Genomic DNA, 70,826 nt, shown 5'->3' with positions numbered 1-70,826 from the left:
CGAGTGTAACACAACTCCTCGCCCGTTTGCTAACGCTTTTATTCGCCGAGATGGCTTCGAAGTATTAAAGGGACTATCGCAATCGGAAACATGAGTATACGGATGCGGTAATGTTCGTCGTCGCTTCACACTCAACTTGGCCTAATTTCCCTTTCGAAAACATCTTATATATTAAACGAACGCGTTTTAAAGATTCGCATTCCCTCTTCAGCTAAGGCAGCCCCAGCGATCGTAGCGCCACTCTGACGTCAGCCATGCACACGAATGGCAGCGCAGCGCAGGCGATTGTCTCCGAGGGCGTCTGTTTCGCGTTTGCACAGCAAGTGAAAATTTCTCGGTAAATACGCCGACTTTCGCTTACCAGTGTGAGTTCCGACGCGACCATGTTGCGTGGAACCCAGTGTTACGGTCCTGGCTTAAGAACACATCCGACGCTAACCAGAAAAAAAAAAAAATCCACAAGCCGATCAGAGGCTCTCCGCGACCAGCAGGCTCCGTGCCTCCCGCCCGCAGCTAACCGCCTGTGCCTCCCTCCGGACGCTAAAAAAAAGAAAAAAAAGAAAAACGCAGGTCAGTCGCCGACGGTACCAAGGTCCCTCTGCAGCTCCCTGTGGACTTGTCCGCGCCAAATGGCGCTCAGTGATTGGCCTCATCCGAGTGATGGTTTCTCCATTTTCAGAGAGGGAATTCCGGAATACTCTGAATATCCCTCGTCTGCTCTTGCCATGCGTTTCATCAAACTGCACAGGAAGAACGCCACCTAGTCGCGTGGGATCTTCCGCGTTATTAATTCAGTGAAGGCAGTATATTGTCGCAATCGACTGCTACGAATGCGACAGTCCCTATAAAGCAGCATAGCTCATCATCATCACCATCACCAGCATAGCTCTGGCATTCCCCGCCTCCCTTGAGCCCATTGTCATTTCAGAAACCTCATCTTCGAGTACATGACGAAAAGTATCGTATGCACGTCGTCGAAGGTTCTGGCGTTTCTGACTAGATTGTTCTAGGAATTACTGTAACCGCGCGCGTTCCTCAGATACTCACTATTCCGTTCTCTGTGTGAAAGCAACGGTGTCGTCAAAGCACGAAGCATCATGCATCGCGGTGGATCGTCCACGGCATCGTTTATATTTCTTACGTCCTTCTATGGCGCATTTTGTGTGCGTCCCTGCCGGTATTCTGCGGAAACGCAGGCCGAGTTGATTGACTCATTCAGTGAGTGAGTCTGGTCAGGCTGCTCTAGTACTCGTGAATTAAAAAAGAAAATAGACCACATGCATGCAGACTGAGTTGTGTTCGCAACGCTATGCAAGACTTGTAATACCAGCGGCATGGCCGAGTGGGCTAAGGCGTCCGCTCGTTGGTGGTAACCAAGGTCGTGCTGAAGACTGGGAGGTGGTGGGTTCGAATCCTACCGCCGGCTGTGCTGTCTGAGGTTTTCCCTGGGTTTTCCGAAGGCTTTCCAGACGAATGTCGGCACAGTTCCCCCTGAAGTCGGCCCAGGACGCATACTAACCCCCCTGTCCCCCACTCCTTCCTGCTATCCTCTCTCCGTCTGTCCACATCTGTACGTCGCTCATAGCCACAGTTGCTTCGCGGCGCTAACACCCAATAAAAAGAAAACTTGATGTAATAACCGAATATTGCTTCCCATATTGTTTACATAATATTGTTATCGTTCGTTATTTCTGGTTTACAGGTGTGGAGACGCCACAGTATTTGAAGATGGGGTTGAGAGTACTAGCTCTTTCTTCTATCGGGATGTCCGTGACCGTGGTCCTCTTGTACATGGTGGAAATGAACCCGACATCTGTGAGAACCATCTGTGTCTGCATGTGCTGCGTGTTCTGCAGAGTGGGAGGAATATTGTCAATTCTTGCTGGGAAATTGGTACGTATGTTACACATCCCTTAGTAGTTAGCCTCGCGTATGCTGTTACACAATAATCTCACTTGTGTGGAACTTCGAGATGCCGTACGTGAGCTTGTGGCACATGGATGTCTTAGGCAAAGTTACAACACTGCTCTCATAAGCTATACACGAAAACACGTAGCGCAGCATTTGTCAGTGCCGTGTATTAAGCGGGAATCTGGTCTTTTGGAGGAACCTAACACTGACGCTCGGCCTGGAAATTAAACGTGCGAGCGCTTTCGCTCCTGACCCTTCCACGTGAGGAGCACAGTGGGAGACGTATCTCCCTAAACGGAGGAACAAACATGTAATGAGCGACTCACACGGGTCTGCGAAAGTGTCATTGCGTTTCAGTCGGAGTTTCCTTGTCTGCCAGGACGCCAATTTGTTAGTCGTGAGTCGCGCCACGCATTCCACAAACTCGCATGGCTGAGTGGTTAGCCATGTCACGTCGAGACTGCACGGTACACCGGTTGGAATCCCGGTGCTCGCTGTGAGCAGTCTGCCGTTTTTCTTGGGTTTTCCTCAGACGCTCTCTAGCATTTGTCGGCACAGTTTCCTTCACACACACGGTACATATTCCCCCATAGCATTAGTTGTGACGGCCTCGGTGGCTCAGTAGGTAGCGTGTTCGCCTTCTGATCCCAAGATCGTGGATTCGATCCTGGCCGAGAACGCCAGCAACCTGGTGGCAGGGTACAAGTTGCTTAGACGCGCCGTCTTCCGCGAGGGACGTTCTATATGGGGTGCCGTCTGATCAGCTTTCATCGCACGTTAAAGAACCCTCAGGTGAGGAAAAGCAATCCACAGACCGACCGCTGTGGCGTCTCTCATGATCTCAGTTGCCTCGCGACTTAAAAACCCCGAATTATTCGTTGTTAGTCGTGACGTTGCCAACCTCTGTGAGGCCAGGAGTTGTCGCGCCCTACGGATGACCACGTGGCAACGGGCTTGCGTACGGCTCAACAAAATGGACTTGTAGTGACGTAAAACTCCAACGTTGACGTTTCACCGCAGGACATTGTGTCTGCGGCAACTCAAACGGCCCTATATGCGGTGGCCTGCTTAGTCGCTGGCTTTCTCGTAACCGGGCTTCCCGAGACAAGAATGGTCATTCTACCAGAGGTGGTCAAGAGGGAGGACATCTTTCGGTACGTAACAGAAGGCGATGTTCACAACATGATGAGGAGCTGAAAAAAAAAAAAAAAGTACGGACAGGAACGCCATACCGCCCAGACCACTCTTTCATTCACTTGGAAACACATTCCAACATTTATGGGAAGCGCAGGTATTTGTCCACGTGAGAAGAGTTACTCCTCCTTGTTCTTGTAGACTATGTCGTCTCTCGACCTGTCAGAGACCTCACAAACGGTTAACAGCCCTTGCTCTCATTGGTCTCTTTTCAATAGGCTAATCAGTTGTTATTGTGGCGACACAGCATGGACGTGCCGAGAGGGCGGCAAAGGGGGCCGTGCTCCCCCCTTGGAGTTCCAAGGTCGCTTGTGAAAAAGTGCGCCCTTTAGTCATAGGTCGCCATGATTATTCTCAGATGTTATTCTATTATTATATGTTATGATTCTCTTATATGTCATAATAAGAACCTCTAAACACCAGCACAGTCCGCAATGTCCGCCTCCAGAGAAAGATGTGGTAAGGGCGCACGCTTGTCCCCCCCCCTCCCCACCCCTTTGGAAAAAACCCTGAGAACGCCCATGGGACACAGGCCAGCTTTTTGCTGCTGTTACGAGTGCACACGATAAGAAATGGCTGCTAAACGTCCCTAAGAGGAAATCATGATGTGAGTTTCTCAGCGGGTATAGGTGCAAATGTTGAAAATCCCTGCCCTGACAAAATAGCCAAAGTAGTCAATTTTCCCCTGTATACATAGTCAATCCACACATATCGCCCAAGTCACTGTACATCTAATCGAATGCACAATATGTAGAGCATTGTTCGTTACACGTATCGGATGCTAAACGCAGCGTAGCAATACGATGCAAGTTGTAACGGACTGCTTGTATTTTTCTCCAACAGAATAGAACCTCTTCGGGTTAGAAAGCCTTACAGGAGAAGACTCGAAGAAACTACGAGGTCCGTGTCTCCTGTAGAGAGCTACCTTCAGGAGAGGTCACTTGAATGTCATATGTCTTCGGAACGAACTACGAGAATGAGTTACCTGAAGGATATAAGTAGCGCGCTCTAGCGAGTCAAGCTAACGGCTCATGCGTTCGTGGGTTAACCAACACGAACAAGTCTGGTGAAATGTGATGAAATGATACATCGACTTAACATGTGTAGTAATGTACATAATGCAATTACACATTAACGGAATACTCCTACGACACCAATTTACACGTACATATTGTTTCGCCTTATGCTGTTAAGGTATATAAAGGAGACAGTATATATAGAGAGCTCTAGGGCTAGGGATCCAAGTGATTTCAGGCCCAAAAGAAATAGCGTCATCGCTTTAGCGCATGCCGAGTATCCAAAGCGCGCCGTTAGTTTCGGATGCGCACGCTATAGTTCGAAAACTTAAAAATAGCAACTTCTTTTACCGCGGCATAGAAAGCAGGGGTGCACCGGGCGTACAGCTTGGGACAAAAGTTTACAGAACACCGGGGTGTCACATTTCTCCAATGGAGCGACAACCTAGCTGCAAAAACGAGTGGACATACATACTGAGAGGTGGATCGAATAGCCCGCCACCCGTTTTCTATTCGATAGCTTCGTGACAGCTAGCAGGGAAGCGCTCCGATTAAGAAATACGCAGGTGCCGTGTTCCGTAAACTTTTGTCCCAAGCTGTACCGGATCAGCTAGCTAGACAGTGAACTTGGACGCAGTGAACGCAGTGGAGAGAGAGACTGATAGGCGGCAACCGCATGGAGCAACTTTTGCCAACTGAATCGGGCCAACGGAGCGCCAACTCAGCGTGAACGGAACGGTATCGAAGCTATGCAACCGCGTGGAGCAGAATGTCCACGTTGAGGTTGTCATGGTGAGGCGTCGGCCTAGCGTTTACCACCGCTTGTTGCACGCGATGTGGCAATGCCTATTGTAGTAAACTGCTGTACGCATTGTTTAGTAACATGAATGATATTTTAGCGGTTCTTCAAAAAGTACGGTGCTAATAACATCTAGAAACCAGGTGTTTACAAGAAATTTTGCGATACGAAGAGAATGTTGGCTTATGAGTGTTCCTAGCAATGCTCACTAAATAAATATCAAACTGCATTTTCGTTACCGTTATCTCCTCACACATTTCCGATTTGCCATGTGCAACAAATAATATTTCGATGTTTCATTTAGTCACCTTCGCCTTGCACACACCTTGCCACCTCCTGCCAAAGGATATATTTTAAGTTGATGTCCTTATAATGAACAAGTTTGACGTTCCAAAGGGGTGGCCTCCTTGAAACCTCCGATATTGATATATCCACGTCGAAGTCCGCGCGACGGGCCATCTGCGTGTCCTTCTAGGAGGCAGGGCGAAGAGGGCAAAGCCCGAAAGAAAAAAAAAAAAAAAACTGTCACAGGCATAGTCACAGGTGACTTTGTCACGTGCTTGTGGCATTTCCTGTGAAGCGTGTTTTCATTGGCGACACGGTTCCGTCGTGTGGTGTCACTTCCTCTCCCCAGACTAAATATCTATCCTTGGCAGAAACTATCTATCGGTCCGTCGTCTATTGTTCGCGTTGTAGGTCACCGTTCCGTTCAAGTTCTGCTGCCATTCAGTTGGCAAAAGTACTCCATGCGGTTGCCGCCTAAAGCTGCGGCACCTGAAACGAAACATCGTAGGATGCACCGAGATTTTCTCCCCCCCCCTTTTTTTTATGTTGCACAACACAAGGTGGTAGTGTTTTCCATTTTCGCCAATTAGAAACCTCAGAGTTCGTTCGATAACTTTCTAGCTTAATCGACTGACCCATTTTGATGAATTGAGGACCTCAAATCGTAAACTCATTCAGACTTGTGCTGCACAAGCAAAATCCCAAGCACAGACAGGCAGCTAAGCGGTGAGCACAGAATGTCTGGACCACAGAATGCGGGCAACCAGCGCTGTGTCCAGCTGTCCTGTGTGTGCGCTTGGAGACTGGGAGGTCCGCGGTTCGAATCCGCGGGCCGGCTGTGCCGTCTGGGGCTTTCCTGGGTTTCCCTCAGATGTGTAATAGGCGTATGCCGGCACAGTTCCCCTGAAGTCGGCCCATGGACGCAGCTATCCTCCCCTCGAGCGGATTCCGCTCGGTCTTCCACTTCACCCTTTCCTCTCCTCCTCTCCACCACCTTTCCCTTCCCGAGAAACATGCCGCCTAATCAGGCAGGCAGACCTCTCGGGTTCCTCCCAACGACACTCCTCCTCCTCTTCACCCTCTGTGTGGCGCATGCACCACATTGCCTTTTTCCTGCTCTAGTTGCGATCGTTCATTTGGTTATCGCGTGCTTGCTCTGCGGGCATTCAAACGTGAACGTTTGCGTGAAAGCTTGCGTCGCGTTAAATTTTCGCTCCATTCATAGGATCGCCAAAGCGCCGATGAATACTACTGATTGGTTGTGTCCTAAGTGTGGTTCTTGTTGGAACAATAACCACGTTGTACATTCATCTGAAGCATATCAATAAATTTATTTTGTGCTGTTGCGGCATCCTATATATATATCGATATCGAAATTATACCTTTGTACAAGAGGCTACAAGAGTCAATTATCGTTGACATGATCGTTTGATCGGTGACAACTTTCAGCGATTTCTAACTGAGGTGATACGTAAACTTTTTGGGGTGTTTGGTGAACGACACTGAGTATGTGTTTCTGACATCTTCGAACCTATGTAGTACCTCAGAATCGTGATTTATGGTCAACCACAATTATTATCAACAATCACAAGAATCGAATGAGTTAGTCGTAGCGGTCTCGTGCTCACAGGTAAAATGTAAGTGTAAAATGATCATGATAAGATTAATATCAACATACAATTCAGGAATAAATTCCTCGACTTCTACAAATTTATTTCGATGCTTTGAGATCCAATCATGACTTTGTTTCCTGTCGAAAGATGCTTGTTCTCCGTCATTGTGAGGAAAACAAGGTAAGAAGGATACAAGTGTAACAGTCGAAGTATACATGTTGCTGCACCTTCTCCAGATGAAGCTCTATATCACGATAAGATTGAATAAGACATGTATCATTGTCTTAGGCGCACTTATCCTAACAAAGACTGTGCAAGAACAGCTTCCTTCCTTGCTCTGTTATTATTGGAATTTTCAAAGATATCATGTTGCCAACTTTTCTTAGCTCATTTCCCCGTTCCAGCCACGTGTCCCTTTGGAACCGGTTTATAAATTTAACATTGATGGGCGCTGTTTTGTGAGGTCATTCGTCAGAGCATTCACATGTCTGGCTGGATTTCCTCGTCGTTTTCTGAGATACTCACTAGGGGGAGGGGGATGTCTTTAATACTAATAAAAAAGAGAACAGAAGGAAAAAGTTAGCAAGAGTTTGGAAAGGTGGCAGATAGCATTTCTACTGCTGCATCGATGTGTTCAACAGTCGTCTACATTAACAAAGGGCGCCCGCAGGCCCCGCGGGCCGTGCAGGACTCTTCTTTCAAGTCCATTAACCTCAAGTGACTATATCGACGTGTTGTGCGACAGTGGCGTATCTAGAGCTACCTGCGCCCATGGCAACATGGTTAACATGATGTCCTTGGGGATGCGTTTTCGTGTGGTCCGCACTAGGTTTCACACTACAACCTCTCTAATGGCGGGTGCTTTAGATAATTTATGAATGTGCCAGGTTGAGTGCCCGACCTGGCACATTCACACCCGACCACATAATGGCGCCCCTGTTCACCTGGCGCCCATGGCAGCTGTCCACACCTGCCACACCCTAGATACGCCACTGTGTGCGCAGTTCATGTGCGGTTTGTCAATTCTACCTTTTCCTGATGGAAATCACTTGAAAATTCGCAGTGTAAGCACATTGGTAAGATAGTAACGGCGAAATGGTTACATTTTATTATTTTTGCTATGATAATGCCGCTGCTGTTTTATTCATCCGCATTTCACTGTTGCAATTGAAAAGAAGGCGAATCCCGCTACGCTTGAAGTAACAGGAAATATTACTTTATAATTTCCCCAAACGGTGTAACATTCCACTTCAATGTAGCACAGTAGCAACAACAACAAGAAAAAAAAAAGAACGGAAAGAAACGAAACGCTAAATGGTTTACAACACCGTCGTTGCGTGCTTATCACATTGTACAATGATTAAAACATGACCTGAGAAAGCACAGAGCGTCGAGGGTGGTGTGCCCCAGTTCGGAACGAACGTTTGTGCAAATAGCGACTGCCGAGCTGAAGGTCCGTTCAGCTTCTGCGCTAGAAGAAGCGACGGTCAGCAAATATCTGTACGCACGTGTAGGCAGCAGTCCTCTGCCACCTTCAGTCATAAAAAGTGCCATTTTCTTACAAAGGAGTGAGTCTGCGCCTGATGGCCCACAGGTGTTTGATTTTCCAGTTATATTTGCTCTCACGAAATCCCGGGATTTTCCGGAAGTAATCCCGGGACGTCAAAAATTGACCGGGATTTCGAGATTCGGGATATCCCGATTGACAATCCTAGTCCTGGGGAGACTTCTAAGGGAACTGTGCCGACATTGCCGCCCTGTCTTTCGCTACCAGAACACATTTACCACTGCGTGTGTGAGGAAGAAGTAGTAGTAGTAGTGAACGCAGCGCAAGCTGGTCTTCGAAACAACACCGAATCTACTGAAATATCAAGGATCGCCTGCAGTGAACCATATGAGCAAGCCAGGAAGTGCTCCACCAGAGATTGTGGTATAGTATCATCAGTTGCTTCTAATGGTGGTTGATGCTTGTACCACGCCAGAATATTGGTGTAATGGTACATTTGAGTTACTTTGAATGATCACGCGTTGTTCCAAAGTTGCGTGGTCGAACGATGAACCAAAGTAGCTTTGGCATATTGTCCCACGCGAGAGATGCCGTGGGCTAAGAGTCCAGCGTACGTTAAGGAACGTTCAGATGGGCAAACTCAATTGACGGGCTGTCAGCCGTCTCATAGCTTATGGTAATAGGTGCGTCATGTCTGCTCATGGTCACAAAAACTGCGGAGACACGGTAGGGACACAGAGACACAAGTCCGGGCGCTTTGGACTGTAGTCCTCTTGTTGCCGTTGCCTATTTAATCTTGTCTATTGACGTCATTTGATAGATGTGGTTTATTATATCATGGACGCACAGTGCACGTCAGTGTTGGTAGGTAAAACATTAAGTAAAAACAGACACATTTATACGTGTCTGTCTTGGCGAAGTATGAACTCTGGAACACACGTATACGTCAAGAGGAGCGACAGCTACTGAGGTTTCCATCGGTACCTTAATCAGCTTTCAGAATTATTCTCGCTAATTAGTCAAACCTGGGCCGGTGGCTTCAAGTTGTATAGTATAGCCCTCCGGTCAGAAATTCGCAAAAACTGAATCCGCGGTGTCCTTTTGTAGTGCAGTATGAAAGGGGAAGACAAACAAAAAATCAGCCTAGTTGGGTTTCCCATGCAGACTCTGTGCCTGTGTCAGACGCTCTGTAACACGCTGTATCACACGCTCTGTCTTCTGGCCGCCTGCTCCTGAATTAATCGTTCACCTCCCCTCGCCACTTTCTGCTTCCGACAAACTTCGCAGGATGCGCGGAGATTTTGCATTTTTCGATCAGTCGCGCAGTGCACCATATGAGCTGGCTGCTGTTTCCATTTTTGCGGGTAGGAGGTCTCACGACTCTACGCTACAACTCTGTAATTGAAACCACCACCCAAATTTTATTATTGAAAGAAATGGTTTATGAAGGTACGCTAAAGCTGGTTCTGCCAGTCAAAACAATATTACGTCAAAATGGGCGATGCCGCCAATAGATATACGCAGCGCTCTTTCCGAAGGAAGAGTGAACTATGGATTTCGGAAAGCTTCTTCCCAGTCCTCGCTCACTGTTGTGAGCTTTATCGAAATTGAAAATCGACCTCTCGCAAGCACTTTTATTTTGAACTACCACCGAGTGCAACATAAAGCAGATAACAGACACTAACAGGACAAAGCACTTTTAGTGCAGCTGGAAAGGCTCCACGAATAGGAAAGTCGGGATGGAAAGGGGGAAATGTCACTTGAGGATGTGGGTCGCGTCAAGAACGACGTGAGACACCCTTGAAAGGAAGAAAGGAAGCACTGAGATTCCGCAGTGGTGGCCTCGGTAGCTCCGGTAGTGCTTTGGACAAGCGCAGTACAGTCCTCAAAGCTGTTCGTGCGTGAAGCCCTGCCAAAGCTACTGAGGGCGCTGCAGAGGAATTTCCTTGACGTTCGTGCAAACGAGCCCGGCTCTGCGGGAAGAAGTGAAAGCGAAGAATGGCTGACGCACCTTCTTTCGGTCTTGATGATCTCTTCAGCCGCTACAGCCAGCATGCATCAACATGCTGCGTTTAGTGGCTTATTCGCTCCAAGAGATGTGCCGCAAATGTTCCATTATGCGGAAGACGAGCACAAAAACAGCACTGCCTTGCAAAACATCAGCACTGCTTCAGCAAGTGCAGAATGCGGGCTGTATATGAAATTGCAACTTCGTGTTCGTCCATGCACATTGGCCAGACGGGTCGCTGCATTAACGATCGCCTCCGGGAACATCGAAGATATCTTCCTGGCATCGATATTGCACACTTAGCATGTTGATGTATTGGGCTGGCAATGCTTTTGTACATAACGTTGATATTGCCCACCCATCGATGTTGACAGATCACCAACACCAAAAAAAGGGTGTATCAGCTATTCCTCGCTGCCATCGCTTCCCGCAGGGCTGCCCTTCCGCGGCGCGACCCGCTTTCCCAAATGACTTTTCTCTTTTCAGTCCCATCTTTCGTATTTGTGAACATATTTGAGGTGTAGCAAAACTGGTTGTTAGTGGTAGAATATGTTTTCTCTTACACTCAGCGCTCGTTCAAATATGCGGCTTCAACTCGTCAACATTTGCACTCTAATCGACATGCTTGTTTGTACGCAGAGCTCAGTAGTAAACACAGAGAGCATCCAACAGCAGAGTACGCACCAGATGTCCTCGGATATCGATCTGATATCAGTCTTAGGGGAAACGACCAAATTTCAACGTCGATTACTGGCTCACTGTATGCTCGCGATGATGCTGTTCTCCATGAACGACCAGTGGCCCCTTGTGGTAGCCCCTGAACAGGACCACTGGTGCTCTCCTCCAGAACACATGAACATCTCAACAGAAGCTTGGAAGAACAGGAGCATCCCTATCGAGGAGGACGGAACGTACAGCAAGTGCGAAATGTACCAAGAATACAACTCAACTCGCCCTAATCGTTCAACTATTCGTTGCACAAAGTGGCAGTATAATGAAACACGCAACACTGGGACAGTCATACAAGAGGTAATAAGTTTGCGCCATCCATTGTAAGTAACTCTGAGCCAGAAGTTTGAGCCATTTGTAAGTTTAAGTAGCCCTACTTGCGAACAGTTTGCCAGACAAGATATCACAAAATTTTTCAAGAGGTTTCAAAATTGTGTAAGTACGCACGAGCATTGCGTGTAACTAGTAACACATCGAAGAGACACATTTACCACCTGAACAGAGACCAGATTTATGAATTATTTCGCGTTGGAGAGCTGCTCAGTTTCAGAAGTCCACCATGCCAATAGGCTCGAGTATGCCGTAATGTTCTGCTTGCAAACAGAAATGAATATGCCCCTGCTGCTGCCCAGAGCCATCAAGGCACTGTGAAAGTATAGTCTATTTTTAACGTCTCCGACTTGTTTCCGCTCGCGTCCCATAGAACAACGTAGCCTATATTGTGTTATCATGTCCCTATTCAGCGTCCCCCTGGAAGCTTCTGGAAGCGATATGGTTCGCCTACGGCACAGCTGGGGCACGTTCACGTGCCAAGCCAGCTCTTCTGGGAAATCAACTGCTTTTTCCTTTCCTGTTGCTTGATAATTGCTGACGCGGTGCATCAGATAAAGTTGACATTCGTCGTATATGAAACAACCCGGTTGCCTAATGTTTACCTGCATTTCATGGTGCAGTGGGACATCGTTTGTGATTTGGAATGGATGCATTCATCGGCTTTGGCGATTTACATGGGAAGTGCTCTATTCGGATTGGTTGCATCGGGAATCCTTTCAGACAGGTGAGATCGGACGTCAGCAAGGGTTGCATTCGGTAAAAAGTAAAGCATATAGGTCATCTCAACAGTTTGGTCCTCACGTTCACATTTACACGTTTTAAAGGGACTATCGCATCCGGGAACGTATGTATGATACCGATAGGGTAATGTTCCTCGCCGCTTCAGAGTCAACTTTGCCAAATTTCTCTTCCGAAAACAGCATACATATTAAGTAAACGAGTTTTAAAGGTCCGCATTCCATCTGCAGCCAACAGGATGATGACGTAAGCCATGCGCACGAATGGGAGCGCTGCGCAGGCGATTCGAGATCGTCTGCTTGGCGTTCGCATCGCACTATACTAAGTGAAAAGTCCTCGGTAAATACGCTGACTTTCGCTTACCAGTGTGAGTGCAGACGTAACCATGTTACGTGAAACACGTCGTTACGCTCCTGACTGTACGAACACGAACAGAAACAACATTCCGCGAGCCGGTAACAGAGAAGACGCCGTCCCCTAGAATTCCGCCTCGCCCGCCCGCCTGTCGGTCGGTTGCCAAGGCTACCAAGGTCCCTCTGGCCGCTCCGTGATTGGTATTCTCCATGTGAAAGGGCGCGCAGTGATTGGCCTCGTCCGCGTGACGTTTCCAGAGAGGGAATCCAGGAATGCGTCGTCTGCTTTTGCCAAGTTTTATATCAAACTACACAGGAACGACGCTGCCAATTCGTGTCGGGTTTTCGGCGTTATTATCAGTGATGAACGCGGAGTAAAAAAGCACTACAGTTTCGGAATCGACCGGGACAGATGCGATAGTCCCTTTAAAGCGGATGCAATGACACCTGCAGACGGGGCCACTAATTAAGGTGGAGGGGCTTTAATAATTGTCGAGCCGGACTTTAACATCACCTACATCAAATAAGGCTGACTGTGTCTTCACGGTTAAGCAGAGTCATCCCGACACGGGATACGTCCGCCAGGAGCCAACTTGTTCCTGAGGCTGGAAATGCGTGACTCCCTTTCTCGATGCATCGCCTCAAGGGGTCCACACATAAACGACAGGGAAAGGTTATTGTCCTACATGTTACATATCTTTTCTCCGTAGTCAGGAACACACATATTACAACACTTGAGGCTTGTGTCTTCTATTTCTGCAGTGTTCCAGCCTCAGAACATCAGTCTGCATCGTATTACAAGGACTTTATAAAATGCGCTGCATTTCTACGTCTTGCGGAAGCATATCTACAGTTCTTAATTAGTTCGTTATACTTATACTATTCCTAAAGGTACGAGGCAGTATGTTGTAGGTTGATGGCACAACTAACAATGTATCTTCTCTTGCACACTTAGCAACAACAAAAACTTATTTTATGATTATGATTGGGGAGTTTTATCGCCAGGGGCAATACTCTACTCCATTGCGGCGGTAAGGTAGTGAAATCAGTTCACTTTCACTTCACTTCATTTCACTTTCCAAACGTGTGTTGCGTAGGTTAAACGCTCCGCTGGAGAAACAGTACACCAACCACGTTTTGGACTCACATCAACTTACTTTTACTTAACTTTAACTGTGTATGGGGACTGCAGTTTGACAGTTCTGAGCAAAACTTACTGGGACAGTTTTTAATCATTATCTTCATTCGAACATGTATAGTAATGTAAATATGTTTTTAGCTATTTTGACATCGGGTCGATGTCATTCACGCCCCCGCCATGTGTGACGAGACGAAAGAAGAAGATGCGGGACTGTCTCGTGGTTGGGGGCAAGGAGAGGAGAATAAAGTTAGATGCCAACGGGCACAGACGTGTAATCGCTCCCTGGAATTGACCCGTGACGGTCTACAACGTCAAACTAGCTAAAAACATATTTACATTACTATACATGTTCGAATGAAGGTAATTATTAAACACTGTCCCACTAAGTTCTGCTCAGAACTCTCAAACTGCGGTCCCCACACAGTAGAAGCACAGAATTACGTCTGCGGTAGCTGAGCTAAAGGCTGAATGTAATACCCCTGTCACACGGGCATTTCGATTCTTCTCGAATCCGATCTGCATCGAACTTCCCGAGCACGCTCGAGTTTTGACGCTGCTACACGGCCACTTTCAATGCGCATTGAATGGTTGACGGTGTCGAGAATATAGGCAAATGAATAAACGGAACTCAGTAATTTCGCGTTTCCTATATAACAGCGATATTAGTGGTTTTATCGCATACCGATGTAAGCATCATTTGTAGCTTCGCGCGCATGTCCGTTTTAAGTTATGACAGTTCACCGGGGTCGGGGATGCAAATGGCGGCCGTCGAGCCGTCTTGAAATTCTCAATACTGTTATGGGAACTGGCTTGAGTCAAGCAGGATCAAAGTTCGATCCTGCTTGGAAGTGGCAGTGTAGCACCATCCGATCTGCATTGGGTTCAAGCAGGTTCGGTCGAGCAGGATCGAAAATGCCCGTGTGACAGGGGTATTAGGCTTCAGCTTATCCACATGCACCGTCTCTCGCCCGCCGTTGCTTACTTGGGCTTTTGCTTTCTGTTTTCTTAATAAACATATCCCCCCCCTCACATCAACTGCAACTGGGGCCTGTCCTTGCTTGTCTGGCAAAATAATAATTAAAAAATAATAAGAATGATGAAAGAAACAGAAAAATATATTTGTGAGTTTTCGCTGCGACAGACATTTTACCATGGTTAGGGTTCGGATCCCGGGATCCTGAATAGACCTTTTTAGAAAAGCAAGCGCCACCTGTGGCACGCAAGGGCTCATGGGAACTTAGAGCGCCTACAAGCATTATGAGACGGCCAGAGACGGAGGTAGAAGAAGAACAACAACATTCCCGGTGTGCGCAGCAGCGGCGTCAGCCGAGATACACCATAACCGTAGCAGACGACAGAGCAGTGTCCCTCAAAGTTCCCATGCTGCTTTGCTCCGCGCGCTTGGTGGCGCGAGCATCTTTTTCAAATCGTCTATTCCCGGAATCCGGCATAATTTCATGTCCTGAAACCCCGGGATTTCGGGATAATAAATTTCGGGCTTCTTGGTGGTGCAAGTGTAAAGGAATGAACAGCGTCTTACCTACTTTTGATTTCAAGCGTGCCTTCACCGAAAAATATCATTTGCAATCCGAAACCGAACCAACCTCGTCGTCCACGACACATGACAACGACGTTAGCTGTTGACTTATGCGAACCACGCAAGCCATGGCCGAGAAAAGCTATCAGGTAGCATTAAAACTCATACGAAATAAGAAGGGGGTCTTCCCATCTGTAAAGCCACACAAAATATTGCGGAATTTTTCTCTCGCTTTCTGTCTGCAGAATCTCTCTTTTTGTTCTTTTGATCCTCACAAATACGTATATTTGAAAGTGAAAAGAGAAAGCGAGACAGCCTTTCAGAAAACTAGACTCGGCTGCTCCAGACCAGAACACAACAGTTAATGTGGATGAATAAAACGCGCCATTCCGTGTGTGCACACAAGCGACATTCCCCAGAATAATCCAACGGAAGATGCGGAAAACGTCATTGCGTTGAGCTGCCGCGTTAGTATGTACAAGTGCTGAGCGTCATGTTTTCTCGTGCACTGCTAACCGCGAGAAATATCCTGGGATGTAGCCACAAGATATTCCGTACCAAACAACAAGAAGAAACGCGTTCCAACACGATGTCGATATTCCGGCATGCTGCGAACGCTCAGTATAGTACGCGGCGAAACCTTTGCCCCACTGATCTTTTTTTTCTTCTCGTTTTCTTCCACCGGAATGCTCCGTAGGTGTGACACCGAACGCGCACTGTACTTGTGCAGTTGGATGTAGTCCTGTACGACGTCTTGGGGATAGTTGCAAAAAGTTTCGATCGCCCGGGACGCCCCCCCCCCCCCCTATCGCTACGGCTCTGGACGCACCATCAAGCAACTGTCATGTATTTGCATACAAATTCAATACGTATCAGAAAAACTTGGGGGGAGTTTTTGCGCGCTACGAAAAGCACGAGTCGGAATCAAGCTCCCGAGAGGAGTCTGCAGAATGTAATGAGAGCGGCAAGTGTCCCACCATAGCGATCTAGAGCGGTTGGAGTCCACCAGTGGAAGACACCACAATTAACTTGTGCCACGCCACCGAGTTCTCAAAAGAGGGAACGTATCGACAAAGCTTCAGAACAAGGCTTGACTGGAGCAAGTCGCACGACCAGTCGCAATGTACCGTAAAAAAGCTTCATACACGCGTTGCGCTAGTGTGCGTGGTGACACGTGATACCCGCGGAACACATATTTTCGGCGTCGGGCAAACATTTTCTCGTTGTCTTACTGTGTCCAAGCTTATCTTCACTTCCGAAGCCCTCCGAGGAAGGCGCAGCGTCCCTATCTGTCTCTTGCGGGTCCCTCCTAGCGAATCTGCCGGGTTACAAGAGTTATTGCACTCGTTACGCTCAAATCACTATTTCATATTCATACTTTATTACGCAGTTTCTGAAATTTTATCGGATACGTAATAATTGTCGCCGAATATCCGAAAATTCAGAAACTAGAATCGCCATGAAGAAGACCGAGAGACACGGACATAGAAGACGTCTTCTATGTCCGTGTCTCTCGGTCTTCTTCATGGATCTATACCAGCTAGCCTGCACCCTTTCTCTTGTTTCACTAGAATACGCATTTGCCGAGTGCCGGATTTACAGTGGTGGGGGCCCCGGGGCACTGTGCTGGGGGGCTCCCTCGTGTATTCTATGTCTATCCAATGTGTTATTCGGGGTCGATATGCGTGGACGGAGGACAGATTTTTACCAAGTTCCCGTTTCAGGGATGCGTTTCAGGCATGCAAAACAGATTTCCCTTCGACAAGACCTTCACTGGTGGGGGCCCCTTTGTGGTGGGGGCCCCAGGGCAAGTGCCCCGTCTGCCCTCCCCTGAATCCGGCACTGCATTTGCCTTTCGTGAAACTGGTCACCTTTGTTTGCTTTCCAGCATAGGAAGAAAACCGGTAGTGTGCTTTTGTTCCGCTGCAAGCGTCATCTTTAGTGTCGGCGTCGTGAACAGCATGTCGCTTGCTCTGTATGTTTGCTTTCGTTGCGGCGTCACCATCACCCTGGGTGCAGTAGCTCTGCCCTCCTACATATTAGGTGAGTTACTGTTACGGTTACTGGCATTAAATTATTCTTGCGCTCTAAATTGGTCCTCGTAAAATTATTTCCAGTCATGGAGTTAATACCTCCGTCTAGCCGAGGTCTCTACGGCGCCCTTACCTTCGCAGGCTTCGAGGTCGGCGTCATCATGGCGAGAATTTCTAGGGACATGTATTACGACTGGAGGACGTTGCAGATGATATTCCTCCTTTTAATATGTTTCCTCCTCGGAAGCTTCGTGTAAGTATATTGAGGGTGTCCCGAGATAAATGACTGTCCTTCTTCCGCTCAGTAGAAGATACCGCGTGTGCGACAGACCCTGGAACTCTTGTGAGTAGCGTACCGGTACAGGGTGTTAAATATGCTGTCAAAACGTTTTAGGCTAATTTGTTGTAGTAAATTAAGACAAGTTAAGAACTCCTGCTCCCTCTACAGTGCTTCCACCATATTCATGAGGTATGGGTGCACCACAGTCGCTTTGAAATGAATTCTAGAAGGCATACTGGCTAAACATCAAACAACAAGATTTGCATGTAAAACTCAATTGTAAAAGAGAAAAGAAAAATATAGCAAGGCAGAAGGGCAGAAAATCCACCGAACCGGTAAGGGAATGTTAAGGAGAGTGCCTCAGGACGAGAGACGCATATATTTCGAACAGAGACTGTTGTTCACCTCGGCACTGTCCTCATCATCGGCATGGTATTTCAAGGGATAGGGCTGACGTGCTAACGGTTCATGAGTATATGTATTTGTCTGCGCTCCCGAGCGCTGTTTTTCTTTCATTGTGGTTCCATTACAGTCCCCTTTCTTTGGGAAAGCCTCATTTTCTTTTATTCTATGAACAGCATATCCTGCAAGCAAGAACAGTGAATTGATCAGACAGAGCAGCCCCGTTCGGGGGAAATTTTCTATTATAAATGGTAACAGAGCAAACGGTAGCGTTCCTGAAGATTAACATTAACAAAGGTTCATTGATTTTCTTGATGCATGTCTCATTACTCATTTTTACTCAAGTTCATCACCGAATTTTCAACTATCACGTTTCCTCATTCAAGTTTACTCGTTTTCCTCGAGTTACGCATTTCTGTTGACGGAAATTCCCTGTCACTCCCATTGTATTACTTCACGGGCGGTTTAACTATATTTCAAGGAGAAAGTAAATTACGCTTAGGATCGTTCGCAACCATACTCAATTAATTAAATCATCAATTAGTTCATCAGGAGCGAAGATGGTAAACATTTTCACTGAACGGTTGCCTTCACACAGCGCCACTCAATTTACAAAAAGTGCCCGGACGAAAGAGGAGGAACTCATACGGCCTCGAATCATCAGGACCAAGGGGGGCGCGACCTCGACAAAAGGAACGCTTTTCAACGTTACACCAGCTCGCTTGTGTCCTTTTCCTTTCGTCAAAAGGAATGCTGCGGCTGAGCGGGCGTCTCCTGAGTTACGGGGCATCTGGACGGCGCCTTCCCGCATCTGAGCGCCGCACTCTCACACCTCGGCTTAGGGTGTGACGTCACGCCGCCGGATCTTCTGCGACCGCGGAAGCGCCGCTGATCTTTAAAATTTGTTAATTTGTACATCTGAGCACTTTTCGTACGAAAAAAAAAAAAAAAAAATAGCCGGGTAAATTGTCGGCCGATGCCGAACATAGTGGTATCGGTTTCATTTCGCTTGGAGACTGGGAGGTCCGCGGTTCGAATCCGCGGGCCGGCTGTGCCGTCTGGGGTTTTTCCTGGGTTTCCCTCAGATGTGTAATAGGCGTATGCCGGCACAGTTCCCCTGAAGTCGGCCCATGGACGCAGCTATCCTCCCCCCGAGCGGATTCCACTCGGTCATCCACTTCACCCTTTCCTCTCCTCCTCTCCACCACCTTTCCCTTCCCGAGAAACATGCCGCCTAATCAGGCAGGCAGACCTCTCGGGTTCCTCCCAACGACACTCCTCCTCCCCCTCCTCCTCCCGGTTTCATAGATGGGTTTCCGTATGACACCATCCCTTTAAGGACGGGAAAATGTCAAAATGATCCTAAAGAAACAATGTTTCACCAGCAGATACATTCCTTCTAGGTTGGTCGAAGAGTCTCCCAGGTGGCTCATCTCGAAGTGGGAGCTGAAGAGGGCTGAAGAAGCTGTTTTAGCCATAGCCAAGGTGAATGGAAGGAGCGTCGAGGATGCTCGTGAGTCATGGCGTAGTTACAAGACCTTACTGAAACAAGTAAGTTGTAACCGATTACGACGACGCACATACTTCTGTATCAGGCAGAGCGAACAGCAGCGAGTATCATGCAGTTTCTAGAACAAGGTTGCACTTTCTTCAGTTCCTGCTCACCTCACTTCAAAGAGACTCAAATTTTCAGATTTTTTTTTGTTTGTTGCGGAAAATGGTTCTTCCTGTCGGAAACTCGTGCAGGCACACCGTTCCTTAGCCACGCGCGGTTGAAATTGCCTCCGTGTCTCTCCTTCACGTTCCTCCTTGCTATCGCGTTCCTGCTCTTTCTTCTTGTCTGCTTCACGAGTGGTCCTGAGTAGAGATTGACATAGAGTCACTAAATAAGCTACGCTTCAGAGTAACGACACTGAGCCGCCATGTTGTTTCGGATGACCTCCAGCCCCACCTCTATTTTGGCAGTAGAAATAGAAGAAGGTGAAGTTCAGCAGTGGAAGAAGACAACACTTCGAAGAGCGCTAAATGGATGGCGCTGGAGGTCATCCGAAACAACATGGCGGCACAGTATCGATACTCTGAAGCGTAGCTTATTTAGTGACTCTAGATTGACATGGGCTAGCTTGAGTCCTAGCTTGACGGCAGAACTCATACTACTAAAAACGCATTACTATTTCAGGGAGAAGGAATAATATGTGGCATGCTCGACGTATCTTATACAAGGATCCTCCTTCAACAGAAGCTCCTCCACGCGAACATCATCCTCAGCTATGCGTGGTAAGACCAGAATCATTGCCTCTTTTCTCATAAGCTGTTCACACACGTTCCCTTCAGAATTTGTCTTTAGTGTCTGCATACGGGGGGTACCTGATGTCATAATGGATTTTACACTCGCAAAAGCACAGAATCAAATGAAATGCGGAACTGGATTGTTCAATGAATATCGAATGTCGGAGAAGAAGAAAAACTACTAGAATGAACACAGTCCAAGCGGGCATGAAATGAAGTACTGCCCTGTTGATGCGTACGCTTGTCTTCGCTACTTTCTGACGTTGTGTTTTCTTCATCGGTGTTTGTCTTCAGGTTCGCCACCTCCTTCACGTTCTACGGAATGACGCTGCTGGCAACAGCGGAGAGAGACTTTCATTGGGCTGTCATTCTGTGTATCCTCATTCCTCGACAATGCATTACCTATTTATGCATTGATCAGTTTGGACGAAGACCCACCCTGTCTTGCTCGGTGCTCATGACATCAGGTGCCTGTGTGGCTGCAAGCTTCATGACGTCTGGTACGTTGGCGTTCGTCGTGCATTGCCATGGAACAGAGGCGTCGAATGGAGGGGAAAAGGGGCCTTTGCCCCTCGTTTCACGCGTGAAGATCGGGCTGTGGGCTTGACATTCAGGCTCGTAAGACGCATGTTTACAGGATATGCATACAGGGTGTTTCACGAAAATCCCCCGGCTGAATAATTCGTGAACAGGTGGCGCCATCGAAGAAATTTCTTTTCGGTAAAGATCCTTGGAACATCGGCCATGAACTGAGCAGTGAGCGGCTCATTTGCATACGCTCACTAATTAAATAAGCATCCTAACTTTTAACTTTTACTTCGCACGCTTACGGAACTTCTGTTTTACGGATCGGGACCTTCAGCGAAAAATATTGCAAGAAAAAACCCGCGTCGACATTTAGTGATTTTTTCGAGTAATTAGACTGTTTCGGTTTACATATTTCTTGCGCGGAGCAGCGCACCAATGCGCTCTTTGGATCAGCTGTCCGGCTGTCAATTTCGTGTTCATCCGTCTCGTTCACGCACGGGGGCGACGGAAGATTAGGAACAGCCGCAAGAGAGGCTTCGGTATTCCTTCTCAAGGCGACTGGTAAACAGCGCTGGCGGTTCTGTCGTTCTGTGTGTGAGATAGCGTGCTCTTATCATTGATGATGACGAATGCGCCGCGGGCGCATTCGTTTTTCGTATTTTCGTAATTTTCGTAATATCGTTTTTTCGTAATTTCCCTTTCGAAAACAGCTTATATATTAAACAAACGCGTTTTAAAGATTCGCACTCCCTCTGCAGCTAAGGCAGCCCCAGCGATCGTAACGCCACTCTGACGTCAGCCAGGCACACGAATGGCAGCGCAGCGCAGCGCAGGCGATTGTCCCCGAGGGCGTCTGTTTCCGCGTTCGCACCGCAATATACCATGTGAAAAGACCTCGTTAAATACGCCGACTTTCGCTCACCAGTGTGAGTTCCGACGCGACCCTGCTGCGTGCAACACGGTGTTACGCTCCTGGCTAACGAACACGCACGACGCTAACCAGGAAAAAAAATCCACAAGGCGATCACAGAGTCTCCGCGTCCAGCAGGCTCCGTGCCTCCCGCCCGCCGTTCGGTCGCCGAAGGTACCAAGGTCCCTCTGCAGCTCCCTGATTGGACTTGTCCAAATCGCCAAATGGAGCGCCAAAGGGCGCTCAGTGATTGGCCTCATCCGAGTGACGTTTTCTCCGATTTTCAGAGAGGGAATTCCGGAATACTATGAATATCCCTCGTCTGCTCTTGCCATGCGTTTCATCAAACTGCACAGGAACAACGCCACCTACTCGCGTGAGATCTTCCGCGTTATTAATTCAGTGAAGGCAGTATATTGTCGCAATCGACTGCGACGAATGCGACAGTCCCTATAAAGCAGCATAGCTCATCATCATCACCATCACCAGCATATCTCTGGCATTCCCTCGCCTCCCTTGAGCCCATTGTCATTTCATAAACCTCTTCTTCTCGCATGCACGTCGTCGAAGGTTCTGGCGTTTCTGACTAGATTGTTCTAGGAATTATTGTAACCGCAGCGCGTTCCTCAGATACTCACTATTCCGTTCTCTGCATGTGTGAAAGCAACGGTGTCGTCAAAGCACGAAGCATCATGCATCGCGGTGTATCGTCCACGGCATCGTTTGTATTTCTTACGTCCTTCTATGGCGCATTTTGTGTGCGTCCGTGCCGGTATTCTGCGGAAACGCAGGCCGAGTTGATTGATTCATTCAGTAAGTGAGTTATAAAAACACGGAGATGTGAGAACTGACAAAATCTGGTAAGGCTACTCTGGTACTCGTGAATAAAAAAGAAAATAGATCACATACATGCAGACTGACTACTTGATGTAATAACCGAACATGACTTCCCATATTGTTTACATGTTATTGTTATTGTTCGTTATTTCTGGTTTACAGGTGCGGAGACGCTACAATATTTGAAGATGGGGTTGAGAGTACTGGCTCTTTTTTCTATCGGGGTTTCCCTGACTGTAGTCCTCCTGTACATGGTGGAAATGAACCCGACATCTGTGAGAACCATCTCTGTCTGCATGTGCTGCGTCTTCTGCAGAGTGGGAGGAATATTGTCAATTCTTGCTGAGAAATTGGTACGTATGTTACAAATAATTAGCCTCGCATATGCTGTTACACAATAATCTCACTTCTGTGGAACTTCGAGATGCCGTGAGCTTGTGGCACATATGGATGTCTTATAGGCAAAGTTACAACACTGCTCTCATAACCTACACAAAAGCACGTAGCGCTGCAATGCAGCATTTGTCAGTGCCGTGTATTAAGCGGGAATCTGGTCATTGGGAGGAACTTAACACTGCCGCTCGGCTTGTAAATTAAACGTGCGAGCGCTTTTGCTCCTGCTGCTTCCACGTGAGGTGTACAGTGGGAGACGTTGGTTGGTCGGTGGTGGACGTATCTCCCTAAACGGGGGAACAAACATGTAATGAGCGACTCACACAGGTCTGCGAATGTGTCATTGCGTTTCAGTCGGAGTTTCCTTGTCTGCCAGGACGCCAAGTCGTTAATCATGAGTCGCGCCATGCATTGCAGCAACTCGCATGACTGAGTGGTTAGCCATGTCACGTCGAGACTGCACGGTACACGGTTGGAATCCCGGTGCCCGCTGTGAGCAGTCTGCGGTTTTTCTTGGGTTTTCCTGAGACGCTGTCAGACATTTGTCGGCACAGTTTCCTTCACACTCACGGTACATATTCCCCAAAGAGTTAGTTGTGACGACGACGGGCCTCGGTGGCTCAGTCGGTAGCGTGTTCGCCTTCTGATCATAGATCGCGGGTTCGATCCTGGCCGAGAACGCGCCAGCAACCTGGTGGCAGGGTACAAGTTGCGTAGACACGCCGTCTTCGGCGAGGGGCGTTAAATACGGGGTGCCGTGTGATCAGCTTTCATCGCACGTTAAAGAACCCTCGGCAAAAGATCCAGTCCGCAATCCACAGACCGACCGCTGTGGCGTCGCTCATGATCTCTGTTGTCTCGCGACTTAACCCCCCCCCCCCCCAAATTATTGATTGTTAGTCGTGACGTTGCCAACCTCTCTGAAGCCAGAAGTTGTTGCGCCCTACAAATGACCACGTCGCAACGGGCTTGCGTACGGCTCAACAAAATGAACTTGTAGTGACGTAAAACTCCAACGTTGACGTTTCACCGCAGGACATTGTGTCTGGAGAGGGAACTCAAACGGCCCTATATGCGGTGGCCTGCTTAGTCGCTGGCTTTCTCGTAACCGGGCTTCCCGAGACAAGAATGGTCATTCTACCAGAGGTGGTCAAGAGGGAGGATATCTTTCGGTACGTAACAGAAGGCGATGTTCACAACATGATGCGGAGCTTAAAAAAAAGTGCGGGTAGGAACGCCATACCGCCCAGACCACTCTTTCATACACTTTGAAACCCATTTCAACATTTATAGGAAGCGTAGGTATTTGTCCACACGAGAAGAGTTACTTCTCCTTGTTCTTGTAGACTATGTCGTTCCTCTCAGAGACCTCAGAAACGCTTAACAGTCCTTGGTCGCTGTGGTCTCTTTTTAATAGGCTAATCCAATGTCACTGTGCCGACGCAGCATGGGCGTACCCCGCTGGAGCTCCAAGGTCACTCGTGATAAAGTGCGCCCTTTAGTCATAGGTCGCTATTCTCAGATGTCATAATAAGAACCTCTAAACCCCAGCACCGTGCGCAACGTCCGCCTGCAGAAAAAGAGGTGGTAAGGGGGTGCACGCTTGCACCCCTGAAAGCACTTTGCCACCCCCTTGGAAAAAACCTTGGGAACGCCCATGCAACACAGGCCAGCTTTTTGCTGCTGTTACGAGTGAATACGATGAGAAATGGCTGCTAAACGTCCGTAAAAGGAAATCATGATGTGATTTCCCCAGCGGGTAGGTGCAAATCTTGAAAAGCCGTGCCCTGACAAAATAGCCAAAGTAGTCAATTTCTCCCTGTATACACAGTCAATTGACACGTATCGCCCCAGTCGAATGCGCCACATGTAGAGTATTGCTCGTTACACGTAGCTGATGCTAATCCAATGGTTTATCCAGAATCCCACGGTATCGGGACTGGGGAATCTCAAACGTGGAGGGGTGTTCGAAAAAATTGGGGGGGGGGGCATTATTATAGTCACGTCGTTACAGCTTAACATATGATTACTGACAAGTGTCTAAAGCTGAAATCGCAAGCGCACCCCGTGTAGGGGGTACACAGGTGAAAAAGTTAGGGGGGTGTTACTGAACATTTGAGGGGGTGTTAGGGGGTGTAAGGGGGGTCTGGATAAATCACTGTGCTAATCGCAGCGTAGCAGTACGATGCAAGTTGTAACGGACTGTTTGTATTTTTCTCGAACAGAATAGAACCTCTTCGGGTTGGAAAGCCTTACAGAAGAAGACTGGAAGAATCTACGAGGTCCGTGTCTCCTGTAGAGAGCTACCTTCAGGAGAGATCACTTGAATGTCCTATGTCTTCGGAACGAACTACGAGAATGAGTTACCTGAAGGATATAAGTAGCGCGCTATAGCGAGTCAAGCTAACGACTCATGCGCTCTTGGGTTAAGCAACACGAACAAGTCTGATGAAATGTGATGAAATGATGCATCGACTTAACATGTATAGTAATGTACATAATGCAATTACACATTAACGAAAGACTACTACGACACCAATTTACACGTACATATTGTTTGCCTTATGCTGTTAATGAATAAAGGAGACAGTATATACAGAGAGCTCTTGAGCTAGGGTTCCAAGTGATTTCAGGCCCCAAAGAAATAGCGTTATCGCATTAGCGCATGCCCAGTATCCAAAGCGCGCCGTTAGTTTCGGATGCGCAAGCTATAGCTCGAAAACTAAAAAATAGCGACTTTTTTTTTTTACCGTGGCATAGAAAGCCTGGGTGCACCAGGCGTTCCGGATCAGCTAGCTAGACAGTGAACTTTGAGGGAGTGAACCCAGTGGAGTGTGACTGTAAAGCTGCGGCACTTGAAACGAAATATCGTGGGAAGCACAAAGATATTCTTCCCTCTCCCCCCTTTTATGTTGCACAACACAAGGTGGTTGTGTTTTCCATTTTTGCGAATTGGAAACCTCGGAGTTCGTTCGATAACTTTCTTGCTGAATCGACTGATCCATTTTGATGAATTGAAGTCAAATCGTAGACCCATTTAGACTTGTGCTGCACAAGCCATATCCCAAGCTCGCATAGCCAGCTAAGCGGTGAGCACAGTTCGGGAAAACGTCTTGAAATCCTATAGGGCGACATGGTATCTGCTGATGTCTACAGAATGTGGGCCACCAGCGCTGTCCAGACATGCGCACGACATAGAAACAGAGCATGCATGCAGGGTATCGCCCCTGTCGCCGATGTATACCGGGTTCGTAACCAACAGTGACGAGGAGAAGGGGATGGGGTAAACCAAAATACTGACGCTTTTTTCGCTCTCTTCACCCACTGTGTGGCGTATGCACCACATTGTTTTTTTTTCTGCTCTAGTTAATTTTGGAATTTTCAAAGATATCATGTTGTCAACTTTTCTTAGTAGATTATTAGATCTCTTCTGTCATTGGTGCAGAATCGAAAAAGGCGCGAATAATAAAAGTGGTTGACACCTTTTAACAACCAATTGCCCAACGTGTTACCTTGGGACCCGACCTGCCTTATCGGTGTTTCCTCCTGAGAATCAGGAGGCCACACTTGTGATCTGCCCGCCATGGCTTGCTGCTTCAGTTCTTTGATGTCGGAAACGAAAAATTCTTCCGGCGTAAAACTGGATTTCGTAGAAAAATGCGCGAAAAAGCACGCTTGTGATTTCCTTTTTTGCTGTTGTCATTTTTCATGACGTACAGGTGTGCTAGAGGGCAATGTTTGTGTGACACCGTGATTTTACTTGGTATTTACAATTGCGGTATGTGGCCGTTAGATGTCGCCGATGGCACGCGGCAGGGCGGCAGACGACAAAACGACAAAACCCGCAAAGGATCATACAAAGGATCGAACAGACATATCTGTGTGGCGCGAGCCGTGAACGCGTTTATAAGAAACCGGTTCGTGATTTAAACCATGAGCTTGAGCTTATTTTTTATTTTTTGTGTGTGTTCCCCTGCTTGATATGCGAAATGATGTTATAGAAGTCGCATTTCAATAATATCCTTCTTTTGCTCGTGTGCCGTGGAGGTGGCAATGGTACCGCAAATGTTCGTTGATAGTTTTAGTCAACAAACAGTGAACTTTGATCGATGAGTTTTTTGTGCGCACATCTCCATATTGCAAGTACATTGATTGTACGACGCTTCGAAAAGCGCGCCCTTTCATGCATACGAGGCGGCGATCCGCGCAGAGAAACTGTTACGCGGTGAAGCGCGTTTTGTTTAACATATTACACAAAAATGAAGAAAGATATGATTTTTTTGTTGTGACAAGCACGTACTGAGTTTATACAACATAATCAATGGAAATACACATGCAGACTCACCACTAAACCTCTCGCCGCTCAAAGTAATCGACCCTCTTTCGCTACATTACTGTTAAGCTTTGAAAGTAACCTTTTGCGTCATGGTTACGTCAAAATGACGTAGGGTCACGGCCCGAGATAAGGGCCAAGAGGCTGAGAAGGAAAACTAGGGATAAATTTCAATTGAAATGGGCGGGCTCTAAGGACGGAGTATTTTGTGGCAGCCCCACCCTACAGATGGTGACGTAAAGTAATTGAGGTCGATTAGTTTTGACGAGGATAGAGCCCCTGGTGATGAGCTTATGTATTTTTCTATGTGTTTCTTGTGTATTTTCCTCTTCTCTTGACTTCATATTGGCATTCTAAACAATTTCACTTTGATTATCATCACACCATTACGTGGCAAATAATCAACACCACCAATGCCTAAAACGTCCCCATAGCTTATGCTGAAAGTTCGCGTTTCAGATATTGCAGAGAGGTGTGCTGCAAGGTGCTTGAGGCCCGTGAATTCTTCCAGAAGTTACAAGTTTGTGCACAGTGAATCTATGTGGCGTGAAACCTGTCATATTTGAAATTGTGATGCTCAGAAGGTGAACACATTTTCTCTGAGATAAACTTGTTCATAATGCGACGAGCATTGAACATTTTGAATGTGTGTGATCATCCTAAATTTATGTTTCTAGTGGTTCTACTGTCTTTTTTCAACGAATGCACGCAGATCACATTGAAAAGAGATGTGTCGCGTGATGTATATGCTGTATATGTTTGTGGTGCATGCACAGAATGTTCTGAGAGAGCTCTGAAAGCAATCTGGTATTGTGTTTCTTCAAACACAGCTTGGGTTTAGTTGATTTTTTTCTTTTCAAGATTGAGTACGTGCGGAGCTTCACTGCATAGCACCAACCACTATGAGTTTACTCATTCACTTTGTTTTATAAGTGTTGAAATCATTGGTGCATCGAAGTATCAGTGAGAGAAACAATTTTTAGGTTCACTATATAGCATCACCTTAGGTTTTCTTTGCCATTCTGTTTGATAAAAATTTAAATAATTTTATGTTGAAGTGCAAAGCACACTGTCTAAGACGAAAGCGATCCTAAGCTTTACTGCACTGCACCTTTCTTGATCATTTTGATCATCATGATCATCATTGGTTTCTTGATCATGTGCCTCAATCAGCTTTCAAATCATTTTTCTCTAAAACGAGTTTCTCCGCACAGCATCAGCCACAGCTATCGATGTTTTCTCGATCATGCATCATCATCTTCCTGCTCAGCTGTTTTTTTTCGAATGTGTGCGGAGCTAGTGGGCTTCACTGCATAGCATCACCATGAGGTTTTTATTTTATCACTGAAATGTTTTTTGTTGTTATTTGGATGTTGAAGGGCACTATCTGTGACAAAATTGGTTCTTAAGCTTTTAAGAATGAACACATGTTCATGTTCACCCCATAGCATCATTTGCGGGTTTTCTTTACCATTCTGCTTGATAAACATTGAAATTAATATTATGTTGAAGTGCAAAGCACATATTATAACTTGCTTATAGCATGTTTCCAGAGGTTGGCTTCACCTAACACATTCACCCGGCTAGGTGAAGCCAACTTTACTCGTGTTCTATGTCAGTGATAGTGTGTGTTTTGATATGTGTATGTCATACTCTCAACATGTTTTTTTTAATTTCCTGTTAACAACACAAGCGACCGTGGCTATGAGCAGTGTGAACAGCAGGATGGAGGTTGATTTCAGGTGGTGGCACTGAACATGTCCATGTAAGCTGCTTTATTAGTGTTTTGTATGTGTGTTCAGCAGTGTGCAAGTCTTCCAACGCTGTGGAAGTGACCGGCTCTCTAGCTAGAAGTATCAACCGATAAGCAGTTGGGTAGATTTCTAGAAATTAATGAGTGGCTTCCAATGAGTGGCTTGCAGCTAGAATGGCCCTTCTTCACACTCGCGTCATATCCTAGCGGCTGTCTGGCGAGGCACGATCGTAATGAGTGAAAACCATTCGTTGTTGTCTCTGCACGAACAAATAACTGACGAAACGGATGACGGCATGACCTCGGCTTTCTGTTCTGAGCTGTCGACAAGGACGGTTCCGCTGAGTGGAGGTTTGACACGAGTTTGAGGGCGGCGCTAGTGTTGAACGCGTTTGATGCAATGCTTGGAAACTGGAATCAAGCTCAACTAGCTCTGCGTACTCGATTCTGCATTTTGCATCGTTGGTGCAACCAGGGGATAAAGGTTGAAATCAGGTTCTCGTGTCTTGTCTCAAGCCGCTGCACAGCAACAGGGGTGGAGGCCTATGTTGGACTGGCTTAGTAGTGAAAAATGCGCGCAAGCCAATCACTGTTCAGTAGGCTCAGAGTGGACGAATCAGCTTGAAGAGGCAGAACCAATTGGCATAAAAGGGGTAGATCTAGTGATCGGTAAGCTAAAAATGGACCAATCAGCGTGAAGGGCCTATCAGTAGGCTTAGTGCGGACCAATCAGAGGGCTTAAAAGTCAAGAAAATGTGGAGCGTGTAACCAGTAAGCTTAGAATGGACCACTCAGCACGAAGTGGGCGGAGCTACTGAAAAGAGGCGGAGCTACGACCAGCCAACAAGCGATCAGTAGGCTTGGCATGGACCAATCAGCATGAAGGGGTGCTGCCAGACCGTCTCATTAGCATAAAGATGCAGAGCTACGGTCAACCAATCAGCAATCAGTTGGCTTGGCATGGGATCTAAGGGCGACCAATCAGATGTCTCAGAACTGGCCTGTGTTGGATTGAAACTGGTTTGTGTTGGATTAGAACTGGATTTTGGCTTAGAACTGGATTGTGGCGGATTAGAAGTGGATTTTGGCTTAGAACTGGATTGTAGTGGATTAGAATTGGCTTCTAACGAATTAGAGAAAACTCTTGGCTATAGCGCTTGCGACAATACTACTGACGGCCATGTGTGCTCTCTGATAGCTGAAGTAAGTTATGTAGGCTATAACTTCTCTATGTTGCAGTTGTCTGGTAATTATCATATCAGTGCATTGTGCTATAGCATGACATGTCCTTTCAGTGGCGGAGTGGTAACGCATCCGGCATTCGATCCCACATTCAATCCGCATTCGATCCCACGCCACCTGAACCTGAAGAGAACCTGAAGAGGTTGCGAGGCGTGGGATCGAATCCTACCCGGTGACCAGTTTTTCCTTGGGCTTTTCCCGATGAGAGCAACGCAAGCACGTAACACAACGAAGTTTCGAATGTTGAGACAGGTTCGCGAAGATTCGCAGACGTAAGCTTTCTAATACAAACTTGGAAATACTGTCAGTCATATAGGTTTTACAATCCACAAAATTGAGTGTGTAGTCAAATGCCAAGAAGACACAGCACACACAGGAAATTTAAAAGATGTTTATTTTTAAACTTTAAAAGACGTTTAAAAAACGTTTGCGTCGCTCCGTCGCACGTAGGGGTCTCTAGGTGGTGCGCATAACAGGCATTTTTCATGTTTTTTCAAATGGCTTACAGAAAGTTCCATAATCACACTTTTGCTTACTAACCTAACAACAACATCATATTACAGATATAACTCCAATACGCGATAGCCACTCGAGTCCGAAAATATGTGCTTCCGTATCCTGTTAAAAGAAAGACGCACATGCGCAATGCACTCGATCCTTAGCGCACTTTTTTCAAAAACGAATTTCGCGAGCTATGAAGCTATGAAGAAGCTACGTGAGGAAAGAACGGTGGTTGCTGTTTACCAGCGCGCTCAACAAATTTTTAGTTTATACCTCGGGTATAAAGTCAATTGAATAACAAGCTTGCAACGTAATTACTAATAGTGCATGAATAATTAAGGACACAAAAATAAAAGAAAAAGGCGACTAAAACACGGGGCTCTGAGTACTATCCTAAAGTTCGCTCGAGGGGCTGCATCGCGTGTCTCGGGCGACCTTCATACAGGAGTGTTACCTCGAAAGTTCACGAAACAACGATCATCCAGTGCTGCCGGTACCGGTATTCGAATATGCGGCCAGGTGAGGAAGGCGAGTATCCTGACTTCATGGCCCTGGGTAGGGGTAAAACCAGTCTCCCGATTCGGACTACCCTTGGTTGCTGTCCAGTGTCTAACGCATCACCACCATCATCTCAGCGTGTGTCAAACTGAATCTTCTGCAATCGCTCTGGTCTGTCGCTGCCAGGTACGACGCTTCTTCGGACCACTTATCAACAGACCTGCGTCCTTCGTACTCGGTCCTCCCTGTATTATACACCCATGATGTATAGTCGCCTTGCATACCTGAATTACCTGATTGTCTTCGATGTACTTCGGAAACCACGTAACCAACAGCTTCGCAAGATGGAAGTCGGTTGATTATGCAGAGTTAGGGGCAGACCGCATGCGGAGCACTTTTATCAACTGAATGCTAGCAGAACGTGAACTCAACGTCGACGCTTCTGTCACCTTCTGAGCGAACAACAGACGATCCGGATGCGCCCAGTTCTGCCAATGACAGATCCCAAGCAGCACACAATATTGGGCCTATATTGGCTGGTCATTGGCGATACGGGTCCAATACGGGAACCGTTTGGCCAGGGTTTCCCCCATATTGGCTCAAACTTGGCAATTTGGGCCCCATATTGCCAATTGACTGAAAATGCAGAAAATGGTACGTAACCGTGTTGTACAAATGCACAAGCAGCACGGCAAGCTCTAGTAAGAGCTCCAGTTTTAACAGATCGTCAAAAACGTCATTAGTGATAATTAGCAATACGTAAACAGTTTATTAAAACTCACGTTTTTACATCACCAGCCGACCCTTCGCAATTCAGCCCTTACCCGACCCTTCACCATGTGAACCTCTGCAACACTTCGGTTTCGTTTAAGTTCAGCTCAGACGAGTCGGCGCTACGCTGGCGGAGTTCGGTTGGCAAAAGTTACTCAATGCGGTCCCCAACTTAGGTTCAACACCCGAACCGGCCACCGCCTATAGGGCTCACGGGCCTCGCTTATTTAATTAGTAACCGCTAAATGACATTTCCGGTATAGGACTGTGAAGACTGTGTCTGACGCATGTGCGCCTCTCGAGGATTTTCTCGGCACCCAAAAGTGAAAACTCCAGTTGGGACAATTACACAATGGCAACTAACTGCCAAGTAGCCAACGTCCTCAAGGTCCGTAGAGCATCTGCCACAGCAAGCTAGAGAAATAAAAAAAAGACAAAGAAAACAAAAGGAAAGCAATAGGATATTCCAGGAGCTACATATTTAATTTGAGACAAAAGCACTACGTATATCGGTTGGGTTGTTTTCCTTGCTTGTTTGCTGACAGTACGGAGAGTGCGATGCACAAGGGAGCTTCTCTGCCATAGCCTCAGTACAAGGCAGAACCAAGAAGACTTCTGGCAGGTGTCCATACGGAGGACCGCAGATATATCTCATTTGCAAAACATGAAGATTACGCTGTAAGGCGCCAGCGGAGACAATGGTCATCTCTCCTCCTTCACGGACTGAGCCAATAAAACAGACCAACTAGGCGGCAGAACATAGAAGACATCCATAAACGGGGAAAGGCCAAGCTCAAGCAGCTGTGCGCTTTCGACCGCAGTGAATTAATATCGTCACGACTTGAGGCTCTGTTCACAGGTCAGACATTTACAAACTTCGGTCCCGTCGCACAACACAAACGGGCTGCTATTCATAATCTCAGAAACATATGTACCAAGTGCTTTTTCTTAATATTTCAATAAAGTATCGCAGTATCAAATTTGCAAGGCACTTGGAAAGTTGGAATGACGTGCCTTTTTCTTGCAGCGTCGTCACCAGTTCCTGAAAAATGACAGAAGCACATGGTGAGTTCAGAGGTGAAAGGTTACTCTTCGCGTATTCGCAATTGCATATTCACCTTACCGACTTGCTTATTTGTACATACACATCCATGCTATGCAAGTCAGAAATATCGTGAAAATGGACTACGGCCGGCATGAAATGTACTCCATTCCATAATTCCAAACAGGGTGAAGAATACTCCTGACGAGGTACTGCAGGAACTCGTCCTGTCGTGCCAACACTGTTCTAAAAGCTGGTGTTATGGTTGCTCTGAGAAAATAAAGTGGAACTCCCATTCTTGAGATGTATAAATCTTACTACCAAAGGGAGCTTTTAGATGCAGTTACTTACTCCACGAGTTGTTTTTACAGCGCTGTATGAAAGCGCCCACAGACAAATTTGACAGGTCAAGGGCAAAGAGGACCACTGAAGTGTAATTTTATATGGCATGTGTAATTGGAGCACCTGCGAGGCAATTGTCTGAGCAAGTACGTGTGCTACTTTGAAATCACGAGGGGCTTCGTTCGTTGAAGCACGATGTCAGCGAACGAAGAGTCCGCTTCGGAGCCACGATTGCAGCGGATGTCGTTCATTAACGGCGCGCCTGAGGTTGCTATAGTGTCGATGCTAGTATATCGCAATATCGTTGCCAGTGTTCGTTATGTAGTACTCGTTATATAGCTGTATATGAACACCTGAACACTGCATAAATGTCTAAGGAGGAAGAGTACTTTCTACTCTGAATACCAAATGTGCTGAGGTGTGCTCTTCTCCCGGAGCCTTCGAGTTCGCTTCTCGTGGTGGTGGTGCCTCCAGAGGCGTTGATCTGTCCGAAGAGTAGAACCTGGTTGCACTACCTCCGTAGACAAGCATATCAAGCATGTCTCTTCAAGCAGATCCCTTCTCTTACCTGAGAAGAAAGAACAGGAATTTTGGAAAAAGGTTAAAACTTGGGCTTGCTGGTGATGCACAGTTAAAAGCGATAAAACCCGCAGTGCAGGGAACGACGAGGACATGGCACTGAACTATCAACCAGGAATTTTTATTTCGCAAAATGGGCCCTAAATATAGAGGGAATTTTACCTCCAGTGAAGATTTGACTATTTGCAGATGATTGCGTCCTGTGGTACGAAATTAATACTGTGCAAGATCAGATAGCTCTAAATGAGTACAGCTGTGCTGTGAAGCAGTGGTGTGATGAATTTAGTATGGAGCATAATGTCTGTAAGACGTGTTCCATGAGCATAACAAAGGAAAAAAAAAAACACTCGAGTATCAGTACATGCTATAGATAATCGTGAAATCCAGAAAGTTAATGAAGTAGACTATTTGGGTATAACTTTAAGAACAAGTTTCAAATGGAGTTCGCACATAGAGAAAATTTGCAATCGCGCTACCAACAAGCTATGGCTTTTGCGGCAGAAGCTTCGGTCTGCCTCATATGAGGCTAAGCTGGCTGCGTATAAAACATATGATAGGCCGATATTGGAATACGCCTCACAGATTTGGGACCAGTATAATAGAAATTATATTGCAGCATTAGAGAAGCTATAATGGCTGTTCGCTTTCTCTCTTCCGTTTACAGGAGGACTGTTTCTGTTAATGATTTGTTGTGTAAGTGTGAACTCGAGACCCTCGCTCTGCGTCGTGGAAAGGCAATGCAATGGCAAATTTTTGCATTTGCTTGTAAATGCAAAGTCTGGATAACATAATACCAGACGTATAATAAAACCTACGATAGTAAAATCTATCGTACACTAACCTAAAAAAAAAAAAACATTCTTTGAACGCGTTCTATGCCCGATGATATCGTTGATGAAACTGAATACCAGACTGCAGATGCGAATTATAATTTGCTTCGGACTAGGGAGAAATAAAGTTTCACTATACGAAGAATATTTGAGATTTCTCTAGACACACGATACACCATTCCAAGTGAGCGCAAGGCAGCGCTACAGATCACCGGGACATAACGAAAAGTCAACTGAACATCAAAGTGCACGCCCAAATCCCGTACAATACGCTCTCAAGGGAAGCGCTCACAAACAGCAAAACTTGTCACAGCTTACATGCATTTCAATGGGCTGTAATAGCTCTTTCGAGCACCGCATTATGGCGGCCGGTTGGCGTAAACTTTCCAGCGATACCCTCACCCATCTGCTATCCAGCCTTTATACATAGAGATCAGTGGACGGGAGTGCCGGGAAAGACGCGAGTGTGGACCAATCAGCGCGCTCCGCGAGCGAGAATGCTGGGACGGGAGAACAGTGGCCTAGACAGCAAACATGGCGGATGCGTAACCTGGTCTACGAAATTCTAATCAAGACTCTAAGGTACACGCTTAAAAATGAACTTCACCGCATAGCACGTTCCTAGCCAACCATCATCTCAAATGATATCGTTATCTGCCCTGATTTATTGAAAACGGGAGGCGTACACGTTTTCTGTGGCACTTATGCTGGTCATAATTGTCACAGAAAAGGCGTACGCCTCCCGTTTTCAACAAATCAGGGCAGATAATGATATCATTCGAGATTATGGTTGGCTAGGAGAGTGCTGTGCGGTGAAGTACATTTTTAAGAGTGTAGCGCTAAGTGTTGTACGACAGCAAACGCAAGAGGAGCGGAAACGTAGATATGAAGACCGCATCATAGCAGCTGCTGAAAGAAGATGAGGAAGTAAGTGTGTCTAGTGTGCCGACTGTGTTGTGACATGTGCAGATGCACGTCGTCTGCTCTTCGAAGCGGGCGTCGCTCTACAGGTTGCTGTATAAAACGCAATAAATATGCATTTGGCAATTGTTATTCTGATTTATCACAACTACATTTTACGTGACAATGAAAAAATGGCTAGGAAGCAAGCGAGCTGGTGAAGATGATGCATGATGTAAAACCCCGAGACTAGGGAACACGAAGGGACAGACACAAACACGAAGTCTCAAAAGACTTGGTGTTTGTGTCTGTCCCTTCGTGGTTCCTTAGTCGCGGGGTTTTACATCATGCAGCATTTTACGTATTGCACGTGTAGAGCTTGAGTACAGTTCGAAAAAACAAAATGGATCAGTTTTTGTAGCGGAGGACGGTAGTGCCGGCATTCCCGGCGTTCGGAGCACAGTGTGAACGAGAGGGTCGCGAATGCTGTAAAAGCGGTGAATGAGTTCCCCGCGTTCGCGGCTTTCGATGATGTAGTGTGGACGTAGTATTTGGAGCGGTTCCCACAAGCAAAATATCTGGGTGGGGTGTTCGGCACTAGCATAAACCAGATCCGAATCTTGGTGTGGCTGCTACATTGACGATACAACTTTTAATACATGTCAAAGTGCTATCATTAGATACCATGTTATATTGGCGACTATTCTACTCTTACGAAGCAGTTTTGATGCGTTTTTTTTTTTTTTCTGTTTTACCACGAGCTCAAGTCTGCGTAGTCAAATTCAGGTGGCTCTCCTGCTAGACGGCATGTGCCTCGTTCGTTCTATAAGTGGAATCCTGGACCTTTTATTTAAGGCTGTTCTCAAACTTTCCTTGTCTCCTTTCTTTTTCAGGTATACTACTGAACGTATTTTCGAGGATGTACAAAACACTTTAGGCCGCTTTCACCATAGAAGAGTGATTCGATCGTGAGAAAAGTATTAATTCGTAGGACCTTGTCTATAGCATTCTGTCCAAGCTACTACCGTCCGCTACTATTGTATGGTCTCTTACCATGTGACCTTCCACCATAAAAAACAATGTATACGACGGTGGCGAAAATCAGGACGATGACGGCGGCGCTGATGAGCACCCAAGCAGGGTAGATACAGCGGTTGTCGCCTGGCGCGTTGTCCCTAATGAAAAATTCAGACATTTGGAGTGCTTATCGGTCGACGTGTTAACTGTTCTAACTGCAAGAACGTATCAGTACTACGGAGCGGCAGCTCGGATGGTTACTGCAGGTAAGTAGTTACGTCCCTTGTATTGTAAAATCAGTTGTATTTGTTCGGCCTGGGTATTGAGCGCAACTCTGTTGGAGGCGGAATGGAAGTCCACACAAATATAAATTGGCATAGCTTTGTTGTTCTTTGAAGCTGTTGAAAGGAAGAGTGCCGAGGGCCCAAGATAAGAACCTGGAGAACCTTTTAGCTTCCAAGAAACTTCGTACCGGACTCCGTTATGAAGATAACTGCATGCATACGCAGAGTGCGCCACGAGAGGCGGGTCAGTGTTTTTGCTTCCAAAACTGCACGGCATGCACGTATTTGCGATATGGCTTGCGCATATCTAATATATAATTTGAATAACTGGTACTAGCATTAATGAGCTCACTAGATTAATCTCGTTTATGAGTAAAGATCGGTGGGGGGTTTAGATTTGAAAGTGGTATACCAAAGCCACGTGGTCCTCAAAGCAGAAATACAAACTCCAGCAAGCTCGCCTGGTGCATTTTGAGAGATGGAAAAATGCGAAATGTGCATTCGTCGTGCGAAGTTTCATGTTCATGTTATGCGCGACAACTAAACGAAACCCCACGCTCAGCTGTGTTCCCTCCATCACGGTGCACTGGTTAGTTGTTCTGCAACGCATGGAACACCCTCGCGTTGTAGTGAAGCTTATCGTGCTTTCATTGGGGAACTCGCGTGGTTATTTCGTGGCAACACGGCCTAGTGTTCGGAAACTCCAACATATACCCAGCATGAGGGCCTGGAGTCTAGCAGTTTAACTCCCTTTGATGCTCCTAGGGGCGCCATTGCTCTTCCGAGTTCCGTCGTCTGCTTTTTTTTTGTATTCCTTGTTAGCGCCGCGAAGCAACTGTGACTATGAGCGGCGTACAGACGTGGACAGATGGAGAGAGGACAGCATGTCTGCTTCTCAGGACGCATTGTTAGACACATTGTTTATGGCGATGGCAAATCATATCACTGTCAGCAGCGATGTTTACAGGCTACTGGGGAGCCATCTGCAGCAGAAATCTGTCAGATAAGCACAGCTATGACAGCACAGCCTACGGGCAGCAGCGGCGGATGTGACGACATCGGATACAGCTGGTCAACGCGCTGCCCGGTCGGATCCGGACACGACAAAAAAAAAAGTGTTCGCTGGCAGATTCCTGATGCTAGGAGAACTCCACACGAACACGCAAAATTGCTATGTTTTGACGGTTTTGACCAAGCGGACACAAGTGCTGAGAACCTGGTAAACAAGTCTGCCAGGAAATGGCTTGGACAAAATTGTTGCATTGGCAAAACGAGGTGAGGCGCGGGGTGTTCCGTTTGGGGAAAACGAGGCAAAATATATATTCCAAGGTTTGTTTACCCGTCAGTTCGCGTGGGGTAAACGTAGTGAACGGGACGATGGCATAGAGAAGGCATGCGTGCGGCTAATGGAGAGGTCTCTCAGGTTCGTATTATTGGCAGAGCCAAAAGTTATAGCTGCTCTAATAATATGAGTACTATTACCTGTAGTAAGTCGTGATTCGGAGGAATCCTGGAGAGGTTACGTGGCTATATGTACACAGCGTTATCAGTCCAATCCAATAACTGCCACTCGAGTTACAGCGCAGTGCACTGTACGAAACGCGCTGCGCTCCTGCCTAGGGCAGATGGCGCCCCATCTATAGCGGGCAAGCCCGTTTGATACCACAGTGAGTAGGCAACTGACCATCACCCGTCATGATATAGTATTTGCTCTACCTCTGATAGCGCACAACGTTGCCGATCAGGGACGTTGGGGCCCTGCTCCACAACTTGCACATTGTACATATTACGGTACAGAAATGCATGCCACCATAACCAGATGGTCATTAAAATCACTGGGCTTTACACTGCTAACCCCCCACCCCCCACCCCTCGTGTTGCTCCGGATCAGGGTCACCACCGAACCGCTGGCATTCACAACATAATACTTCAAGAGTGGTGCACACGTAGTTAGGTGTCGCTAATGACGGGAGATCTTGACGTTAATATGGGTTATGTATGTACCGTGCAGCTTGGATGGTCACAGAGTGGTCACATTCCTGTGAACGCGACATCCGCGTTGACATGGGTAGGCCAGGGAGCTCTGCAGGACAACAAATCACTCCCTCTGCGCCTACATCCAGTGTTGTCCTTTTATTTCTTTGTTATCACTTTCTATTATTTCGCTATGATATTTTCAATTGTTAAGTGTTTCCTTGAATTGGCTTAGTCTGTTTTTAAAACCAAACCAGTACTTGTTCTCCAAACTAGTACTACCCAACTAGTAGTAGCTAGCATCTATGCACCTGAACTAGCTTTACATTGCTCTGCTTGTGGTGCCCTCAGCAACATAACGAGATGGACTTACTTTGCCGCATCCTCATTTATGTTTGGCGAAAGAGGAACTGGTTGAGGAGGAGGTCCGGGCTGCGTTTGTGGAGATGGACCAGATAGCGGTTGATCTTGTGGTGCAACTGGCGGCAATATCGGCGGTGAACCCAGGTAAGGGGGCCTTTGATACGAAGTGGCCGGACACTGAGCACCAGGACCAACCTGACCAAGGGCAGCACCAATCTTGGCACCCTGCTGCCCGTTCTGCTCACGCAATACGCCACCATACAATCCAATGTTCTGTGCTTGTGCTTGATTGTCGATGTCATTGACCTGATTTACGTTCGCCTGGCTAGTTCGTCGCGGTTGCTCTGTCGTACGATCCATTGCCGAGATCGTCGTCCTGCCGTGCATGCCAATGTCTTTTTGTTGAGGGCCAGAAACCTGAATACTGGCACGTTTACAGGCATGACATAGCATGTCATTGTCGTTTTGCTGTACGGGAGCCTGACTTACTCGACGGCCCTTGATATGCTGGTCATCTGGCTGTGCGGGAACGTTAACATCTTCTTGAACACATCTTACAGTGAGGGGCGACACTGTTGGTGACTTTTTACTCTCGGCTTTCGACTTTTCCTTTTTCGACTTCTTTTTCTTCGGTTCTACCGGGTAGCCAAGGAACAGCTGCCTAGATTGGAGCAAGTATTCAGTTGATACATAATACTTTCGGGTACATAATAAACTTACAAGGCAATGAACGAAGCTAATGAAGAAAGGCAAGCAAGGCAGCTGCCCTCCTTCTCCCCTCCGCGAAATTTGCGTCAAAGCAGGAGAAATTCGAGTGAGGGTATTATAATCGATCATTGTAATCCAACCATATAAATTAAATAAAACTGTTTAATACGAGAGACTGTAGTTCCTATTTTTCATAAAAGTATGCGTTGTCCATAAGTCGGAAGATGCGTAGGTCCATAAAAGTATGCGGTGAGAGAAACATATCCTTGAGTTTGAGGGGAAGGGCGACGAAGGACCGGACGAGGCAGTTTCCTGTTCCTCTGAGCGTGCCCCTGTACTTACACCTCAAACTCAAGGAGATGTTTCCCTCATCGCGTTCACACCAGCTAGCTTGCCTCCTCTTTTCTCTGTTCCACATTAAAAGTATATCCCCATGTAGATAGCAGATCTTATAAAGCAGCAGCGTAGCCAGATATAATATAAAAATATTTCGAGAGGGATTCTATGGGACAGAGGGACAATAAATGGGCGAGGAGGATTTCCCTCCTGTTTCCCTCTATACCAATGCACAACCAAAGGTACGCTTTCGGGGATTTGAATCCCCCTTGCGACGCCAGTGTTATGACGGATCTAAAAGTGAAACATTTTCTTTTGTGTTGGTTTCCCTTTATCACAGCGACCCGATCTCGTTTGACCAGATCTCGATGAATTTTATCAGGACTGGATTCATGAAAACGCGAATGACCTATCTCAAAAGGAAAGGTACAGTAATTCTGCAATATCCTCGAGCCTCAATATGGTTTCTTTCACTCACTCACTCCTGCATTCCTGCTCCGATGTAGAAAGGATCCTGGCTTATATTCATATTTGGCTGCTGACCTGCTGGCTGGGTAATTTGCCATTGAGCCAGAGAATACATAGGCAAGGCTTCATTATTTACTTGCAGCGACATTTGTTGACCGATCTGGGGAGCTTCTTGCATCTGATGTGGACCTATCGGCATTCTGTCGACTAGCATCCCCTAAAGACCGTGACTTTTGTTAGCCTCCTCTTGTGATTTCACTTATTAGCACTTTCATTAAACGAAACATCACGTCTTGTGCCTTCTATACTACACGCTAAATGGTAGACAGGCTGACCCACCTGACCCATAGGCTGAAACGTCAGTCCTGTCATTTGTTGTTGGGCGAAGGACTGATTCATAAACTGCTGCGCCGGTTGCACGACGCATGGGTTCATCGGTTCGTAAATATACTGCGACGCCTGTTGGCCAACGCTTTGAATACATGGTTCGCTCATGGGCTGAGAAAGCATTTGTCCCACTGGCTGGAAATATGGTTGCGGCAAAAACTCCTGAAATGGTGGTCCCGGTTGTTGCAGCATTGGGTGACTAATTGGTTGGAACACGGGTTGATGCACTGTTTCATACGCAACCACTTGGCCCGCTACCTCTTGGGTTGGATGCAGTGGCTCTATGGTCACTGGCGTGGTTCTCTCTCCAGCTATCGTAACGTTTTCCTGCGGTCGCACGGAAAACGTGACCTGCTGTTGTGGAGGTTGCAGTGTTTGCTGGAACGTGTGTTCCTGTCCTTGCTGACCAATTTGTACCCGTACTGGTGTCCCAACATGCGTCGCTTGAATTGTCTGCTGCGGTGATGACTGTCCCGCTTCGTGCGACAACGGTGGACGACTTATATTTATCGAAACTGATGCGGGAGGTTGTAGCTCTGTCGGCTGCAGCTGACGCAGACGCGCAGCCAGCAGTTGCTTCTCCTGCTGCTCGATTTGCCTTTCCAGGATTTCGCAGATCAGTTGGCCCATGCGGTCCTCACGGGTACGTGAAAGCATGTCGGCAATGTCCTGCGTTACAGGAACAAACAAAACATCTTGTTGTTCTACGTCATCTTGTGGCGGGAGTGACAGGAGGACAGGAGGAGGTGACGCACCAGGGTAGTTTACAGATGGCACAAGGGCGTAGGGGTACCCACCAAGATTGACCACCGGTTCTTGCTGACGGACATTTTGTGTAGGATGGTGTTGTTCAAGTGTTGTCTTGTCACCAGTTTTTCGCAGCCTACTGTTATTGAGGTCATACTTGGTACCGCCAGTATCAGTAAGAATATTGATGCGGGTGGACAAAGCTGTCTTCTTTCCCGGCTTCTTCTTGTTGTTTCCTTTAGGTGCACTGTCCGCATCTCCGCTGCTGTCCGAGGACTCACTGTCACGTTCAAGAACCATCACGGACCCTTATGGCTTGCGAACAATGAACGTAAGCTATTCGAGACAACATGGAAGGAAGGACATGAGCCGGTGTCTCGACCGCTACTACACGTTTTTCTTCTTCTTCTTTGTAACACGTTCTGACAGTAATCCACGAAAACTGGCAAGGGATAGGAGTGACTGTGCGCGCTAATCCCAACAGGTGTGGACGTCGAGTATATATCTGTATTTATTACTGAGACAGAACGATGATCAGGGGTTGGCACAGTACATAAAATGAAACGACATGCCGTGCGTTCGAGGTTGCAGATGAAACATCAGAAAAGCATTGCAGATAGTTACGTGAAGCTGAAAGCGCTGATGATGGGTAATAAACAGTGAGATGCAAGTTGGCACAGCCCAACTGCGCTTTCCTGTATGGTCTGCCCTAAATGATAATTACGTTGGTAATGAAAGTGCCGTACGTGTCCTTGGCAGAGCAAAAATGTAGCCGATCGAGTTGTAAACAATGTGAAACGTGTCAGCTTGTCGACCGGCGCACATCCAGAGTAGAAACCTCTGGTGTGCTTCTGTTACTATAGGTCTTCAGTCCTGTGTCTGTGAAAGGGCAACGCTTCCGTCGCTATGTCTGGTCATTTGCCGCTTCGAAAGCTTGGTCGGCTGATAGAGCACAAGATCTCCCGGCTTGATCCTTCTGTATCGCAACGTTTGTCGGTGGAGATTGCGTGTTGGCGCTTCTGTATCGAGGCTCCATCGAAGTTATCCCGTAGGGCATCCTCCAACGAGATCCCATCAGAACGTCTGGTGTTAGAGTTGAACAGCAACGCAAAACGAAGTTTTTTTCGTTGCTCTGTGCACGGTGCCGTTGATTGCGTACTGCACTTGTCGTAGTATTTTGCAGAGTTCGAGGTAACCCGTTACAAGTAACTCGCTACTGTAACCAAGTTCTTTTTTTTTGTAACTTGTAACTTAACTCGGCACTTTTGCGCCGTGGTAACTTTCAGAGGACATCGTTCCTTTTCCAGGTCACTTGGAACTTAAGTTAAGTTCCAAGTTACTTTTAACTCCCTTTTCACTCCCGTCCATATGATTTCTTGTTTTCGCTCCGGTTCCTTCATGGTATATTTTGGCCATAAAACGTGATGTTCAATCAATGACAGTATTTTATTCAGGAAGTGAGAACCGCTGCCATTGAAGTGAAGCTGAACCATGTTGCGCCCACAGGGAGTAAGATGCAAAGCGTTCGACTAGACCTCTACCAGAGAAACGTCATCATAACAGCGGTAGACAGACTGAAACCGAAACAAATCGGAAAGAGAGGGCTGAGTTCCACAAACGGGCACTTGTTCGCTGCCTCCCATTGAAAGAAAAGTAGGACAGAGGCTCGTTTCCCTTTATGGGACCATATCGTAATTCCCTCAAGGCTGTGACTTTCGGACGCGACCTTATTCACCTCTAGCTTCAAGCGTAGTTGAACGCTACCAAAGTATAGCGCTGTCGAACACTGTCATTTGTTTACAAACAGGGAGAGGTCTATTGTTGGACATAAACGAAAGCGATCTAAGCGTGTCGCTGATGAAATATGGTGGAATAGTGAAATATGGAAGTCACTGAAAAGGTTAGCCTATAACTATAGTAGTATTAACTTAGTACTAACTTAGTATTAATTTAGTAACTTAGTATAACTATAAGCCTCAAGCAACATCCTCAAACCTCCTCCAGCAACTGCACGGGAGGTCCAGCGGAAGCGGAGCTGAATGGCGTATTTAGTAAAACTGCCACCACGAGGTATGTGCTTTCCTTTTTTATTTCGGGGTAACGGCCGAAGGTCGCCGTTATCACCAATGTAGCTACTAGGGTGTCATAAATGGTGGCTACCAATGACACTTCAGTTTGTTGATTTGTAAGACGTAAAGGGTGAGGGAAAATGTCTGCGTCTCCTGTGTTTCTATTGGCCAAAGTTCCTTCAGTTTGACAAAGTGTGTGTTTAAGTGTTTGAGTGTGTTAATAACTCTGCTAGTCAGAGTAAGCAAACGCGTTGCGCTGTCTGTCGTCCTGTGTATGGCTGCTTGAACATCATGATGACGCAAATAATCACAATGGTCTTGTAGAAATGGAATTCATGTAAATCATCGCGGTGAGTACTGGAGTGGATCCGAGACAGTATTGATTGATTGGTGGAAGACGGCAGGGGCATTGGAGAGCCTAAATGGTTTCTGGACCAAATCGTATTGCCCGTCGGCAGTGTGAGCCTTAGCTAGCAGATAACTGTATAGTGAAGTAACAGTGACCTCTCCATCCGTCCAGCTGGTCATGGTAATGGATAACGGTCAGGTATCGGGACACGTGTCACGAGTCCCCACTATATACGGTTCAGTGCTCGAAAGTCGATGCACAATCTGCGTCCTCTGCTTTTTTTTTTTCGCACGAGTAAGACAGGACGGGAGTAGGCGGTGTTAGAGGAGGAGGAGGAGGAGGAGGAGTGTCGTTGGGAGGAACCCGAGAGGTCTGCTTGCCTGATTAGGCGGCATGTTTCTCGGGAAGGGAAAGGTGGTGGAGAGGAGGAGAGGAAAGGGTGAAGTGGAAGACCGAGCGGAATCCGCTCGGGGGGAGGATAGCTGCGTCCATGGGCCGACTTCAGGGGAACTGTGCCGGCATACGCCTATTACACATCTGAGGGAAACCCAGGAAAAACCCCAGACGGCACAGCCGGCCCGTGGATTCGAACCGCGGACCTCCCAGTCTCCAAGCGCACGCGTTACCGCTGCGCCACCGGAGCTGGTGGCGGCGTTAGAGTTTATAAAAATTCCAGCATTCTTCAGGTCATCGACTAAGTCCCTCACCTTTTCGCGTTCCGAATACGGCGTGTGGCACGACTGAAACGTCACTGAAACGTGGGCGGTGAAATCTCTATGCATTTCCGTGAACCTTGTGCAGCTCAGTTCGGGTGAAGTAGAGGCCACGCACTTCACGAGTCCAAGCCTGAGCGATGGGCGAAGGAACATAAACAAAGCACAACACGAGGGCTCAAAACTAGCAAATACGTTTTAAGGCGTCTTTGCTGGTTTTGAACCCTGGTGTTGTGTTTTGCTTATGTGTCTTCGACCATCGCTCAGGCTTGCGTATCATGAGGGTTTCCTTCTTCTTAATGGAAGTAATGCAAGTGGAAATGAAAGCAAACAGCTCTTACCAAACTTATGATAGACCACAGCGCAAACAGTAAGATCCAAAATGTCGTTTTGTCATTTTGCCCAGTTTGGGGTGTATGTGCTTCAGTCAAACGGGAACACCATGCGCGATCTACAGCTTCAGGATGCCATAGGGGAATAAGTTCAAAAACACTCGCATCTATCAGGTTGCCCTGGCTTCCAGAGGACGACGTCACATGTCGCTGACTGAGTCAGCAAATGAGTGATAGTGCAGTTGTATATGGCGTGACTATTCAATAACCAGACTGGAGGGGAAAATCCTGTTTATTATTACAACGTTCCTAAATAAAAGCTATCCCCTTCAACATACCCCCTCCCGTATCTATGCAACACTGAACACGACTTCGCTTTTCGAAACAGGTAAAAGTCGCAAGGAGCTACATCCGGCGAACAAGGTGGGTGGTCCAGCACTGGAACCTTCATTTTCGGCAAGAAACTGCTTCACCGACAGTGCGTTGTGAGCTGGCGCATTGCCCTGGCGAGTTGTTTTTCCACAATCTGGGCCTCATCTTCCTTACTCTTTCGATCCTTACTCCTTTCCTTCGAGATGTCCACCATTTCTCCTACCATCTGAATGCATAATCGGTGATCGTTGTGAGCAATTTCATTAATTTTCGTAACATTCCGTTGTGTTGCTGCAATGACATGCCCGCCTGGTCTGCCATCGACTTCAACATCCTCCTGCCCGTCGGCACACCGTTTGTGCCAGTCAAACATCCGCGCATGTGACATCGCAAAGGCACCGTACACCTCCTCCAACTGTTTGAGTAACTTACTCGGTTATTTTTATTTTTATTTTTCAATTTCACGAGGAATTCCCAATTGATTCTTCCGCTGGTCTAGCTTGACGCGGTCCACGATTCCGCCAAGATAACCGCGTGGCTGTATCTAGTGAGTACCGCTGGCACTAATATAACAAATGACATCGAGACGCAGCGTGTCATTTTTTACCGGAAGGATCGGGATACCCTATTGCGCGTGCGCTTCCCACTCGGGTATGCACGAATGCGACAAAGCGCGGAGTCACGTGATTTAATGACCCACCTCGTACAGTAGGGCCTGGACATGGGACAAATAAATTGGGTAGCCATGACTTTGACAGTAGCAGTCCTAATGCCAGGTAGCAAAGGCACAAATGTGTGTTGGGCACACTACCAGAATAATCAGAGAAATAGGACTGTATAGTTTTTGACCGGATATCATGAACAATATCCATACACGTGATTGTTTATTTTTGTCAAACTCCAAGCACACTTTTCCTTTACCTGGACAAATAGCAACTAGATTAGTAAGAAATTGTGGAAATACGTTAACTCGGAAACAATATATACCGTGACACATTTGCCATTAAGAGTACAGGACAGCACCAAGATAATTTGTGGCAGGTGTAGGATCTGAGATCCAGATCACTTTCTCGGTGTGGAAATTGTGCGGGAAGATGCCAAGGATATACAGGACCTCTTCCTCGTCTGGAACTGAATCAGTAAAACGTAAACTGAGGAAACCCATAGTTCTTCAATGGGGAAAGGCACGGATCTAAGGAAAGTGGGAAGCTTTATCAGATGCGCACCTGCTGCACTCGATTAATATAATATCGCGGCCTGCGGTTCGATGCGCAGGTTAGATGTCCGTGAACTTCACGCAACACACGACGTGCATACAACCGAGCTGCTGCTCCCCGTGGCGCAGACTCATGTACTCAGCGCCAGCATAGTGTTCTTCAATATTTTATTAAACCATGAAGTGTACAAGGCTGTTTGAGCTTAATAAACTTGGAAAGTTGGCAGAATAACCTTGCATTGTCTTGCAATGGCGTCAGTCATTCCTGAAAAAGAAGCGACGGAAGTACACGAATTAACAATTGAATTAACAATTCCAACAGTCGCAGTGTATGAAATCATCAATTGGTGGTAACTGGAAAGTGAACTGGTACCAGTTCAAGCAGGACTAACGGCAATCGGAAAGTGAACTGGTATCGGTTCAAGCTGGACTGGTGGCAACTGGAAAGTGAAGTGCATGGTACCAGAGTCAAGCTGGACTGGCCGTAACCGGAGACTGGGATGGCACTAGTTCAGGCTGGACCAGTTGATATGTTTGGGGAAAGTTTCAGTTTCGGTACCAGGACAGATTTATTTATTTATTTAATTTATTTCATGTACCCTACAATTCCACGTGCGTGGCACTACGTAGGGAAGAGGTGAACATAACAGTACATACAAATCAACATCTTTTCAAGGTATGAAGTTACAATAGCATTTAACACAACGGAAATTCTTGCACTATGGGTTTATAATAATATCTACGAAAATTACAAGACGAAGTTATAGGAACGGTCAAAAAGTAACTTTATAGTAGAAAAAAATCATATTTCAATTTTGTGAAAGGTTCGTTAGTGTTAACGAAAGCTAATTTGGAATTGTTACATTTGTATTTTGCCCGTTCCTGCTCCCGTGATGAACGCTGTGTTTCAACGTTACTGTGTAACGGTCGCTTGCTTCGCACGCTGATGTATAGCGATCGTCATCACCAGACGTGCTTTGGCTCTGATATTTTGTGCACGTCGTTATATCTATGATCGCTTAGGCGTAGAAATAGCGCGTGGGTGCATGGGCTGCGAGAAGACAGTGGGTTCTCCCACCCTCGGAACAATCATAGCATGGCCCGTCCATACAATACTGGTGTAGTGATACGTCATGCAATGATGCAATCACGACTTCCAATCTGACGACGGAGGGGGCGTAAGCGTTTTGAATGTGATATGCGTGTCGATCGTTATGTACCCCGATTAACACAAAAGAGGTACTCTCTGCTCATGTGCATGCCGACGCAAAGGCACCATATTTCGCGATGAATTTGTTAGTTGGCAGAGTTTTCCTCATACACGTTGTCAGACATATGTCGACATAGTTCCCTTAGAACTCGGCCAGGACGCACGTTCGTCTCAGCCCAATAACCCAGTTTGCAACTGGTCCAGGACCATGTGCGAAATGGACTATTGAGCTGCTGAGGAACCACTTGAAGTGGTTCCTGTGTGATAACACACTTCACCTGGTACCAGTTGCAACCTGTCCCAGTCTCAACTGGTACCGGTTACAAACTTTGCTCTTGAGCTGGGACCGGATGAAGTGGTTCCACTTGAAGTGGTCCCTGTTTGATGACGCAGTTCAAAAGGTATCAGTGCAAGCATTTTCGCCTTGGATTTGTCGTATGGACGTATGGGGAGTTTGCACATACGCCACATCGTGACGTGACAGTGACATGGCATGCTCGTAAACTTCTCCCACTGGTGGTCACTCCTTGTGCTAGCGGCATTGAAAGATGACAAAATGCGCTATTTTTCAATGCGACGACTGTGCTTTTCATAAAAGAAAATGTGAGAACAACAATGACGATGTGTCTTCGGGATAAGAAAAAGGGTACGGACGCAACCGGATGTCAAAACACCATTCAAGGCTCCGTTTTCGAGCAAATGCTAGATAATCTCGGCAGCTGCGCTTAAAAAGTGACCACCACCATGGCGGCCAAACGCGTTCGTTTGACGTCATGTGAAGACACCCTATATCGGTCAGAGCAACAGAAAACGATTGCGCAGATTGGCCGTAACTGGAGGCAGCATAGTAGCCATTCCCCACAGCAAACTCTGCTGCTCCTAATTCTTTATTTTTATGCCTAACACATATTCGGTATGAATATATTGAGGGATACTTACAAGGAGTAACACAGTTAACCCAATATTGTTTTTCCTGCCAATAAATCCCCCCCCCCCAATATTTGTTGGTATGCGAAGAAGAGAACTGCTTGCCACTACTTTTGAAAACTAATTTTGCATCTTTCCTGCGTTTCATACAGAAAGTGGGAGGCTCCTACTGGTGCGAGAATTTTGTCCCTAATCCCTACAGACTTGCATACTTTTACGTACATATACTACTGCTTGCTTAAAATTAGGGAATGCGTAACAGGAGCTAGACGTGATGACAATGGTGATTGAAGACCGCTATGCCTTATTTTACGCACGCACGAATGTGAAAATTATATAGCCCTCCAATGTGAAATAAAGGTTTGTGGCGGCCCGTGGACGACGATCATGACGTGCCTCTGCTGCCACGCGCTACGGCGCCGGCACGGCAGTTCTACAGGCACCGTCCTAGTGTGAGGCTACGTCCATCTGCCCGCTGGGACATTCCATCATCGCCGGTCAGGACTCATGTAGAGGAACACCACCTCCTCTACATTTGGTGACCCGAACAACGAACACCATGTTCGGCGTAATTCGGCCATGCAACATCCTAAATTTTTCGGCAAACCAGCAGTGAACCACCCTCTAGCAGGCAAGGCGCACCGGGACCACTGTTCCACCGGGTACCCGCAGGGAGACCACAGTAAGCTGACTTTCCGGCCTCCATCTGCTTCATGACGGTCCTCCCCGGCACTCCTCTGGCGGCAACCGGCATTCACGCTGTCGTACCGGTCGCGGTACTGTCGCCCACTCATCAACGCACTCACCCAGCAACAATCAGCACTCAACAACTCAATCACTCAGCAACAATCAACGCTCGGCAGCAATCTCTCAGCAGCAATCTCTCAGCAAGCACTCAGAGCAGTCAACAAGGGCTCAACGCACTCAGCAGACAATCAGCAACCACTCAGCCAATCGGCATTCACATCTCGTCACTGGAACGCGCCCGGATCGCAGCGCTCTTGTTCCCGCCGTCCTGCTGCTGCTGCATCAACAGCCACAAGCACAAGCCGTATGTCCAGTCGTCCAAAATCTACGAGCCGTCATCATTCTCCTCTTCATGGTATCGACGTGAACCTCAACCGCATGCACCGCTCCGCGTCTGAGGGGGGGGAGTGATGTGGCGGCCCGTGGACGACGATCACGACGTGCCTCTGCTGCCACGCGCTACGGCGCCGGCACGGCAGTTACCGGCACCGTCCTAGTGTGAGGCCACGTCCATCTGCCCGCTGTGACATTCCATCATCGCCGGTCAGGACTCATGTAGAGGAACACCACCTCCTCTACAGGTTCGCCTTCACTCGGAAACGAGAAGTTGCAGAATTGGTGACCTGTGGACAGACACTATCCCAAGCAGTTTCTCCAAACTTTGCGTATTGGGTACCAGGGGAGAGTCTTTGACAGGGCCAAGTTCTATGTATGCGTGGAAAATGTAAGGATAGAGGTTCCCTGCCATGCAGGATGGCCTTGCAACCACCATCCTAACCGCTGGCAAGACCACAACCCTGGCACTGTTCTGGACACTGTTAATATGGTATTTCCACCAAGCCTACAACTACTTGTTGCTGTTAGATTATATTATTTCGGTAATGCTCGTTCAGGGAAAATCCATGTAAAATTAACCATATTAAGCTTGAAATCATCATTAAGGCGTCAGATAAACTACGAATACATCGATTTGCAGTTTTCTTCAGTTTGGAAGCTTGGAACGGGAAACATGAGGAAGCACCACAGGAAGGGAATACTTTACATTATCGTATTTGATGCACGGGATATGTGTTACATTTTTCAATTGCTGTGCGGAGAAGAGCAGGTAGTCTCTACAGTACAACTGTTGGAGAACAACAGCATGGCATTCAAGCAGCAAACGGTCCCGCTGTTCTACTTTTACAATAGGACATTTGTACTCGCACAGTAGAAATGTTCAACTTTTGCAGTGAAATTGCCCTACTCGCTGTTGTACCGCGCCGCGGGAGTAGTAAAATCATCTCTACCCCTATAGTTGTACCCGAAAGGGTGTCATGATATAGTTGCAAACAAAATGCTATAAATGCGGCCACATTCACAAATCTGTTTGCCCTTGTAGCCTTGAGCGGTTTTACTGAACCCAGAGCGGCGCGTATTCAGAGCATTGAAGCATAAGGTATAGGGCTATTCTCCACTTAACGGCACGTGCAGTAGAATGCTTATTAAAACTCACCAAAAGCGAAACGTTTACAAATAATCTTGTTTCTAACGTGGAGTTGAGTGTAGGGCGTTCTAACCGCAGCGCTTCATAAACTACCCTTACCGTGAGCTTCGCGTATTGACTTGCACAAGCTAAACAGGTATACAGAGGTGAAGTTTTACGATACCGTACCTGCACATTTTCTGTAAGAGAGTTCCAAGCACGGACACGGTTCTTCTAGATAAAACGGTTACAGTACTTGGCCCATTCAGAGCTATAGCATACCTCCCTGTCCAACCTGAGACTTCACCGCTAGGTTGACGTCTAAGGAAGAGGAGCGATCTGCTTTACATACCAGAAATGGTCAGATGGTCTTTTCTGGCGACGACTGGACGTTCGCTTCAGATGGCGGTGTCTCCAGAAGTGTTCATCCGCCCGTGGTAGTCGCTGGGTTGCGGTGGTTCCGTAGGCAATATGTGAAAAGTATCCATTCTCTTATCTGTGAAGAAAGGGTAAGAATCGTGGATATATGAAGCCTCACGATCGCTGACGCCCATGCAACCCCACAGGAGTATTCGCGCACTGTTTGACAAGACAGCTTTATTGGACCCTTTATTCAGCCACTCGACTAGCATCCCCTAAAGACCGTGACTTTTGTTAGCCTCCTCCTGTGATTTCACTTATTAGCACTTTAGCACACTTATTAACACTTTCACTAAACGTAACATCCAGTCTTGTGCCTTCTATACTACATGTTAAATGCATTTTCGCTCTTTCTGACATCCAAGTCGCATTTCCACACACCTTACAAAGAGTTACATGTTCCACAACGGTGTTCTCATTAGTTTGCGCCGGGGCTAGACTGGTTCTCACCAGCAAAATATGAAGACATATGGAACCAGATCACAAACCTACTTGAAGTGGCTAATGCAGGACTTGTCTGAGAGGGAGGAGTCAGGACTTTCGGGCCCCATTCCCTCTAGACCTTCGCCTGTGTACGAGTATGACCGGAATAAAACTGGCGCAACGTAGACTACTGCATGCAATACCGCCTGGCTCGTGTCTACTGCAGGACATGCGTGGCATATGTCTCGTCCGGCCTACAAGTATTAACCTGATTGTTTTCCGTAAGTATATTTTTCTAATTTCCCAGTCTTCGCTATTTTTTCTTGCATTATTGTAGGTATATGTTGGGTACGTACATTCGTATTAGCAGCGCTTTTGCAACGCAAGTGCAAGCCTATTTTAAAGAGGCATAACTTTGTAAAATCTTGCGCATAATCTTTAGCTTTTTGCTGCTAGCACTCACTACTATTGTGTCGTCCCTTACACTGTGTCTTTCCGCCGAAAAGAATAATATATACGACGATGAGGAGAATCAGCAGGACGGCACCGCCTCCGAAGAATACGCAGACAGGTGACATAAAACAGTCTTCTACTTCATCGTCCCTAAAAACAGAAAAGGAAAGAAAACATACATTTTGAGTGCCTGTGGGTCGGCGTGTTGACATTTTTCAAACTGCAAGAATTTACAGGCAACACTATACAGGATGTTTTTTTTTTTTTACCTACAACAAATTTTCATAAAAAGGGGAGTTGCCCTAGGGCGCTTTTTCTTCCGCCGGGGCTCCTACCAGGAAGGCGTATTTATTCTCAATTAGGGGACTAATTAAAAGAGACACGTTAATCAACCTTTTAATTATTGACTTTAGGGAGCACGTTGCAATTGTAATATTAAGGCTCGGTTTCACACGATGCGCTGATGAGATTACTTTAGTGCTTCATCAGTGGTTCGAGAAGATCATGTGGTGATAAGGCTTTAATATTGCAATGTGCTCCCTGCTAATCCCTGTTAATTAGTCCCCTGGGTGAGCAAAAGATTGCTTCCCCAGTAGCAGCCCTGTCGAGTAATCCAATGACAACATTAAACCCGCCCTAATGCATCTTCCATTTTTAGGAAAATTAGCCGTAGATAAAAGTAAAGACCCTGTATATCGACACTATGGCGCGTATACCTCAACTTCAGAGGTAACTGCAAAGGAACTACAAGCTGTACTTTTCGTTCGGTCTGCGTAACGCATGAAAGTAGCGATTGTGGTCCCCTTCGCTTTGATGAAACGTCATACCGGATCCTATAAATAATTAGCTGCACATTTCTCATTTATTTTCAACAGAGGCGTCCATCAAGGTACACAACTGCAGGCCAAGATCACCAGGATCGTCAATTAGAAAACATGAGGGTCTATGCACCCCGCGGGGCCCTATGGTCAACAATGCCACTGACACAGAAGCTACTAACATATTTGCCAACCATTGGAATTGGCAACATTGCACTTGCAGAGTGATGTAGGGTAAGGTGGGGCAAGATGAGACACAGAGCAAGATGCGACATTTTTTGCTTGACGCCGCCTGTCTGAGAGAGGCGTTGCTCCATGCGCTTGAAACTTTACTCATAGATGGCTCTGCATGTCCGCTTTATTGCGCGTGAGAATTGTCCCGATTGGTGTTTGTGTTGAAATGAGAGAGAGAGAGAGAAACAAAATCGGTTACTTCTGCCTGGAATGTAAAGATCCACAAAAAAAAAAAAAAAAGAAAAGGCGCAATTTTCTGTAGTGCATTTTCTTGTCAGCTGTGCAGCAGCGTGTCGCAGGCTTATTCTGTCAATGTAGGTCCACATCCTATTTCTTTATTCACTCATCTAGATATGAAAAATATGGAGACTCTTGGTCATCCGACATTTAACTGGAAAATTAATGCACCCGGTGATATGCACGTGGCGAGAGACAACACCTTAATGTAATCTAAATTTTAATGCAATTCAAATTCAGTGGAATTTAGAAACTGGTAAGTCAACTATCAGGTGGCTTTACGCTTGTTCCTCAGAGATTCTTTTTGTTGCATATTGCCTAGGACTTGATGACGAATAGTAGCAAGAAGACAAAGACAGGGTAGAAGGAGACAGGACAACTGCAGACTCTCAACTGAAACCTTCTACCCTGTCATTCTTGCCTACCCCTTAAGCCTTCTACCCTCACTCTTAAAAATGAACTTCACCGCATAGCAGCTCCTAGCCAACCATCATCGCGAATGATATCGTTATCTGCCTTGATTTGTTGAAAATGGGAGGCGTACGCCTTTTCTGTGACAATTATGAACAGCATAAGTGTCACAAAAAAGGCGTACGCCTCCCGTTTTCAACAAATCAGAGCAGATAACGATATCATTCGAGATGATGGTTGGCTAGGAGCGTGCTATGCGGTGAAGTTCATTTTTAAGGGTGCTGTCCTTGTCTTGTTGCTGCTATTCGTCATCATGAACCTATACCAACTACCCCGGATTGTTCCTATTGTGCCTAGGATTTTCAAGCAAATTTTCCTGTTTCCTAGGATATTTCCGGCAAAGCAGAAGCGTACTCAAAAGCGAACGACCAGCGACACATCGGACTGCCAGTGCTTTCTTTACAAAGGACGGTGGAGGGAAATAGCACCGAGTTCTGTGTGGTTCATGTAGGCGGTGGGCTCAAAGCGGCTGTGTAGGTGTTTGGATTGCAAAAAACTAATTTGTATAGATCATTATCACGGCGTGTCTCGTCTCGCCCGGATGGTTGGGGCAAGATGAGACAATCTGCATTTTTGAATTTCTTGTTCTGTGTTCACTTTAGAACCGGCTATGTCCGTTCTGATTCACAGATCAGAAGCTCTAGACCTCTGAGAATGTGCCTATGGCTAGTTTTTTTTTTAATGCGAAAAGAAAATCCTATTCAATTGGAAATTTATTTCATCTTGCCGTCCCCTCCCCTACCCGTTTTCAGGATCTTGGTGAAGCTCTGTACAACGTAAGGTGACCAATATTATCATCAGTTTAGGCGATACCGTTGCACTATGCTGTTTGAGCCCAAATCACGTCGCCTACCGCAAATTTGCGGTTTTCCGTTTGAATCGCCGTACTCGTAACAAATAATTAGCGATTTATGTAATGGTATTAAAGGGAATGCTGCCAGGAAAAACAACAAAACCAAAAGAAAATAAGAAGAAAACAAGGACGCTATCATGTTTGAGACGACCTTTGTGTCATATCGGCAAATTTTTCGCTGCTAAGTCATGTGGCTTAGTCATGATAAGAGTGCGCCTCGATACGAAAGCGCACCTGTGACCTAATATTTGGACTAAACATCGCGCGAAAATAGCATACCCATCTGTTGGAAACGCAATACAACTGAAACGCACTTCGATCAGTTGGCTTTTTGCCTTTTGCCTTCGGAATCGGTAAATGTACGATGAACAACGCTATTCTGTCCCGTTTGGAAGCTTCTGCGAGGTGCTACAAACCTAAAACCATACAAGAGACAATGCTCCGAAAGTACGAGTGCGTTGAAGGACGGACATAGGTGTAGGGACGGAGGGAAGGACAATGAGACATTGTGCTGCTACAAATGTCATCGAACGCATAACAAGACCGACTTACTTTGCCACACTGTCATTTATCTTCAGCGAAAGAGGCACACGAACTCGTACTGCTTGAGCAGGAGGTGCAGCCCGCGTTTGTGGAAGTGAAACAGGCAGCGCTTCAGGTGCAGGCGGAGACAGCGGCCTTTCCTGCACTAAACCAAGACCAGGGAGTCTTTCGCATGAGCTAGTCGGACATTGTACGGCAGGACCTGCCTGATCAGGAACAGAATCATTCTGGACGCCGTCCTGCTTGTGCTCAGCGAACACGCAACCATATAATCCAATGTCCTGTGGTTGTTTCTGGACATCTACGCCATTACCCTGATTGCCTTCAGGTTGACTAGTTTGTCGATGCAGGTCTGTCATACGAGCCATTGATATGCTTGCCTTTAAGCCCGGCTCGTCAATGTCATTTCGCTGAGAGTCAGAGACCCGGATACTATCACATTTACAGTCCTGGCAGAGCATGACATTGCCGGTTAGCTGTGTGGGAGCCTGACTCAACCGGCGGGCCTTAATGGGCTGGTCCTGTGGCTGTGCGGGAACCATACTCAGCCGAAGGTGGTTGTTGAGCTCGTTCTCTTGCTGTCCGGGGTTTTGGCTCAACCTACGGTAAATTATCTGATCACCCAAGCCACCTGTGTCATCTATTCTCGAAGTGGTCAATCTGGGAGGGCTTGATTGTATTTCTCTGCTGTACTGCTTGGATCGAGTAGCTGCAGGTTTACTAGGATCCGTGCTTGGCGCGTGTGAGCCAAAAGTAAACGGCCGACAAGCACAGCCTGCGCGTCCTGGTGCCCTTTCACGTTTGGGATTCCCTATTGGGCTGTTGCCTCGGTACTGAAGGTCATCATCTGGAGTCGGTGATTGTCGACGTTCTCCGCCGGCTGATTCCGATGACGTGCACAACTTGGTGGGAGCCAAGCCTTTGAAACGTTCTATTGTAATTGCCGCTTCTTCAAAATGTCTCTCAGCCATGGGTAACATCGATGACGACTGTTTTCTTTCTGCTTTCGACTCCTCCTTCTTAGATTGCTTCTTTTTCTTCCGTTCTACAAGGTAGCCTTGGAGGAGCTGCCTGGATTAGAATACATGTTAAGGAGTGCAAGGGGGGAGGATAAGCTGTTTTGCAAAACAGATGCAGAGAATGCTGCAGAGCGGGGTGCACCGTTACCACGTAATATAAAAGTATTACTTTAATAGCGGCTGCCTCAGGTAGTTGCGTATGTATATATATCTTCATCCGTAGTACCATATATATATCCGAGTTGAAAAAATCATAGAGCTCTCTATGGGCAAAGAAATTAGCAACATGAGAAAGGCAACGAGCAGTATGAGTTGTATGTGCACGCTCATATAGCTCATACGCTGTATTTTGCACGATCCAGCCTCATATGGCACATATATGCTCATAGAAGCTGATGTGATTGCTCATACAGATGGCTCTCAGATTTTTTCAACGGGGATTCTACAGATAAAGCCTGCACCCTTTGTTTTTCAGTAAATTACGAACAAATCATGCTTATCCGAAAACTCGTTTCATACGTCAAATTTTCGCTTTGAACGCGTAATTGGAGTATGCAAATGAGCCGCAAGAACTCCAAACGAATAAAGCTACCAAACAGTGATTGAGGCGATGCAGCCAATCACGCCACTTTTTTCTTTTTTTTTTTCAATAAAGAAGTTTAATTCTCCCTCATTATGAGCGACAATGAACGCATGTCCACATGTAGAGAGCATTTCCCATGCAGGCATTTCCCATAGAGGGCACTTCCAATGCTTCAACGTCTAATCTTGTCGTGCTGCTTGGACATTTGGTAGTAGTACCAATACGGGTACGTCCCATTTTCCGCATTTTCAGTCAATATGGGGCGCGCACGTGCAATGTGGGGCCCATATTGCCGACATTTTCCCCATATTGGTTCCAACTTGGCAACTTAGCAATATGGGACCCATATTGCAGACATTTTCCACATTGCTGGCTCAGACTTGGCAATATGGGTCCCATATGCTGCAAGGGTTGAACCGATATGGGAAAAATCCTGGGAAAAAGGGTTCCATATTGAACCCGTATCGCCAGCACCCAGCCAATATGGGCCCAATTATTGTGTACTGCCTCAGTAGATTCACGAAATGGAAACCGACTTCGAAATCGTGAAGACGACCCCTGTGCTGTTCATCTGTAAATGGGAACGTTATTCGGCGAACTGATTATCTCACTCACTCCTGCATTCCAGTTCTGATGAAGAACGCATCCTTTCCAATATTGATAGTTGGCTGCTGGTCCGCTGCCTGAGAAACCTCGCGTCCAGCTAATTGGTGTTCCAGAGAATACACTGGCATGACTTGGTTATTTACTTGCAGCGTCTCCACCATGTGTTGGTCGATCAGGGGGTGCTGTTGCATCTTATGCGGACCCGCAGTAATTTTCTCATAGCTAGCAGAGGAAAATGTACATCGCACACAAAAACCACCATCAGCCAGCCTGCAGACGGGCTCGCCCACCTGACCCATCGGCTGGTGCACCAGTCCTCCGACTTGTTGTGCAACGGTCTGATTCATGCACAGCTGTGGTGGTTGTACGGTGTATTGATTACTCGGTTCGTAAATGTACTGTGCCGCCTGTTGGCCAACGATTTGAATAACTGGTTCGCTCAAAAGCTGGCGAATCACTTGCCCCAGTGGTTGGGTACATTGTTGCACCGAAAAGTGCTGGACTGGTGGTCCCGGTTCTTGCATGACTGAGTGACCAACAGGTTGGAGTATGGGCCGCTGTACGATTTGTTGCGCAACCCTTTGGTCTGCTACCTGAAACCTTGGATGCCGTGAACGCGTAGACACTAGCTCGTTTATATCTGGAGCTATCATAGCGTTTCTCACCTGTCCCACAGAAAATGCGATCTGCTGTTGTGGATGCAGTGTCCGCTGCAATGTCTGCAGTTGTCCTTGCTGATCAACCTCCACACGTAACGGTGACCCAACCTGTGTTGCTTGAATTGCTTGCCGAGGTACTGATTGTCTCATTTGTTGCATCAATGAAGGACGGTTCATATTTCCGTAAACTGACGCTGGACTTTGTGGGTGTGTCGTCTGCTGCTGAGACACACGTGGACGCAACAGTTGCCTCTGCTGCTGTTCGATTCGTCTCTCCAGGGTTTCGCAGATCAGTTGGTCGATGGGGTCCTCACGCATACGCGCAAGCATATCGGCAATTTCCCTTGTCACACGAAGAAGGTTGCTACAGGTTACGTGTGTTCTTACAGGAAGAAGTAAAGCATCTTGTTCCTCTTCGCAGTCTTGCGGCAGGTGTGACAGGGAGACAGGTGGGGGTGGCCCTCCAGGATAGTTCGCCGCTGGCACGAGGGTGTAGTGGTATCCACCAAAATTTACCACCGTTTCTAGCTGCCGGATATTTTGCGGCGCTTCTAAGCAAAGATCAGGACGAGGTTGCTGAAGAGTTCGGTTGACAGTAGTTTTTCTCACTTGTCCGTTGTTGAGGTCATACTTGGTACGGATAGAATCGAATGGCTGGCTTCTGCTTATTCTCTGAGGCGTGCTGTCTGTATCTTCGCTGCCGTCTGAAGACTGACTGTGATGTTCAATAATCACCGTTGGCTCTTATGGCCTAAAACAAGGAATATGAACCGTTTCCTGTTATTCTTCTGAACTCAACTGTTTAACGTATCGCAGTCCCGTGGCACGATCGCCGACTGCTGCTTTGCTTCTTCTTCCTCAATCGGCAGCGGCATTAATTGTGAGCGCAAATTCTGGCAAAAAATGTGTTGAGGATGTGGAACAAGTATGCAGTGTGTGCGAGTGCACAAGTGAAATGGATGAGGGGCACTACAGCGGGTACGGTAGGCTTTGATTAACAATCGATGTGACTAAGATGCGACGGACCAACTCCACTTTCGCTAATGAACTGCCGCAAATCATAACGTCAATGCCAATAAAAATGAGTGCAACTCATTAATAGTAAACGGGTAGATGAAAAAAGAAAGGACTGTCTTTTGTATGGAACATTCAAACTGCGCTGGCTGAAGCGATTACATAATCGACACTGCCACCAAAAAGGGAAACAGTGAAAAATTTAAATTTAGCCTCCTTCACAGCATTTCTATATCCCGAGGCAGCCACGTGGTACTTTTCCCATTTCAGTTTGGAGTGGGAAAGCTTTGCACTTCGGAAAAGATGCTTTTTCTTATTGCAGTCTTCCTAGGGCTCTGCTGTACCAGGGAAAACGAGAATGTGAATGAATTTTCACGAGTAGAACATGTTTATCAAGAAGCTCCAGTACCTTGTTTTTAAATAATAGCCAGTTACGTTCCATAGTACGTAGAAGTAGAAGCAAAGTTTGCTACGAAAGTATCCAAAAACGAGCAGAGTTCATTGTTAATCCCAGAAGTTTGCTTTCTTATAATTTCTGATTAACTTCGTAGTTCTAGATGGCTTCTGAGTCGGAATGTTAAGACAGCAACGAATATGGAATGATCACTCAATCCAACTACACCAGACAAGTTTGTGATAAGATCAGGCGCAGTTGTAAGAACGAGGTCAAGAATTGTTATATAATAATTATATATCAAGAATTATTATATAACAATTATATATCAAGAATTATTATATAATAATTATATATCAAGAATTATATATTATTATTGATGACTGAATGTGATCAGATACTGCGATTAGTACGCCCCCACCCATTCTTTGACCTCTGTCAGCACGATATGCATTATGTGTCTTGTGACAATGAAACAGCTCATGGTTAGTCACTTTGGCTGATATCCATATTTAGTCAGGAAAACAATATTAGCTTCACATGAATCTATAAATGAACACAACTCGTCACGATGTTTCAGGAATGACCTAATGTTAGTATACATGATCGAGATATTTGACTCAAGTGACGATAAACTTTGCCGTGTTTGCTAAGATTTTTTTGGCAAACTGACATCGTTGGACTGTGAGCCTTGGGAACGCTGATTCAGCTGTTCCATATTTACATGAGACGAAGGAGCAGTTGCACCAGATTCATTTCTGTTATCGACATAGTTCTGGTTAGCTGAGTTTAACTCACAGACACAGTTTTCATGACTGTCGTTGCAAGACCAAGCGTTATTGGCAAACAGCTTGTTGTATCTCAGTTTAAAAGGCGCACCTGTTGTCTTGCCGTATTCTATTAGTTTTTTTCCTTGCAATCCTCGTAGACTGGCAAAAACGTTCAGAAACAGAGAAGTCGCTAGGCTTTAACTTAGACTTGGATTGAAAAACGAGTGCACGTTTCTTGTATGTGGAAAACTTGGCTACTATAGGTCGTAGTTTAGTGGACCTGAAGACACCTATTCTAAGTGCGGCCAACAACGGCAAGCTACCTCGACCCCCCCCCCCCCCTATTCTAAGTACACGTTCGAATGAATCACTTGTCAGCGAAAGAGAGAGCTTATCATTCACAATATTAAGCAGTTTTCCTTCTGATTGTTTACAGGTTTCAGAATGGGAGTCAACAATTCCATAGAAAATTAAGTTATCTCGCCTCGAACGATCTTTGAGGTCATCAAGCCGCGAATGCAGAAGAACATTTTCTTTCTTTACTTCTCGAAGTTACCTTTGAAAGATATTTAAAGTAGAAACCGTTTTTTCCACAGAAGACAGCCTTTAGCTTAACTCAGTCATATGAGTCGCAATTTCGGTCTGCGTTTTCTGTACTGATGTCACTCCTTCTAATAGCTGCGTTTGACCTGTTTCAAGTTCACTCGATCATGTGCTAAGATCTTTCAGTACTTCTAGTATTGTGTCTTAGCTCGTGAGTCCTGTTTTGACCTAGATTCAGTTCCACATTGCCCGAGAGCAAGAACAGACGCTCTACACAGTCATACAGTTTACACAACTCGCAACAAAGTTTGTACATATGACACTGCAACATTAATACAGCGTAGAATACACAGCAAGAGGGCACGGCAGCTCCAAAAGTAAAATGTTACTATTTTTCTTAGCAAATAATGAACCGTCATTCCTCACCTGTGTGAAGAGCAAGAAGTGGTTAGATGTAACCCACATAGCGGAGCTGCGATGCCCACTGCCGGTTTCAAGAAAGCCTGCGCTTTTATCACAGCAGCGAACAGAAAACAAGTCCAGGATTGTTGGTAGCGCTACTGTAAATCCACCGTCCTTGATGTAGTTCAGGTGATGCGATGATTTCGGTAGAAACTGTGGAATAAATAACGTCTCCGCTGTGTTCTGTGCACAGGGGACACCCGGTATTGCTTGCGGTATCCATAGAAACAGGTGTGTGAAGAGCAAGAAGCGGTTAGATGTAACCCACATAGCGGAGCTGCGATGCCCATTCTTGATCGGGGGATTGGGGGACAGGGGGGTTAGTATGCGTCCTGGGCCGACTTCGGGGGGAACTGTGCCGACATTCGTCTGGAAGGTCTTCCAAAAACACAGGGGGAACTTCAGACAGCACAGCCGGTGCTAGGATTCGAACCCACCACCTCTCAGTGTTCAGCACGATCTTGTCTACCACCAATGAGCAATCACCACAACCAAGTGGTGGTCAGCAAGAAGTGACAACGCATAATAAGGTCATGTGGACAGAATATATCTATATAAAATGATGGTGAGTTGCGAAACGCAACTCGAGCACGACAACAACAACAAATACACTGATGATAATGAAGGGGGAGGACAAATATTCCCGTATTACCCTGTATTTGCAGGGAAGCAGTATTATTGAAGGGAGTCCAGATTTCCAAAAGTAGGTCTTTGATGGTGTCATAATCCGGGTCACACCTCGGCAAAGAAGAAGCTCGGGGGGGGGGGGGGGGGCGTGCAGAGGGTGTGACGTAAGGTGTGCGGACAGAAGTGCACGGGCGATTGGGTTCTTCAAGAGAACAAGGACTTCGGGCTGGTAGTTTGCATCGGCTTCGAGTTCTGCCGCTCGGCTCTTGGTCCTGTCTCATATCTGGTCCTGGGTTCTTGGTTCTGGCTGCTGTTCTGCCCACCAGATTCCTGCCTCTGGCTCGGAGTATTGCGTGGTTGCTGGCGTTGCGCTGTCCGCCCCGAGGGTTACTTCTGCTGGGTGTGCGTGAGAGGTGCTCCCAGTACAAGCGATAGGTGCAAGGTCTCGACCGTCAGTAAAGTTTTTGCTTTCAACCTTGTTTGACTGTCTCATCCTAGCTTCCATCCGAAGTACCCTGAGGGCTCTGGCATCCACGTCCAGTGTAGGCACTGTGAACTGACCCGTTGTCACGTAGGTTGCCCCACATCCTGCCGCATCACAGACGACATGCTGCAAAAAAGTGAGTTCCGAGTAAAAGAGATAAGCACTAATGTCTGACACACAGTGTACTTCAATTTTAGCCTGCTCCATCATATTAGTTCACCTTGCTAAGCACGGTGTACTTTGTAGTTGTTTCACGCAAGCTGCTGTGCTATATGTCCGCATCGTGATGCTGAACTGGTCACTGACAAAGATACTGACTGCATGAAATGAGTGCTAAGTTAGAAACAACGTGCCGAGCAGGAAGTTGGATGGAATGTCGCGAAAGGGTTTTCTTCAATACTTGACGTTCGTAGAGGAGCTACCCATTGTCGATGACGTTCTTGACACATATTCAGGAATGAAGGAAACTTTAAGGCAAAAGTTGCCTCTCTTTTCCAGTAAGTGGCCGTTGTGGCTGCTACCACATAGAATTAGCTTCTATTTCCCCTTCTGCTTTGACTCTCCGTGCTTGAAATGAACGGCACCTTTCGAACGGCGAAACTGGCATAGCTCTGATTGACGCTGCTGGCTGGTACCAAGCGTTTACGCTGCTTCTGCTGGTTTACGCTGCGTTCCCCCTTAGGGGGCGCTACCACCGAAAGAAAACACTAGTGTACGGTGTATATATGGACGACCTGCACCCCTACGTCATTGATTACGTAACGCCAACTCGCAAAGCATGCTGGTGGGCACTATCAGCTTTACCAGCCTATCAGATGACGCGTTTTTCCCGCTTCTTGCCCACCACAGCAAAATGTAACCTCGAACCGGTCTTCTCGTGATGCCACATGTTTGAAAACAGAAAGTCGTCTTATAGACGACAAGCTCGTAGGCAAAAAGTAGGGCAGCTTCACCAATATTTGATATATGATCTGTTATATGAGGGATTTCATACTGGAGTGCGAGAGAAACACACAGAAAAAGAAACAAACAACTAGCGCATACATGCGCACACCTCCAGAAGGTTTATTTCACAACGACACTCCTTTTTGTATACTTGATGACGCCACCAACCCTAGTTGTATTCTCATCAATTCTACTTCTTTTCGAGATTCCGTGCTGACACACGTGTTGCTCTAGATTAGTGTTTCTCAAACTGCGGGTCATGACCCATAGATGGGTAGTGATCCTTTTTCTGGGGGCCATGGAAGGTCCAAGCAGACATTCGATATGCCTTGATGCACACAGACCAACGTATTGATTTGCTTGTATCAAGAAAGCAAACACATCCTTTTCATTAAAATACATTATCCTTGTTAAAAAAACATCATAAGCATTTTGGGTAGCTCTCTCTGTGGTTAATGTCTTTTAAATAAATTACAATGTAAATAAAATGCGTAATTGGAAAAGTAAATTTTCGGAAGGCTTATAAGGCTGGGGGGTCATGGTAGGTTTGGTAATACTTAAAGGGGTCCCGTACTGGAAAAGTTTGGGAAACACTGCTCGGTATCAGGACCGCTTCATTCATTTTCCTTCTAATCGTTTCCCTTGATTGATGAAGCACCTTGGACAAACCAACTGGTACGCCCCTTTCTCGGCAATCAGTCTGTACCGTTGGACGTGCATTGCGGAGGACTTCGACTGGCAAAGGAAGAAAAAGAAGATGGATAAGATGGACCACCAGTGTGACTCTGTGATTGAAGAAGACTGTGCGTGTCTGTAATTTAAAAACACGTGTTTCTCACGCTCTTTTCTATCTATGCAGATTACGAATGGGACTACTGGCGGGAGATCTGCCCTGGTCCTAACCTTCAAGCCTCCTCCAAAGACGTTCGTCTTGCGGATTGACGATCAGCTGAGAACCTGTCGTAGTGGTGGACTCTGATCGAGGAACACCAGCCATTGGCAAAACTCGAGCCTTCGTCTCTATTTAGGCTGTCTTCCCAGCTACAAAACCAAAGCTGGAGGCTAACTCCCTCTCTCATGTAACCTCTCATGATAAGTAAAAAAAACATGGTTGTACTCTCATTCCGTCAGTCATGATGCCTGAGCAGAGGTTTGCATGCAAACGCGAATGTATTGGGACTTGCTGCGATTACGCGATTATATTCACAGCGATGGCGACTTTTGCTCGATTCTCAATTTGATACCCTTACGTCTGTTCACCGCCAGTGGGAAGATTGCAAAGAAAATTAAGCGTTTCGTAGATTACAAGCTCGAGCTGTTAGAAAAGTACAAACCAAGAGAAAGAGTGGACAGTGCATCATCAACGCGGGTTTCAAGCGACCCATTGTCCATCGCTAGTGGCTCCACACTCTTCTCCACACTTCCATGGACGTCCTGGTGGTGGGCGAAAAGCATCGAGCCAGCACATTGGAAGATCGTCTCGCAATAGACTATTTTACAAAGCAAATTCTCTCGCGAGGAGACGTTTTATTTTTTAATCATTCTCTTCAAGGTTACAGGAAGACATGGATACCCAATTTTTGAAGCTGTAGTGTTTCGACATACGCGTGGCTACGTAGACACAAAAAAGACCGCAGTAAGGCAAAAAAGGCGATTGAATACACTTGTCGTTATACTCGTCCACTAGTAAAGTTCTTCGAATGTTTGCTGCGATAGTGGGAAGCCCGTAAGTGAGGAAAAACACGGCAGTCCAGTCGTAGTTTTTCAGTGCTCTCTTTGCTCTTCTGTATTGAGGATTAAATAACGGGGTTTGCCTAAAACAAAGGCTTCGTTGGAAGCGCAAATGCCTCTCAGCATAGAGGAAGCGATGAGGTTCAGGGACACGAGTTCCAAGATGTTGGTCTCGTACATTTTTTTCTATGGGAAGATGACCATGCGGTCCTTGTCGATGCACATAAGCTTGGGACACTCGGAAATCAAGAGGACGGTGACCGCGTGTGGCAGGGCTTTAGCGGGTTTCGCCACTGCGAAAATAGTGTCGCAGCCGGCATTTCCTGCCCTATTCCGGCTCTGTGCTTTTCATTGGTCAAAGGGGGGAAGAGGGGGAGTTGGTGATAGTTCATGTCGCTACACTGCAGCACTCAGACGGGACGAATGGCTTTTGATTGGCTCTGGTACCCCACATGATCTTTCTCCATCATGATTGGCTGAGGCTTATTTAACTGGTGAATTCGCTCGCGTTCGTTTCGTCCGAAGCGCCTGCCCTGACCCGTCTGACAGTTGTGCAGCTGGCGTCCAGGTGGACGGATGGTAATTTCGTTTCGTGGATTTTAAAGATGTTCGAGCCATAGATGAACACCGGAATAAAAGGTAAGCAGACAAACATATGATGCATATCAGTGATCAGACGTTTAATACTGCCGCCTAACAGTGTGCCTAACTGAAGTACGCCTTGTCCCGCATTACATCACTTTCTGCTGGTCATCAGTCATGACCTGGTTGATGTGCTATTCTGTATTGCGTTACTAGTTGCATTTTGTTCCGCTATTTTAATGTGTCTAATGTGTAATACACTGTTGTAGCGACATACAGCAGAAGATGAAGTTGATGCGCCACCAGCAGCACATCGCAGCGCATCGGCACCAGTTTTACAGACCACAACAAGCTTGAGGTAATCCTCAATCGCCACATTGACCGCTTTCCTGAACACCTGGTGGTAGCAACTGACGCGTCCGTCTCTGGTCAGCGCGCCGGCGTGGGCCTCGTTTTCTTCCGTCTTGATGGTCATTTCCCCATCCGCCTCCCTGACTACATCCCAGTCTTTGAGAGCGAATTCCTCGCTATTGTTCTGGCTCTTAGGATGGTCCCTGGCCGCTATTGCAAGACGCTGCTCCTATCAGACTCCCTATCAGTCATCACATCTCTGGCGAACCCGTCTAGCCCACTGCTGGAATTGCTTGCCTCCCTCACTCCGCCCCACATCTCCGAAGTCGTGCTAACGTGGATCCCCGGACACAAGGGCCTCACGCTCAATGAAGCAGCTGACAGCCTGGCGAAGATCTCCCTTACTGGGCCCATCACCGATACCTTGCCACCGCTTCTCCAAATCGTTAAATCCAGATACCGGCGATTCTTGGAGCTTTCAGCGTGCCGCCCACTTCCCCCCAGATACGACCACCTGTCATCTCCATGGCAGCCCGACTGCTGCTCCTCGCGCCTCATAGAGGTATCCTAAACGCGCGTCCGGTGCCTTGCCCTCCCCCTAAACTTCTACCTGCATCGGGCTGGCGTCTACGATTCGCCATTGTGCCCACACTGTGGACAGGACGAAACAGTGGAACACTTCCTTCTCCACTGTCGCCTCTACGATCGACTTCGTCAGAACTATCTGGTTCGCCCTCTGAAAATGCAAGGCGCCCCCCTCTGCCTAGGCTCTCTTCTATCGTTCGGGTCTTTGCATGCAGGGAGGTGGAACTGGACGGTAATATCTAGTGTGGCTGCCTTCATGACGCTTAGCCAGCGCTTTTGAGCTGCGAACGTATCTTCGCCTCGCCTTTTCTGTTGCGCTTAACTTCATGGCTATCCTCCGCGAATCCCATACCTATCGTTAGTCCGACAAGCCTCAACCTCCTCCTCCTCCGCCTCCTCCTCCTCACATATATAGCTAGCGTTCAGGAAAATCCACGCCTATGATCCTCATCTGGTACTGGCCAATCGCCTTTAGTGGATAACGGCCATTTCTTCGAGGATGAAGACGAAGAAGAAGACATCGCAAGGCGCGAGCTTTAAAATTCTTCGACGGTTTTGGCCGTCATGAGGCTAACCAGTCTGGCTCTGACGGCCACGCTACTGTTCTGGAATTATTCACTTAGGTTTCCTACACTGGTGACCCGTAGTTCTCCATCCTGACACTCCATCCTGAGGGAGTTTCCTTCCCTCACTCAGCCGCCGAATTGGTCAAGGCCTGTCTCTCATGATGTGGTCCATCATATCTGCACCACTGGACCACCCATATTCACACGACTACGACGGCTAGCGCCCGAGACACTCAAAATCGCACGCACCGAGTTTGAGCACACGCTCGCCATCGGTGTCGCACGGCCCTCTTCGAGTGATTGGTCATCTCCATTGCACATGGTGCCAAAGAAAACCGGAGATTGGCGCCCATGTGGCGATTATCGGGCACTTAACATCGCCACAGTTCCCGACCGCTACCCTCTACCACGGTTGCACGATTTTACGGTCAACCTGCACGGCGCTACCCTGTTCAGCAAAATCGACTTAATGAAGGCCTATCATCAAATTCCCGTCGCACCCGAAGACGTCAAAAAGACAGCGATTACCACCCCATTCGGCCTTTTTGAATTCCAAACGATGCCTTTCGGGTTAAGCAACGCGGCGCAGACGTTTGAGCGATTTATCGATTCAGTCACAACAGGCCTTCGTCTTCGGCTTCGTCTTCGCTTACATTGACGACATTCTTGTCGCAAGCTCGACCTCTGAGGAGCACGCAGACCATCTCCGTCAACTCTTCACTCGTCTGGACGCCCATGGTATTCTCATAAACATTCAGAAGTGCGAGTTTGGCGTTGAGTCAACTGAATTCCTCGGCCACCTGGTCTCTCGCACCGGAATCGCTCCTTTCGCCAACAAGGTTGCCGCCATTAACAGTTATCCCCAGCCCCAATCCATCCGGCAGCTGCGCAGGTTTCTTGGCCTGGTGAACTTCTACCGGCGATTCATTCCACATTGTGCCACCATCCTCCGTCCCCTGGAATCGCTCCTCAGCCACCGGGAGACCCGCGTCAACCCTCTTCCTTGGAATGCAGAGGCACAGGCTGCATTTTCCCAAATCAAGACCGCCCTTTCTGCGCAGACCTCCTTTTCCATCCGAAACATGGCGCTCCACCTACCCTTATGGTAGACGCGTCTGTCGAAGTGGTTGGAGCAGCTCTGCAACAGGAGCTCAACGGTGTCTGGCACCCAATCTCCTTCTTCAGCAAGGCTCTCAAGCCCACTGAGCAGAAATACAGCACCTTCGGACGGGAGCTGTTAGCCGCCTATCTTGCAGTCCGGCACTTTCGACACTTCCTGGAAGGCCGCAACTTCACTGTCCTGACGGATCACAAACCACTCATCTACGCTTTCAGGTCGGCCAGTAACCGTTATTCTCCCCGTGAGATTCGGCATCTATGTTTCCTAGCACAGTTCTGCACAGATATAGAGTACGTGCCGGGTTGCAAGAACGGCCCCGCAAATGCCCTGAGCCGCATCGCTCCCCTGTCTGCTCCGTCAACATCCATTTCTCCCAAAGCTCTAGCTGTCGTGCAGACTGCAGACGAAGAACTTCCTCTGCTCCGCACCAACCATTCAACCTCTCTCCAGTTCGAAGATTTTCCTCTGCCAGGCACGGGTTTAAGCCTCTGCGGCGACACTTCTACCGGCCGTTCTAGACCGTTCGTCCCATCAGAGCTCCGCCGCGCAGTCTTTGCCGCCCTTCACGACCTCTCTCATCCTGGCGCCAGAGCGTCTCAGAAGCTCATAGTGGAACATTATGTCTGGCCTTCAATGGACGCAGACATCCGTTCATGGGTCCGAGCCTGCCTCGCATGCCAGCGATGCAAAATACAGCGGCATACCATCACCCCGCTCAACAAGTTTGCCCTGCCAGACGCCCGTTTCGACTCTCTTCATATGGACATCGTCGGCCCCCTGCCTCCATCCGACGGGTTCCTGCTAACCATCGTCGATCGGTATACCCGATGGCCTGAGGTAACACCTATCAGGGACACCACAGCTGAGACCATTGCCTCCACTTTCCTTTCCACCTGGATTTCCCGTTTTTGAGTGCCGTCTCGTATATTTACTGACAGGGACCCGTAGTTCGAAAGCAGGCTTTTCACGGCTTTCACGAACCTGCTTGGCACATCTCGCATCAGAACAACATCATATCATCCTGCTTCGAATGGCCTGGTCAAAAGGCTACACAGTCATCTGAAAGCCGCCTTGATGGCCCATGATCATCGCTCTCACTGGACAGCGTTTTTGCCACTCATGCTTCTGGGCATCCGTGCCGCCTACAAACCGGACCTCAGCTGCAGCTCCGTCCAGCTCGTCTACGGCTGCACCCCCTTGCGCCTTCCCGCTGAGTTCCTCACCCCACAAGAACGAGAACTCCAGCCTTCCGCGCTGCTCGATCGCTTGTGGCATGCCTTTGATAACTCTGCCCAGTTCCCACGCGTGCAAACTCTTCAGCTCAGCCCTACATTCCGCAGGAGTTATCCACCGCCACCCACGTTTTCCTCCGTTCCGACGCCATCAAGAAATCTCTTTCCCCCTTATCCTGTACTTGAGAAATCGGACAAGATCTTCCGTATAGCCATCAACGGCAGGCACGATACGGTCACTGTCGATAGGCTGAAACCAGCCTTTTTGGAGAACCCTAACCTTGTCGCCTCGTCGCTCACCGGCCCATCGCCTGTATACGCTGCTTCCACCAGCTCCACCAAGCGCGTCGTTTCCAGCGGGGGGGGGGTGCCCTGTAGCGACACACAGCAGAAGATGAAGTTGATGCGCCACCAGCAGCACATCGCAAAGCCCGAGCTTTAAAATTCTTCGACCACTTTTGGCCGCCATGAGGCTAACCAGTCTGGCTCTGATGGCCACACAATAACAGCCTTCTCCGCTACTGTTCTGGGATTATTCACTTAGGTTTCCCACACTGGTATGCATGAAAAGGTAAACAGCATGTATCGTGTATACCTGGCTACCCGAATTTTGTCATTAGTCGACACGTCGGTGTGTAACGGGCCTAAGGCCGATAGCATGTCATACACAGCGTACTCAGCCAATTAACGTTGCTTATGCTCTGCTTCGCCATATCGTTAGCAGGTTTTTTATTTTTTCATTCAGACACCGAAAGCTGTTCGGGGACTTGCAATCCTCAAGCATGTAGCGCCT

General features: G+C 47.2%; 4 protein-coding genes across 6 annotated transcripts; 2 read left to right on the top strand and 2 right to left on the bottom strand.

Annotated features, from left to right (window-relative positions):
* The first annotated feature begins 8,627 nt into the window (after positions 1-8,627).
* On the top strand, positions 8,628-25,369 carry LOC135399651 (solute carrier family 22 member 6-like). The gene is made up of 11 exons (XM_064631383.1): positions 8,628-8,748; positions 10,973-11,362; positions 12,016-12,119; positions 17,053-17,207; positions 17,282-17,450; positions 19,283-19,430; positions 20,059-20,156; positions 20,463-20,668; positions 22,606-22,796; positions 23,872-24,008; positions 25,062-25,369. The coding sequence occupies exons 1-11, from the start codon at positions 8,713-8,715 to the stop codon at positions 25,228-25,230; spliced, it is 1,803 nt and encodes a 600-aa protein (XP_064487453.1). The 5' UTR covers positions 8,628-8,712; the 3' UTR covers positions 25,231-25,369.
* Positions 25,370-32,866: 7,497 nt separating this feature from the next.
* On the bottom strand, positions 32,867-42,305 carry LOC135399650 (integrator complex subunit 3 homolog). 2 transcript variants are annotated; one of them, XM_064631381.1, is made up of 6 exons: positions 41,117-42,305; positions 40,792-40,994; positions 39,276-39,926; positions 36,681-36,802; positions 33,724-33,886; positions 32,867-32,976 (listed from the first exon to the last, which is right to left on the bottom strand). In XM_064631381.1, the coding sequence occupies exons 1-6, from the start codon at positions 42,209-42,211 to the stop codon at positions 32,967-32,969; spliced, it is 2,244 nt and encodes a 747-aa protein (XP_064487451.1). In that variant the 5' UTR covers positions 42,212-42,305; the 3' UTR covers positions 32,867-32,966. The 2 variants fall into 2 exon arrangements, with proteins under 2 accessions (XP_064487451.1, XP_064487452.1); XM_064631382.1 differs by lacking the exons at positions 32,867-32,976; positions 36,681-36,802 and having other exon boundaries at positions 33,797-33,886.
* Positions 42,306-47,116: 4,811 nt separating this feature from the next.
* LOC135399649 (uncharacterized) lies at positions 47,117-59,612 on the bottom strand. Of its 2 annotated transcripts, XM_064631380.1 has the most exons (6): positions 58,634-59,610; positions 57,978-58,561; positions 55,770-56,831; positions 52,636-52,754; positions 51,661-51,804; positions 47,117-47,227 (listed from the first exon to the last, which is right to left on the bottom strand). In XM_064631380.1, the coding sequence occupies exons 1-5, from the start codon at positions 58,955-58,957 to the stop codon at positions 51,707-51,709; spliced, it is 2,187 nt and encodes a 728-aa protein (XP_064487450.1). In that variant the 5' UTR covers positions 58,958-59,610; the 3' UTR covers positions 47,117-47,227; positions 51,661-51,706. The 2 variants fall into 2 exon arrangements, with proteins under 2 accessions (XP_064487450.1, XP_064487449.1); XM_064631379.1 differs by having other exon boundaries at positions 57,978-59,612.
* Positions 59,613-69,875: 10,263 nt separating this feature from the next.
* LOC135400518 (uncharacterized) lies at positions 69,876-70,475 on the top strand. Its single transcript, XM_064632350.1, has one exon. It carries the CDS (start codon positions 69,876-69,878, stop codon positions 70,473-70,475), a length of 600 nt encoding a protein of 199 aa, XP_064488420.1.
* The last annotated feature ends 351 nt before the right edge of the window (positions 70,476-70,826 follow it).

Source organism: Ornithodoros turicata, chromosome 7 (assembly GCF_037126465.1).
Source record: "Ornithodoros turicata isolate Travis chromosome 7, ASM3712646v1, whole genome shotgun sequence".
In the NCBI taxonomy this organism is placed as follows: Eukaryota; Metazoa; Arthropoda; class Arachnida; order Ixodida; family Argasidae; genus Ornithodoros; species Ornithodoros turicata.
This window is presented reverse-complemented; position numbering and strand designations above follow the sequence as displayed.

Bases quoted from the DNA above. Each gene is read 5' to 3' on its own strand.
- LOC135399651 (XM_064631383.1), top strand. From the start codon at position 8,713: ATGAGCAAGCCAGGAAGTGCTCCACCAGAGATTGTG. The intron at 17,451-19,282 runs GTAAGTATATTG...CATTCCTTCTAG, and splicing joins TTCCTCCTCGGAAGCTTCGT to GTTGGTCGAAGAGTCTCCCA. The intron at 19,431-20,058 runs GTAAGTTGTAAC...TTACTATTTCAG, and splicing joins ACAAGACCTTACTGAAACAA to GGAGAAGGAATAATATGTGG.
- LOC135399650 (XM_064631381.1), bottom strand. From the start codon at position 42,211: ATGGTTCTTGAACGTGACAGTGAGTCCTCGGACAGCAGCGGAGATGCG. The intron at 40,995-41,116 runs GTGGGTCAGCCT...CACGGTCTTTAG, and splicing joins CGTTTCAGCCTATGGGTCAG to GGGATGCTAGTCGACAGAAT. The intron at 39,927-40,791 runs GTGAGTGAGTGA...GCTCCAATCTAG, and splicing joins ATCGGAGCAGGAATGCAGGA to GCAGCTGTTCCTTGGCTACC.
- LOC135399649 (XM_064631379.1), bottom strand. From the start codon at position 58,957: ATGCTTGCGCGTATGCGTGAGGACCCCATCGACCAACTGATCTGCGAA. The intron at 56,832-57,977 runs GTGAGTGAGATA...ATTCTAATCCAG, and splicing joins ATCAGAACTGGAATGCAGGA to GCAGCTCCTCCAAGGCTACC. The intron at 51,805-52,635 runs GTAAGGGACGAC...CTTTCTTCACAG, and splicing joins TTTCGGCGGAAAGACACAGT to ATAAGAGAATGGATACTTTT.
- LOC135400518 (XM_064632350.1), top strand. From the start codon at position 69,876: ATGGCCCATGATCATCGCTCTCACTGGACAGCGTTTTTGCCACTCATG.